This window comes from Acomys russatus, chromosome 28, assembly GCF_903995435.1.
Source record: "Acomys russatus chromosome 28, mAcoRus1.1, whole genome shotgun sequence".
In the NCBI taxonomy this organism is placed as follows: domain Eukaryota; kingdom Metazoa; phylum Chordata; class Mammalia; order Rodentia; family Muridae; genus Acomys; species Acomys russatus.
The window spans coordinates 27,270,600-27,341,900 of NC_067164.1; the positions used below are offsets into that span (position 1 = coordinate 27,270,600).

The following is a 71,301-nucleotide window of genomic DNA, read 5'->3' on the forward strand; positions in this document are numbered from 1 at the left end:
GCAGAACAAAGAAAAAGTCAAAGGCCCCAGATCAGATGTGTCTGAGGATGGCATTTAAAAGCAGCTTCTTTGTCTTACCTACTCTTTAGCTTCCTCTCCGTGGAACTTTTGGCAGTAGGTTTAAAAGCACCCTTAGCATAGCCAGGTGCTCTTGCGCAGCCCCTGCCTTGTTCTTGCCTTTTGTTTTTATTTCCTGCATCCTTTATGTCAGGGTCTCCCCTCTCCTCCCCACGTGAAATCGTAATCGGCTTTGACAGCAAGGCTGTGGTTTATTCATCTCTGGAACACCGGTTCCCACCCCGTGTCTTAGGTGCCTGTGTATAATTTTGTGTTTAAATAAAATCAAAGATATTTAGAAGCAAATATGGGTTCTCCAAATATTTCTGTTGCCATTAGGGGAGACGCAGGGTGCCTTTGTAAGGTGATTGATTAACTCCTTTGTTTAGCTGGATGACATACAACGCGTATCTACATTTCAAGAGCAAATGAAAGTTGCCTTAAAGGATTTTCGTCTTCGTGTTTAAGAAAACTGGCGACATTACTGTAGCATATGTGAATTAGAATGACCCTAGAAAGGACCAGGGAAAGGAGTTAATTTATACAAGGAAAACAGCCCTAAAGGTAACTATTACTATTGACCTCTGCTTATACACCGGGCACAAGCGTGCTCCCTCTGTAAAAATAATTTGCATATCCTTATAATTGAGCTGAGTAAAACACCTCTCTCCAGCTGGTGTTAATGGGGTTAGCTTCGTTCTTATTGTCTTCCTGTATCTCAGATGTTGGCAGATCATATGGCTTCTCCTATCTCTGAGAGGCTTGCATGCTAACCCATGGAGACGCCCCGCCCCCCTTTGGTATTTCGAGAGACAGGGTTTCTCTGTGTAGCCCTGGCTGTCCTGGAACTTGCTCTGTAGACTAGGCTAGTCTCGAACTCACAGAGATATGCTGTGCCTCCCTGAGTGCTGGCCTTAAGGGTGGGTGCTATCATCACTGCCTGGCTGCCTCTTTCTCTTTAAGGATGGTATGGGTGTGTGCAAGTTGCCTGTCGTTTCTTGTCCCGTCACTTCAGAACATGCAAAACACAAGGCCAGCACCTGTTAGGTTTGCTAAGAGCCCCAGAGCGAGGCTGGAGTGCTTGGTGCGGATCTGCTGTCCACCTCAGGTGCACACAAACAGTGACCTTGGAGCCTGTGGTAGTGGTCCACTGCCGGTCCCAGCTTCCCTTTTGTTTGTTTGTTTGTTGTCGTTGATGGTTTTTTTTTTTTTTTAGCCTTATATGGCCTTGCCTTGGAAGCCTCGTGTTGTTGCCTCAGAGAATTAGCACCACCTGGGCAGTGACACTTTCTCAGAGACCTCTGCTCTCTAGGAACCTCTGTACTTTCCCTTTATGCTTGCAGCCACAGAGGATGAGGTGCTTCCTACAGTTACCAGCCCCCTCTCTCCTTTTTTTTTTTTTTTTGCCTTAAAAGTTCTCCAGTCACCAAGAAACAAAAGCCCATGAATTTCTCTTTGCAGAAATGCCTAAGCAGTTTCTGGCTGGACTCTAGCAGATACAGTATCCTGTGAGGCTGGGGAACTGTGTGATGGGGCCATCCTGGAGCAAGAGTGAGGACAAGGCATGTCCAAACCCCAAAAATCTCATCTTGAGACCAGCAGGAATAGGACCATTCCTTCCTGTTTTGGACCTACAAGTAGCCTCATGGGCCCCCACCTCTGCCACCCTTGAGGTGGTCAAGCAGCCAGATTAAACTTCCTCTTTCCTTATAAGGTCATGTCCAGGTACCAAACACCTGGAATTCCTCTTCACGCAAATAAGGCATTCCTAGCACCTTGGCTCTGGCGAATGATGTACACTCACCCTGAAAGCCTTCATCCACTCCCCAAAAGTTTAAATAGCCTTTGCTCCTCCCAATTAAATGAGATGCCTCACCAAAGCCTGCTTCTTGAATGCTCACTGCCGCCTGAGGAGAGCTCTTCTCACTCCCAGCGTTTCCTGCCTCTTGATTTCTCCCATCAGGATTGATGGACCGAAATGGAGCTCCAACACACTCAGGGCTGTCGTGGCAGGGACCCCAAGTGGCAAAGCACCTGCCATTTCTTTATCTGCCGAACACCCCATTCTTTCCCTGGGCCTTCTGAGAACCATGATGTACTTAGTCTGTCCTCTTTGATGGACAGGTAGATTGTCTCTTACTGTATACGTTGCTTTTCTCATTGCTGTAAGCAGACAGTGCTCCACTGTATGTGCCTCTTTGCTGTTGTCGGAAGCAACTTAAAGGAGGGAATATATATTCTGGCGCACAATTTAATAAGAGATGTTGACTGTCACGGTGCGAAGACATGATGGTGGGGACACGAGGCACCTGGTCACATTGTGTTCACATGCAGGAAGCAGAGAGAGATGGATGGTGACGTCCAGACTTCTGTCCTATTCCTCCCTGCTTTCCTGAAATTCAAGCCATGAGATGCTGCTGCCCATGCTCAGGGTCTTTCCTTCCCTTCTCTGGAAACACTTTCAGAGACATACTCAGAGGTGTCCTTCCTTGCTGGTCTCCAACCCAGTGGAGCCGACAGTGGGATCATCGTACCTACCATTCATTATCAGCAACAACGCATCAAACAATCTTTTTGGGGGGTGTTATTTTAATACATTCTTTGTGAATTTCAGACCATGCACCCTAATGCCACTCATTTCCCAGTCCTTCCATTCCCACCCTCCACCCACCCTTGTATCCTCCCTCAAGGCAAAAATAAGAAAATAAAAATGAAAAAACAAACAACAAAGCTGTGATATGTTATACAGTATGTACTTTCTTGTCCACGCGTCATTACCTCCAAATGTTCATTGCAATGAGTCACTGGTCTGATTGAAGCCTCTGGCTCCTGTGACACCATTAATACTGGATCCTCACTGAGACGCCTCTTGGGCATCCTGTTGTTGCCCCGAGTCATGGAGATCCTGGTCTGGTTCTGCAGGACCATCCCCTTCAAGCACTCCTGCAGAGTAGAGATAGGGTAGGTGTTAGGGTGGGCCCCTGAAAGCCCTGGATCAGGGCCTGGATGGTAATTGAATTGGTCAGCCCACCAGCTCTCCCTTGCCCATGTCACCAGGGTGAGCTCTCCCACACTGTTCAGGTGACGACTGGGGCAAACATCAAACAATGAATATTTTCCATATATATATATATATATATATATATATGTCTTTCTGTAAGATAAATTTGTAGAAGAGGAATTGATTTGTCAGAACAATTGTCAAATTGTACCTGTTTGGGGTTATAGGCATTCTCTACTTGTAAGGAGAAACAGACTCTTACATAGGGAAGCAGGAAGCAGGTGTGTTACCCTTGTCCCGTTGTGAGAGTCTCCTACGGGAAGGAGAAGCACAGCATGAAATGCATCTTCAGAGGGATCATGTTCAGGGTTGGTTTTCAATGGGTCTCGTTCTGGTCTGAGATCTTTGGAGATAAGAAAGGCCAAACCAAACCAAACCAAACCAAACCACAGTTCTCTAAGATGCTTCACCCTTCAGCTCTTATCGAGAAAGAGAGGGAAGAGGGTTCTCTGTCACATATCCTCAGGCTGGACAGTTTAAAGAGTAGCGCTGACTAGTGGAGACTTAGCACCCTGCTACCGTGGTTGTCTGGCAGTAATAGTACATCTATAGATGTCTGACTGTTGGAGAGTGGCTGTGCTGCTGGCTGTACTGTACCATGTATATAGATGTAAGTACCTGTGAGGCAGTCCTACTGAGTCCTAAAAAAACGTGTAGAATGGTGAGAGCCACTCCCTCCATGTGTGTGTGTGTGTGTGTTGTTGTTGTTGTGTCTTGTAGTAGCAGAAAAGGCAAGAATTGGTAACGCAGTCTGCCCAATTCATTCACTGAGTTCTTACCGTTTTTATTCCACAGCATTGGTTCATCTCCTAAGGGTTGATTTTTTTTTTCCCCTTAACAGTGACAAAATACAATTTTCTTCCTTGAGTTTTTGTAATACGTCTCCAGCAAATCTGGGATATCACCAAGTCATTTTTTTTTACCAACTGCCATTTGGTTTTTGGTTATTGATCCCTGCCCAGCAGAGCTTCATCACGATCATTGTCCTTGTTTGGGCAGGCAGGCTCCAGTCTTCATGCCGAGTTTCCCTTGGCATTGTGTGGTGCTAAAGGTTTGCCTATAATCAGAGTTGGGTCTTTCCTACCCTGTAAGGTCTGCACTGGCTTCCTGCAGGGGACTGTTGTTTCATGTTGCACTCGGTCTTGCTGGCGCCACTCTTACTTCACAGGGCTACGATTCCTGTCATCGCCAGTTAACATTAATGAAAGGCCTCCTGGATGCGTGGCTTCATAGAGACTTATTTAATATTCTCTTTGTTTTAGATACCAGGTGGCTTCTTCAAATGAATTTTAAGTATCTCAGTGATGATGAAGAGGAAGGGAGACATCAATTAGGGAAGACAAGCCTGCAGGACGGGCTTAAAGGAGAGCATGAAGGGTTGACATGAATATCCTAGCATTTAAAAGAGATGCTTTTTTTTTTTTTTTTTTGTTTTTTTTTTTTTCTTCTTTCTCTTCAGTCACCAAATGACAAAGGTAGCAGGGAATTTACTCGTTCCTGGAAGAACCCTGGCAGCCTTCTCTCCAGACATTTGCCTGCCTTGGTCATCTTGTTTTCCTCTTCTTGCAGCTGTAGTTTAAGGCCAGCTCTGCAAATTCGTCCTGAGCCTTTTCTAAACATCTCAACCTTCGCGGATAGCTTTCTGCTTCGGACTTTTCATTCACGCTTCTCTTTTGGCAAGTGAGCCTGGGACACAGTATATTATTATTCGCTAAATATACGTACATTCTTCCCGAGCCATGCCTGGGCAATTTCTTTTCCGAGTTTTAGTGTTAAATATTTATGATGACGGCTATAGCCTATTAAAATCAGATTTCTCTCTCCTTCCGCCCACCCCCTCCTCACTAGTAGTTATGATTCACAAACTTTCTTTTTTTTTCCCCCTCTCTGAGCCCTTTTTTTCGGAAGGAGGTCAGAAGGTGAAAGAGGAACATTATCAAAGGAAGATGCAGTTGGCTTTGCGATCTTAATACACTTCATTTGAGTCTGCCTACATCGTTAAGAATGTATTTTTGGACCTTCCCTTTTTGACCCGAGGCTAGGGTAACGCTTGAGTCGCTAGGAACTGATTTCCAGACAATTTCCTTTGAGGAAAAAGAAACTTTGGGTTCCATCGTGCATTCTGGAATGGCAGGCGCGCTTTCATGTCCTGTGACGTCAGGGACTTGGAACCAGCGAGGCGGGCTCTGGCTGCCGAGGCCCAGCAGATAAGGCTGGTCTGCGGTGCGGGGACTTGGTCCTCAGCCTCCTTCAGGACAAAGCTCCGGTGGGCCCCGCCCGCCGCAGCTCCCGTATCCTCATTGGCCGGCTCTCCGCCCGCCATTAGGGAGCGGGGCGGTGCCCTTTCGGAGCTCCGGTTGGTCTAATCGTAATGACGGTAAGGGCTGCCATTGGTCTTCAGGCTGCAAAATGGGCGGAGCAAGGCAGAGAGGCGGGGCGGGAGGGCGGCGCGGAGTGCGCCGGCGCGTAGTCGGGGACGCCGGGTCCAGGGATCCTGCTAGGGAACCAGTGTTGTCGCCCCGCCCCCTCGGGGCTTCAGTCCCGTTAACTGTCGGCTGGACAGGTTCCGCAGCGCAGGGCGACATGCCGGTGCGCTTCAAGGTGAGGCCGGGGGCTCCGCGGCGTGTGGCGGGGACCCCGCCCGGTGGATGCGTGGCGCGCCTTGACGGCACCGAGCCTCCTGGTCGGAGCCTGTGCGGGGCGGAGGATGCTCGGTCCCGTGGCCCTGTGCAGAGGTGCGGGCGTGGGAGAGTTCGATGGGGGCCCGACGGAATCAATCTGGGGTCGCCAGGAGCGCAGGAGGAAGGAAGGGCACTTGACAGTGGGGCGAAAGGCTGCTCTCCCTGAAGGGCACCTGTGGTCCCTCTGACGTTTAGCATTTAGCTCCGTTTCCCGCAAAACTAGAGGCTTGGGAATCCGGCCATCAGTAAGAGGAGAGAGCCTGGGTAGGTATGCAGCTTGCCCAGCTGTACGTTTGTTTTAGGGTTTGCCAACACTTCCAGGCACTAGCACTCTTGCACGCAACGCAACAGGTGGCCGTGGTGTTGGAGTAATCCCGACTCTTAATTCTTAAGGGACTAAGGGACCGGGGGGGGGGGGGGGGGGGGGGACTTGTCTTTCTCGAATTGCCTTTTATTAAAAGGAACTAGGTGTAATCCATAATATGCTTTTGATGGGGGTGTACGAGAGAATTCTGGTGATTAGGGCTTTTGTTTGTTACTGCACTTCATCAGATGAGCTCACATGTTGGAGTTAGAGAACCAGTTAAAAGGCAGCCCAGACGCCTGCTTCTATCTGCCTCAGCTGGTTGTAAGGATTAAAGCGCTACTTAGCCCAGGGCTGGATAAATATTAGTCATTATTAAGGCTCTTGTCTGGGTTTAATTCTCATTCCTAGGCCTTTCAACGCCCTTTGGAAAGGTTGGGAAGATCTTTTTTTCTTTTTTTTCTTTCTGATGCTCAGTTTATACTTTGCGTTTCAGGGGCTGAGTGAGTACCAGAGAAACTTTCTGTGGAAAAAGTCTTACTTGTCAGAGTCCTATAATCCCTCAGTGAGGCAAAAGTACTCGCGCGCAGGACTTAGATCGGATCAGTTAGGTAAGTTGAGCAAACCAATAGCCATTATAACTCGAACAAACCTTGGGTTATTCTTACAAAGCAATTAAAATCCACCCATCTTGGCAAATATTTATCGAAGCTATACTGGGATCCCAGACTCCTTTACATTTTGAAACAAAGAAACTCAGTAAATAGTGTGATTCAGATTTTATATAAAATAGCACGGTAGACTGCTGCTTGAAGAGTAAGGTTGAAGGGAATACACTTGAGAGTGGTTGTTCTGGAAAAGGCTCTTCTGGGGTTTGTTTGGGCTGGGACCTGAAAACTGAGAGGGACGAGTCTAGGAGGAGGCCTGGAAGAATCTTGAGGAGATCAGGAGTCCGTACCCAGGTGCAGTGTCATGGACTCATTTCCTGTCTCTGTTGGTCAGTGCCCATGACTTTAGAGACTGTGTTCTTCCTATTAACGTGCGCTTTTCCCCAGACCTCAGAAGCTTTGCACCCTGGGCGGAGGTTTCCTAGAGCGAGTTGTCTCTGCTCTGTTCCTCTCTCACTAGAATATAAGATCTCTGAGCGCGCCCTCTGTCTCCTTTTTTGTTAGTAGAAACTCGGAGCTTTGAGACACACTCCACTATTAAAACTAATTTTAAACATTTTTAAAAACATGATTGCACACATGCAGGTAGGTACACCTGTGCATATACATGCGGAGGCCAGAGAACCATCCTGGGTGTCACTCCTCAGGAAGGCTGCCCACTTTATTTTGAGACGTGGTCTCTCATTGGCCAGGAGCTCACCAATTAAGCTTACTGGCCAGAGAGCCCTAGGGCCCACCTGTTGCCACCTCTCTAGTGCTGAGATTATAAAAGCAAGCCACCATACTTAGCTTTTTTGTATGAGCTATGGGCAGGGGTGGTGGGGTGGTGTCAAACTCAGGCTGAGCCATCTCATCAGCCTGAAAAGAAAATTTTAAATTAATGAATACATCTGAATTTGAATATGCAATAACCATAACCTTGAGCAAACCAATCCTGCCCAGTGGGCCTTAGGAAGCAAGACTCCCAGGACTGTTGTTCCAGACTGAAGGAGGCGTGACTTGGTGAGGGCTTTAGTACCAGGGTCCTGTAGGGTGATGTGTGAGAGAGACTGATTGATGTGTGAGCCCCTCAGATGTTGTGCATTTGAAGCCAGGGAAAAGACAAGACTTAGAGTGAGGACACCAAACTGGGAAGGGATGCCAGCAGCACAAGGAATGTGTTTCATTTAGGTTTGGAGAACAGAATGGGGTGTGGGTAGCTCTTTCGGGCTCCCCCCTCCCCCTCCACCCCCCACCCCCACTGCATAAAGATGCTTAGCCCCGGGCCACCTTTCTGCTCGTAAGTTCTGAACTTGGGAGAGCTTGTTAGATCAGGAACGCAAGATAAACTGGCTTCAGGGATCGCCACCTCACGGAAGGCGCTGGGGTGTGCCTGGACACCAGAGCATCTGCTCGAGAAGTAATTGTCCTTTAGCAGTGTAGCTGAGGCCAGCTGCATTCTGGGGCCAGTGACGAGAGGAGACTATGCAGGTGAGACCGTTTGGAGCGCGGTACATTTAGAAGGAAGTAAAGGTTTAGGGGAGGAAGGTGAGTAGGGGTTTTAGGTAAGCCCAGGGGACAGCACAAGAACTTCAGGCCGTTCAGAAACGGAGGTGGCAGGTTTGCACAGAAGAGCAGCAGGCTTACTTGGGACTGGTGTCCGTCCATTCTCTGAGTGCAGTGCGTCCCCATTACCAAGGCCATTTGCTGGAGTTGGGAGGACAGAGAATCTTCCTCCTTCGTTTTGCTCCTTACCAAAATCCCAACCCTGTGCCCAGGCGGAAGCCTCGAACAGTGGTCTTCCAATTTCCTTTTGTTCTGTTTTCATACTTCCCAGAGTGAGTTAGAGGGACTGCACAGGTGGCTCTGCGGTTAACAGCGCTGGTGGTCTTGCAGAGAACCCAAGTTTAGTTTCTGGCACCCACGGGCAGCTCACAATATCTGTAAGTCCTTCTTCTGGCCCCTGGGGACACCAATCATGCATACAGTACACATGCATACATGCAGGCAAAACACTCATGCACATAAAAAAAGGAATCCAGAGGGTAGCAGAGTGTTGTTCAGTGGTAGAGCGTGTGCCTGGCATGTGAGGCCCCAGTGCTACCCCCAAAGTTAAAAGCTTCTTAGCCCCTCCTCCCATTTTAAAGTTGATCTTAAGTTTTTTTTTTTTTTTTTTTTTTTAAGCTTTCACAAATAGTTTCAAAGACTCTGTCTTTTGGTTGAGTGTATTTATGTCTTATTATGTATATTTGTTCAAACTTTGGAGCTGACACCTCTGTTCATTCAGTGTATATAGAAAATGTTCATTTGCAAAGCCAACCTCAATAGCAAACTGGCTTGTCCAAATTAGAGTGACCCTCTGTGAGAAAAGTCCGACATTATGCTTGGATTCTGAGTTAAGGTGCATGCCCGCACGCCCCATGCCATCTCTCCATACCTGAACTTTATGCATAGATTTGCTGCTGTTCCTTTGTCATTTCCAGTCTGTGCCTTTGCCGTCCCGTGACCCAGGGTCCCTCAGGAGTGACTTGTGCTTTCTTGTCCCTTTTTCTCCCTAGCCCTGAGTCCTTGTAAAAAGCAGCAGCGATCTACCACAGGCAGTGCCAGGCTGCCTGAGCTGTGTGCTCTTCTTTGTAAAGTTGAAGCGGCACTGTGGTAGGCTGGAGCAAATAGAAGCCCAGATGACAGACAAGTCAGTGTCAAGCAAGACACACATGGAATTCGGGATGTAGAAAATGCTCCTTTCTGCTCACCCAACCCCTCAAGGTCTCTCTGTGTGCCTGTCCATTGAAGTCTGTAGTCTAGGAAGCCCATGGGCATGGAACCCTCACTTCAGTGGCAGAGGCAGCTCAGAGAGAGGTTTGGGAGTGGTGGCTTTACCTCATGGCAGTTTTTTCTGTCGCCTTCCCTTCCCTTCTGCTCTGTCTTACTCTTCCTTAGGTGAGAGCAGCCCTCTTTCTATTTAAAGATGGCTGTACCAGGGCACTAGCTCAGTGGCATTGTGGAGCTCCATTTACCTCCACAGGAGGCTGAGCCCTGTGTACTCCCGCTGGAGAGAGGTGTAGAGAAATTGTATCCTCACTCTTGTTAAAAAGGGTCATTCTTCTTAATTCTCAGGAAATCAAGGCAGAAGGAGAACCAAGGTCTAGCATGGTGACATCTCACCTCTTTCATCTTGGTGTGTTCTGCATAAGAGAAGCTTTGTGAACTGGTCCACCTTTGGATAGGCCAGGGCCTATTGTTCTGCTAAGTAGCACAGGAAAAGTAACCAGAAACGGAGGCAACACACACTTCCTGGCATGCCAGGCCTCTCACCTTGTGATCCCTGTGACTTGTGAGAATAGCTTGGACCCTTGTGACCTCAGTGTTCAATTTTAATGCTTTTTAAAAGCAGAATAAATATTTGGATGTTGAAAACTACACCTAGTCAGGTTTAAAAAGTGCTAAATCTGGAGGAATTTGTGTGTGTGTGTGTATGTGCATCACCATTATATTTTTTAACTTTGTGTTTGTTGGGTATGTGGGTATGTAGGTATGTGTGCATGTATGTATGTATGTGTGCACACATGCACCATGGGGTATGTGTGGAAGTCACTTGTGGGAGGTGGTTTTCCTTTCTACCATGAGGGCCCTGGGGACTGAATTTAGGTTGTTAGGCTTGGTGGCAGGTGCCATCTTGCTCTCAACTGAATTTTAAAGTCTTATCTTTCCAGTTGTTAAAAAAAAAGTCTTATCTTTCTCCTCACAGGTTTTATTAAAAGCTTTTCTTGACTGTGAACATTGGTGGTAGCTGCTTTTATGCTATGTCTTATAGGGATCACGAAAGAACCAAGTTTTACTTCAAAAAGAAGAGTTCCCTACTATGACCCTCAGATTTCAAAATTCCTGGAGTGGAACGGAGCCATCACAGAGAATGAGATGGTTGTCCCACCAGAGCCTCAGACTCTCCAAACTCCAAAACCACAAGAGGCACAGCAAAAAGAAGATGCTGACCAAGAAGGGGTTCCCTCACTAGAGGCTTCCCGGGTTCCCAAGAGAACCCGGTCTCATTCTGCAGACTCCAGGGCTGAAGGGCCTCCTGACGCTGTGGAAAAGCACCAGGCCATCACGGGAAACCATGCACTGGCTAATGAGGATGCGGAGCTGGACCCTTCCCTCAAACCTCTTCCACAGAGTGTAGATCCCAGGGTAGGAGTAGCCGCCCTGTTTCTGCTCAAAAGTGTGACAGGCTTTATTGGTTCACTGTTGTTTCATTACTATCACATTGTGTGTTTAAGTTTTTTCTTGTTAAGTGTTATTTTCTTGTCCCGTGTCTCTGGTATAGATGCCAGCAGGCTGCTTACTGAGAACGGTTCTATTCTTACCTCTCACTATTCTGTACTTGCTGTACTGAGACTTGCCTTCCCTGCTTGGGCAGTCTGCCTCTCGGTTTTATTCATCAGAAGAGGTCAAACTGACACAGAAGGGCAGTAGGCCATTTCTCTGGCTGGCATGCCCAGATGACTTTACCTAGCCTCATTTCACTTTCTTGTTGTGTACCAGCAAGGAACAAACAGAATCTCAGTTGACAGGAGGAAAAAGGAAGAGAGTTCTGGCTGGCTCTCAAAGATCCTGCAGTTCTGTCCTCTTATGTCACAGCTGGCATGCAGCAGGTCCCCACAAGCACATAAGGAGCCGCTGCAGGGGTGTGTGGGAATCTCACTGCCTCCCACATTCTCCGGGCTGTTGCTCTTTTTCTAGTTGATTTCTACCACTGACTGGAACCCTGGAGCCATTTAGGAGCGCTGGAGCCGAATCTGTGACTTGTTGAGAAAGCCAGGGGATGTAGGGGACCATGGAAGGTGATGTGTGAGGTTGGGTGGCAGAGGGGAGGGTGGCCACAGAAGTGTGTGCTGTGATTTTTTTTTTTAAATATTCAATTTACTTGTGAATGATTTGGGGGAAGCAATTGAGCAATACTATTTTTTGATATGCATAATGATCCTCTGGCACTAAGAAAGGAATTTAAATATTTTGACAATTTAAAAGGTAAAAGTTTGCCATATTGCTGTGTGCACATACTTAGCAAGCGGGGTACACTGAAACTTAAAAAGATAAACTTCATGTTGCATGTTGGATAGCACAATTTAGACTTAAAAGGAGCTTATGTAGCAGATTTTAATAGCTCTGAGTGGGTTTTTCCTCCCCAACAGTTGGATAGGCATCTTCGTAAGAAAGCTGGATTGGCTGTTGTTCCCTCGCATAATGCCTTGAGAAATTCTGAATACCAAAGGCAGTTTGTTTGGAAGACCAGTAAAGAAACCGCTCCGGTGTTTGCAGCCAATCAGGTAGCCTAAGATGTGATGTGTCTCTGAGTGCTCTAACCCAATTTAGTAATGCAGACTGAGAGCTGAAAGAGAGTTGCTGCTGACCTAGGCCTGACCTAGGCTCTGGAAGACGGAATGAGAGGTTTGCTAGCCTCTTCCCCTCCCTTATGATTTATAGTGGTAATATTATACTGTCCCATGCTATTGCTGGTCACTATTGCCAGGTCACTAAGTAGGGGGTAGGCTAGTGAGAAGGTGGGGGAGGGGTAAGTGTTCACAGGCAAAAGGTCTTTTTCTAGTTTATTATTTTTAAATCAGTGAATTGGTTATATTCTAAACTAATGTTTTTGCATGTTTATTTCTCAAGAAAGACAAGCTCCTTGGATATTTATATATTGAAAGTAGAACTAATGATTATTATTCCCTTGAAGCAGTTTAAAAGGGACTGGACTAATTGTGAGACAGGTTTCATTATCTTCATGTGCAATTTGAGTATTTTCTTACCTTGCTAATAAATACTGTTGTTAACTGTCGCTGCCCCCCAGAGAAGTTCTCAGACTCGGAATTCTTTTTTATTTCTTGACTATACTTTCGGCTCCACATCTAATAGCTCCAGAAGCCTGTGGAGCTTCCTCTTTTTCCTGATCTTTGTATTTATAAGTCTTCACGGCCCTTTATATGCCCTCAGTTCATTTTGCCAGTACTTCAGTGTTCACTGTCTACTCTGTACCTAAAATCCAAGAGAATGTTAGCTACAGCAGGGCAGCTCTTCCCCAGGCACCCTCACCACTCAGCATGTAAACTGGGGAAGCTTTGTTTACTTGTTATCAAAATACGGTCTAGGATCCTGTGGAGTCTAACACAAAGTGATGGGTTCTCTTTCTGTGACCTACTGAGTGGGACCAGTGCCTCTTCTGTTTACTTGCAAGCATTCCTAGGCAGTAAGTGCTCCTAAAATACCTGTGCCTTGAAAATTGTGCTTCATTCTTGTAGCGCATTTGACCTATAAGCCAGAGCTGATTCAAGCCAAAGCCTGCTTGACAAATTTTACATGCCAATGAAAGCATTTTGCAGAATTTCTTTTTCATAGGATCAGAAGCACAGTGTAAAATAAACCTCCAGCAGAGTCTTCACCAGTGAGCCCATTGCTTTTCTTAGTGAGGCTTTCAAAGGACTTCATCGGGAAGCGAGTGCTCTTTGTATGTTCAGAGCCCATTGGCTTTGGGGTCTGTGAAAGAGCTCACTGGTAAGCTTTCAGTGCCCCTCCAGGGAGCCATCGGCTTTGAGTCAGGTGCCTTTTCTTATAAGGTTGTCATCTTAATATTTAAAGGAGCTGGCATAGTTTTGGCTGGAAGGCCCTTGAGGTTGTGTGGTACTGAGAGGGCGCACTGTTTGGCTAGGGTCTGCAGAACGGTGTGCTAGTCAGTGTTGCAAGCAGTGGTAGGTCTTACCCCGCACCCTCCCTTTTCCGTGTGATTTCGTTGTCATCAGTGGTGGTATACCAGCACGTGGAAGCCATATTATTTGAATATTATGGGTGAAAGAAAAACATTTAAAAGAGAAATGTAGCAATTCCGGGATGTTCTCTCTTGCCTTAGTGAAAATGCTAAATACAAGCAAGCAGGAGGCAAGAAAAAAAAAATCCCAGATTGAAAATACCGGGTATCACCTATGTTCCCTCAGAAAAGGAGAAATTCTGACAAGGAGAAACATAATTTGTAGAGCTGATAACAGTTACTTTAATAAAACTAATGTCTGTTCTTATTATGAAAATATGCTTATTTCATTTATCTCATTACTAAACTGGTAGGAGAAAGCAGGGAACTCTGGGAAGGGAAAGTCAGATAAGGAACATGGTTGTTTATTTTTGCTTAAGTAACATTTGTATCATAATTTGACTATTTACTCAAAGCATAGTAACAAGTATAGAAATTTGGCCTTTGGCTACTAATACACGTGTGAAATGAAATTGCAGTCATATACAGTTTTGCCTTTTTTGTGTATTATAGTTCAACTTTTTAATGAGTTCTTAAGAGCAATTAAATACCTAAGTTCTATATTAGTTAATAACCAACTCAAAACTGAACTATTTTTGTTTAAGGTTCTCCGTAATAAAAGCCAAGTTATTCCACAGTTCAGTGGGAGTACAGTTGTCCATGAAACTGAATACACGCGGAATTTCAAGGGCTTATCTCCAGTGAAGGAGCCAAAGTTCAGAGAAGACTTGAAGGGAAGCAGTGGCCTTGAGACGCCCTCTCCAGAGAAGAAGGTAGCGCCAGCTCCTGAGCTCCTACGGATGGTCTCAGCTTTGGCACACTTTCCCATTACCTCCTGTAGCCCCCTTTTCTTTGCTAGCATTAACTCATTTGTTCACTAAATGCCATGTGCTCACTGACCACTTATGTGAGCCACGTCCTGCGTCGGTACTGAGGGTACAGGAGGCAGACACAGCAAGGCTCAGCAGCACCTGGGCTGCTGGGAGACAGATGTGTAAGTAACTGAAAGTAAGGCAGCATGACCGTACTTAGCAACGCAGCAGGTAAATCTTCCACATCAAACATCAAACGTTTGGCTTTGAAGTAGCGGGAGATGCAGGGCAGCAGGAATGATAGCAATGTGTATACACATTTATCTTAGGGCAAAATTTTTGTTATGCTAAGTTATAGTTAGTATAATTCATCTCATTTACTTAAGTGGATATAAACACCTAGGTTTGTGTGTGATTTGACAGGTATTCAAAGTTCTGACTAGTAGGCTAGAGTCATTGCAGATTATAGGAAAATGAAATAAATATAAACATTGTTTTTTAGTCTCCTGTAGTAATGTTATCTGGTACTTCGTGGTTTTTAAAAATAGAAAGTATATGACTAAAAGTAAAATTATCTATCTGTGTATGTGTGCGTGCATACACAGGCTCACATGCATGACCATGCACATGCACAGATACGCACTTGTATGCACACAGCATACACATACACTTGCTTTCGACCTATGATATTCTTGGGGGTGGAAAGTGTTATTTTGTATAACACTGTGATAACCAGCAACACTAATTACTTGTAACACTTGACCATAAACTTAAGGACTAAATCAGAATCCCTGCTCAGTATGTAGTAGTGTTGTTTAGTATTTATTAAGTGGTTTGCTTAATATTTAGATGGTATTTGTTAATTAGAAAAACATAAGGCTCGAAACTTGGTTTTAAAACTTATTTGTTGATTTTTTTGTTTTGTTTTCTTTAGTAGCTAAAACATCTAAAAGCAAAAATGTAGTAGAATCACCATGCCTACCTTTATAACATCTGTTTTTATTTTAATGTATGATATCTCTAAGCATAAAAGCTTAAATTATTTCCATTTCAATGTAATAAGGCAGACGAGCCTTTAGAATTAGAAGTAGAGATGGCATCGGAAGACTCAGACCAGCCTAAGAGGAAGCTTGCTCCGTGGAGACACCAAAAGCTCGGGTATGTATTTTATCAGGAAACAGTCATGTTCGGGTGGTCATCACGCTAGAGTACTTATATCCATTCTGTCTCTCGTAGAAAGGTGAATTCTGAATATAGAGCAAAGTTTCTGAGCCCAGCCCAGTATTTCTATAGAGCTGGAGCTTGGACACGTATGAAGGAGAACATGCCAAACCAGGTGAGTCTGTGGTGTCACATTTTCTTCCAGGCGGCCCAACAGTTTCACAATGAGTTTCATTCACACTTAAAGATGGATGATGCCATAATACTATTCCGAATCCCACCATCTGAATTGTGTGTAGTCGTTGTCAACTTACCAGTGTGCTCGCTGTTTTTATGCCAATGGCTTCCTTAGAGATTGACATTTATTATTAAAATCATCTTTTAAACCATCAGAAAGCTGATAGTTGAGTTTACAGGGCCGTAGCTTTGTTGCTCTGGTTCTCATGACAGTTGGACCGTCCGTCTTTGAACTGCAGGTCATCTGTCAATCCACAAGGCCTGTGATAGTAAGACTGCTGACAGTTTGCACCACTGCAGCATGTGGAAAAAGGATGGGTGCAGCCTGAGCTCATTCAGGTTCAAGTTCTACCTTTAGGGTACCTTGACACAGGGGAGAAGCTGGGGTTCTAAAGACAGGCCAGAGGAAAGGGCACTTATATCCTGGGGCTGAGAAGTGGGCCTTCTTGTATTACTGTACAATTAGTGTCTCAAAAGTGGACCCTGGCAGTTTTCAACCTTTTCCATGTACACAAACTAAATTAAAACATTTTTTTTTTTGGTTGGACTGTATAATAATAGATGTTCTTTTCCATCCATCTTTCTGAAGAGGATAAGTTAGATTGGGCCTGTTTGAGCTGTTCATCCCTTGGGCTGGCCCCGTCCAGAGAAGGATCCACCACCCCTGCCTCAGCATCCTGTTTCAGGAAGCTTTTGGATTTTTTTTTTTCACTTCAGATACTCAGTACTTTGTACCTGGGCCTAGTTCAGGCTACATGGGACAAGGCCAGCTCCCACTTCATCTGGGCCATTTGTCTACTCACTCTAGTGACAGCAAATAAAAGCCCTGAGCATCCAAAGCAGTCATGATGGAATAATGACGGAATCCCCCAAGCAGTTGGACAGTTTATTAGCATTGTAGGTCTTGGCAAAGAGACAGGGCAGGAGAAAACTGGGGAGCACAGAACAGTGTAGCTGATGGGGGCCAGGGGGTCAGGATTGAGGTCATGAGAAAGTCTTGTTTTGGAAAGATTCTTTGCCAGTGTGTGACTTCTTTAAGGTGAGTTGGTCTTTAGGCCTCAACTGTAAACATTTAGTGTATTTAGAGGACTGTAGGGACGTGGGAAGTCAGGTGAGATTCTGCATATTGCCCTGATGAGTGCTGTGTCATCTGCTTTCTCAGTTTTATCTAATATGGTATTGTGATGCCGTAACCTTGTGCTGTGTTCATTGCTACTGGAAGTTGCAGGCATATACTTAGGAGTGAAGTTTGTCTTAGCCTGTTATCAAAAAACAAAAAACAACAACAACCAAAAAAAACCCACATAGATTGGCAATAGAAAAGGAAAATAGTCTTCAGAAATAAGTGATTAAGTTTTATTTATCAAGGTATAGACGTTTAATATGGGCCGCATTTTGCTGAAATCCTAGGATTTTACCCCCTGGACCATTATTGGTGGTGTGTGGCTGGTAATGAGGCGCCTGAGTATCAGTATCAGCCATCTCCTCCCCCCAGCATCTTCTGGTGTGTATGTTGTATGTGTGGTGTGTGCAGTGTGCACACATGGCTGTGCACGTGAAGGCCAGAGGTTGGGATCCCTCATTACCTTAGTTTTTGTGACAGCATCTCTCACTGACCTCAGAGCTCACTGATGGTCTAGACTGGCCAGCCATTGAGAGCCCAGGATGGTCCTCCTTTTCCGTGCAGTGCTGGGGTTATACCAGGATAAACAGGCTAGTGCTTTCCCCATGGAACCCTCTCTGCAGCCCGCATCCCAACTAAGCTCACTTGTTGGTTCATAGTGCAGCTGCTAACTTAATTTCCTCTTAAACGGTCTAAATGCTGCACCTTTGGGATCTATTTTTAGCAAAACCACTGTGTGTTCCATCCTAAGTCCCACATCCTTATTCATGGGATGTCTGCAGCTGGATTTGGACGGGATTGTGCCTTCCGCATCTGTCTGTTATTGCAACTGCACCACTCTTTATAGCGGTCTTAAAAGATTGCCTTGAATGACTGGGTCTGTTGTACATTAATTTGGTTTTAAATTAACTTTTGGTTTCTTAAAAGGGCCTGACCTCAGTCCCATAGCAGTCCTCCTGCCTTGTCCTCTTTCATGCAGGCAAATACATCTTTTTGGCTTGGTTATTGATGTGACTTTTGAGGACGATTAGGACTTTGGTTCAAGATAAAGAGCCACATTTGAGAGACATTCTGTAATCTGACGGGTGTTGTAAGAGCCAGGCATAAGATTGCTCCTCACTTGGGGGGTAGGAGTTTTGAGAAAAAAAGATTATTTCCTCTCGACTTTGTGAATTTGGTTTTTCTGTATATAAATTTTAAATTATTTAGTTCAAATTGAGAAAGGCAATTCAGAAATGAAAACATTCTCCTTACAGTGTTCAGATTGTGTGTCTGTGTGTCTGTGTGTCTGTGTGCCTGTGGAGGCCGGAAGAGGGTCTTGTATCCTTCGGAACTGGAGTTATAAGTGATTGTTGTAATAGTAATTTTATTCTCCGGGTTCAGTTGTTGTCTGGGAGGCTTACTTCCTTCTTCTGCTAACCTAGGCCTAGTCCTGGAAGCTTCTAGCCTCCATACAATCTAACCTAAGCCTAGAATGTTTGCAGTCTCTGAGACTCCTTAATAAGCTCACCCTTACTTGTTCTTTCTGAGCTCTGGACTGGCTGGTTCAACTCAGCTGTTCTGGCTCAGACTCCTCCTCTCCCAGCTGACTTATTCAGTCTGGCTTCTCTCTCAGCCTGGGATTGCTCTGCTTGGCCTCAAACTAACCCAGCAGTCTGCCCTAATCTTCTGGCTTCTTCTCATTTTCTGGCTCCTCCTGTCTTTACCTGAAAATCTCTCCCCCCCCCCCCTCTCTCTCTCTCTGCAACCCATCTCTCTATTACTGTCCTGGTAAAACTGCCTCTTAAGTAGCTTCCCTTTCCTCTCTCTTCTCATGAGAGTTGGGTGTATCCTATTCTGTCAATCTGATTTGTCACCTTTTCTGCCACTCAATTAGACATCACTTTCAAACATGGGTGCTTCCTTCTACAAACTAACTCTACCTTTGTTTGGAATTAAAGGCATGTACCACCATGCCTGGACCTAAGCTTTTCTTTACCTGATACTTGCTTTATAGAAGGCTGGCCTTGAACTCAGATCTGTTTGTCCCTGTCTCCTGAATTAAAGGTGTGTTTGTGGGCTGGAGAGATGGCTCAGTGGTTAAGAGCACTGTCTGCTCTTCCAAAGGACCTGGGTTCAATTCCCAGCACCCACATGGCAGCTTATAACTGTCTGTCACTCCAGTTTCAAGGCATGTGACACCTACATACCAATGCACGTAAAATAAAAAAACTAAATAAAAAAACATTTTTAAAAAAAGGTGTGTTTGTATTCCAGCTGGATCACAGAGGCCTTGGATGTGATATTTTTTGCCAGAATAGCCATGTTTCGAATTAACATTCTTCTACACTAATTAATGTGGGTGCTGAGACCTGAACTCTGGTACTATATACAAAAGCAGCAAATGCTTTTAACCTCTGAGCCATCTCTCTACACACTGGTTATAATATATCCTGCCATTGGGTGGCATTACTGTGTGGGTATTTAGTTGGAGATAATTGATTCCTATCCTTTGTAGTGGTCCTGGCCATTGGTCTTAGGGGTTATTTCTGGAGTCCACACTCAATTTTCCCCTCCTGCCCAATGAACGCCTTACTCTGAGAGATAACAGTCTCTTTAGTTTTCATCTTAATATAGGATTATAGACATTTAAATATAAAACTTAGATGAAATGTTAGCACTGACTTTTTTTTAGGAAGGATGGCTGATGAAGAATTGTGAAAGCATTGGGTTTCATATATCATTAATAAATGGAACTGAACAATCATACCAAATTTCTATAAAGTGTCTGCTCGCCATCCTTTCTAATAATTAGTATCAAAGGTGATCACTGTACACAGAGGTGTCTTCACCCATTCTCTTACTCAGCAATATGGAGCTCCCGTGGGAACAGGGCGTGGCCTCCTTGACTGTTCCTTCCCACTGTTCAGCATTCAAGGCCGTGTTGATTGGAGCCCTTTGAACCTGTCCTTCAGTTTTTGTCCTTATTTGTTTCATAGGGCACAGGCTGTGCTGGTGCTAGGATGGTAATTTACATACAGGCTGGCTTCCTTTGTCCTTGTTAGCCAGGCCTGGAGCTCTGGTTGCTGTTTCCCTCTGCTGCTTGCCCCTCCCTGCTGCAAGGTCACGGGTTCATGGAGAGAGCACAGAGGATGTGACCTAAGTCATGCACATCTTACGTAGTCAGTGAACAGTCTGATACAGGGCACTTAGATCAGATGCTTACACCAGGTTTCCTAGCCATGTGGAACACCCTGCGAGTCACTCAGCACGTTGGCACCTGATGTCTCAGTCCTGCCGTTGATGCTGCTTTCTGTGAAGTCTAGGAGTCCATAGAACTGATACGTGCACATAGCGCATGTTGGCAGCAAAGAAAATGGGATCTTAGATAATCTGTTAGGATATATTCCAGTTTGTCTGGATAAGAGCATCTGCTGGGGCTGTCTGGTTTCTCCTGCCGCATAGGTGCTCTCTCTGTGCTGGCTAATTCCCTACAAGGGTAATGCCCTCCCTACCTTTGTGCTCACAATTGCCTTGTTAGGAGCTGTGGACTGGGCCCCAGTTGCTTTTGTATTGCAGGCTTCATTGTTTGCTTTGCTTTCTTGTCTTTAAGCAAAGCATGAAGTTTTAATGCACAGTTCGTGATAGGAGAAGAGTCTTGCCTGTATGGTAGAAAATGACAAAGATTTTAGGGCTGGAGAGATGGCCCAGCAGGTGACATGCCTGCTGCCAGTCCTGGCTATGTGAGGTTGATTCTGGGGTCCCACATGGTAGAGAGAGCTGACTCTGCAAGGTCAGTTGTCCTCTGACCTTCACACACAGAGATACACAGAGACACACACACAGACACTGACACACAAACACAGACACACATATACGTACACACACAATCATACACACACAGACACTTACACACACACACACAGACACATACAGACAGACAGACACACACACATAGACATACGCACACACAGAGACACACACACACACACACACACACACTACTACTACTACTACTGCTAATAAAGAATGAAGTGATGACAATGTATACAAATCTCTTCATGTGAAAGGTAAAAGACATAGTTATTAACAGTTATGCCTAAAATAGTCAAGTGATAAGCAATTTTTCAAAAATGCTAGAACTGTTTTTAAAAATAGAGAATTATTAGTAGCAATAAAAGTTGCTAAATATAAGAATTTTAAAGCAGAATTTTTATAATTCAGCTCTTTTTGTTGTGTGTGTGTTTTAAATGCATTTTAGAGAAGCCAGCAGGTGGCAGTGCAATGCGTAAAATAAAAGGGTTTCAAATGGTAGTTAGGTTCCCTTTCATAGGAAAGTATATTATTTGCTAATTAGAGAATTCAAAATATTCTATAGTTACTCATAATTTTTAAAAATCTTGTTATCTCGTTGAATACATCACTATTATTTGATAGGAATTTCTTTTTAATCATTTATTTAGTTTTTGTTTATTGTTTTTTGTTTTTGAAGTTGAGGTTTTGCTGACTCCAAGGGAACCTGAGGAGCTTGGAGAGGGAATCTTTCAACTGTCAGTGGGGTCTTCTGTGGGCAGCTGGGGATTAAGCTAGACTGGGGAGCTAGGAATACCAATCAATCACCTATCACCAGCACCGTCACAGTCAGAGATGAGGAGCTAAGGATAATAATCAACTACCTGTCACCAACACCATCGCAACCAAACAAGAATGTGGCTGACCCTTGAGCAGTATTAAGATATTTTGGTTACTGAGTCAAACATTACTAAGAATACAAGAAATATCAATTGACAAGTTAGTGTATATTTAGAGGGAAGACTAATTAGATACAGCGTCTCATTGATTCCCATTAATACTTGTTTATGGCATTAACCTGTCATTAAGTGTCTCTGTATTCCTCCCCTAGGGTTCTCTAAATGCCATGTGGTATGCAGAGGTTGGTTGCTTTTGAGTTCTTAAAAACTATAGTAATGCATAGAATACTTGTGTAATTTCAGCTGAAGTAAAAAAAGTATGTGTCAATATTTTTCTTAGCTACTACAAATATCTCTTTGCCTGCTAATCCGGAATAAAATAGCTCCATTTTGCTCATGCCTAATTGTTTTAATTTCTGCTTAAATGCATTGTCTGATGAGTGTATGTGGCTATTACTTTTGCCTGCCTTTGTCACTGGACTTGGGCTGTGTTAATGCACTGGCTCTGTTATGTTCTTGTTGCTGTGGGTAAAAGAGCACTGACAGTGATGGATGCCGTCTGAACTCTTCCTGTAGGTTAAGGAACTCCGGGAAAAGGCCGAGTCGTACAGGAAGCGAATTCAGGGGACGCATTTTTCTCGGGACCATCTGAACCAGATCCTGTCTGAAAAGAACTACTGTTGGGACGTCTCCTCAACCACGAGCTCAGAAGGACCCGTTAGCGGCAACATCCGAGCATTGGACCTTGCTGGGTGAGGTGTTCTTTGTGGAGGATGAGAAGAGCGAGTTGTAGCTGTTGTACATCACAGAGTAACTTAGGGACAGTGATCCGACCACCCACAGTCTGCCTTCTAGTCAAATGGGCCTCGTTTGTTTTTTTTTGTGTTTTTGGTTTTTTTTTTTGAGACAGGGTTTCTCTGGGTAGCCTTGGCTGTCCTGGACTCTGTAGACCAAGCTGGCCTTGAACTCACAGCAATCCGTCTGCCTCTGCCTCCCAAGTGCTGGGATTAAAGACGTCAAGTGGGCCTCTGACTTCATTATTTAAAACGCACTCTCGGTGACAAATACAGTTATGGTATACTCACTTGCTCTGTGTGTTTCTGTATGAATAATACATAAGTCTAGATGGCTAAATTTTGCAATATTCTTTGTAGCAACTACAGAAGTAGAATGGCTGTAGGGTAGATGTAAAAAGACTTTAAGTAAAGTTAAAAATAAAAGCAACCATAAAAACTTACAAGAATATAAGCTAGTAGCGAGGTGTGGTGGTGCACTCCTGCAGTCCCAGCACTCGGGAGGCAGAGGCAGGCGGATCTCTGTGAGTTCGAGTCCAGCCTGGTCTACAAAGCAAGTCCAGAATAGCCAAGGCTACACAGAGACACCCAGTCTGGAAAAAGAGAGAGAGAGGAGAGGGGCTGACTATAAGCTAGTGGTGTGTATCTGCTATCATTCGTGAGTGAGTCCGTGTGCCTCATCTGGAATGGGGCCTCTAGTTGTAGAGAATGCTCTGCTTTTTTAAATTGTAAAGCGATCACAGTTTAACTATTTGGGAGAGAAATAGCACATTGATTTGTAGCAAATAAAAAAGCTTGAAATTAGAGCACACTGTGTAGTCACATAAAGCAAATTCATCTGTAATTCCATTGTGTGACCTTGCTTTAAAAGTTGCCACGGTTCTCTTTAGATGAATCTAAGCTATAAAACTCTGAATCTGCATACTTGTTTACGTGTATAATTGAATTTATGCCTGACTATGAATGTAATAATGACACACTAGCCTGGCTGCGGGTTAGTCTTTTTCACTTTGAGGGTGAATAATGGCTCTGTCACCAGAAGTGTAAATATATGTGTGTGAAAGTAGGTGCATATGACTTTTGGGGATATTTTAGTGGAGACTCAGGCATCGCTCTCATGTACAGTGTCCCTCAATAACTTCACTACCTTGGCAAGGCTATCAGTGTGGAAACCAAGTGAAGGGAGTGGTGAACTGACTGAACCGGTGTAAGTTAGACACTCAAACGCAGACTTACAATAAAACTTTTTTTGCTATGCAGAGATCTTACAGGCCACAAGACTCCCCAGAAACATCCTCCTGCCAAACTAGAAGAAAGGAAGGTTGCCTTGGGAGAGCAGCCCCCAAGAAATGCCACCGCGAAGCTGGACCTGTCAGAGGCCGCCACCATGCCTGTCAGGAGGAAGCTGGCATGGGATGCAGAGGACACCAAGGAAGATGCACAGGAGCAGCCCAGAGGGGAGGAAGACAGGGAAGAGGGAAGGGAAAAGGCCAAGCAGACCCGTGTGGGGGAGCTAGAGGAACTGGACACACAAGAGACATTTAAGGCAGACAGGATAAAAGAAGGGTGAGACTTGAGTTCTTCAGCATAGAACATTCTAGAACATGACTAATGTGCACTCGCCTTGTCGCTGGGTGTAGGGTTTTACACTGGCAGTTTTATGACTAATAAGAGCAGGGTTTTTAACGCAGTGAAGTAGGCGCTGCTGTGTGGTATGTGCTGGCATGTGATTCACACTGACCTTTGAGTCACCAGTGGTTGCGGAGGGAGCACCGGAGCACTGTGCTGCCTGGGGAGGAATTAGACTGAGGATTTTTCAGATTTGTAATTGTGTCTGGAAGAGTGACTTCATGGAGAATTAAAATCATTAATATCAGGTGCTTCTGTCAGGAAAGAAAGGCGCTGCTGTTGGGTAATGTTTTTAAAGTGTTTCCTGAGACTAGCTAGTGATGGTGGTTGTATGTGCACACAGCTTTGGGGAGCGCTTCTTTGCTGGTGATGCATTTTGTCTGGAGCCTTTACTCATGCATGGGTGCTGCGGCTAACGTGGAACTTGGGAGCTGGCTATGGGAGACTTCTGCGTTAGGGATTTCTGACTTACAGTGGCCTTCCCTCCTGTAGAGGCTTAGTTCCCCTTAACTACATATGGATTAAGACTTTCCAAAAGGATTGTTCTTAAGCAGGGATATCCCTGGATAGCCCAGGCTGGCTTGGAACTTGTGATTCTCCTGTGCTCACCTCCTTAAACACTAGGATTATAGGCAGCTGTTACAGGCTCCCTGCATATGAATCTAAATGTTTGTTTTTTGTTTTTTTCAGAAACAAAGTAGACTTCTCTTAGTTTATGCTTTATTACTATACCACATAATGGTGGTGATGTAGTTTTGGCCATGTTTTCTTTGGCGGAAAGGCTTCCTAATAGATGGTTTCTCTCTTTAGGTCGGAGCTATCCTCTGTCTCCTCAGGGAGGGGAGGCAGGCTTCCTACTCCGAAGCTGAGAGAACTCGGCATCCAGCGGACTCACCATGACCTCACGACTCCAGCCGTTGGTAACAGCCTGCAGCCTGCAGTCCAGCCCGCCCTTTAGACTGTAGCTTGTTGGGACTGATGCATGGTTTCATGGGGTTTTCCAGGTGGAGCGGTCTTAGTGTCTCCATGTAAAACGAAGCGGTCAACCCCCGAGCAGTGGAAGAGAGCGTCCTACCAGCATGGCTTAGAAACCCCAAAGAAAGATATTACTAAGGTAGACATCTGTTTTTCAGAGGAAAATCTCTCTTCTTGGGTTTACAGTCTCATGTAATAAATGAATTGTGGGCATCGGGGAGAATGGATCGTAACCCTGATGAGGTTCAGTATTGACTCTACACTGTACACCTTACACTGTAGAGGATTGAGGGCGGCAGCCACCTGAGTAACCTTCACCTGTACAGTTGTCACTTGTTGGCCTTCAGAATGACCTTAGGTGATGAAGTCAGTGTCACCTGGCTGTCACTCAGTTGAGCAGAATTTGACGTCTGTGGATTCATCCCACACTTTCTAATCTCTAAAGCAGCAACGTCCCCCACAAAGCTTTAGAGTTTTCATAGTATTGGTTTGTTCATTAAGAAACACTTTTCTTTCTTGTTCTGTTTTTGCATTTTGAGACAAAGAAGTCTTGCTACATAGCCCAGGCTGGCCTTGAACTATGGAAAATGACTCTTGGAAGAGTTACAGAATATCTAACCTACTTTCTCTTTCATTTAAAAAAAATTATTTTTAAATTTTAATTTTTTACATGTATGGTTGTTTTCACTACATGTATATCTGAATACTACATGCATGCTTAGTGCCCTTAGAGTCCAGAAGAAGGCATTGTCTCTCCCCTGTAAGTAGTTAGAGATGGCTGTGAGCTGCCCTGTGGGTGCTAGGAATAGAACCAGGGCATCTGTGCAGGAGCAGCTGGTGCTTTTAACTGCTGAGCCTTCTCTCTAGCCCCTGTTTCCTACTTCTTTAGCACACACGGACAGTCCCCCAGCCTTAGCCTCCTGAGTTGTGGGGTGCATCACGCTTGCCCTAGATCTTAGAAACGATCCTAAGAACCCAGCATGCATCTGCTCACTTCATCTTGTGGATGTGTCTTACCATGCATGCACCTGCTAGATGCTGTGGGTCCCATAGTGAATAAGAGTAGACTGTGGGAGGGGACGCATGTCAACCAGTTATACAAAGAGTTAAATATAAAAGAAAACTATTGAGCTGAGCATGGTGGCGCACGCCTTTAATCCCAGCACTCGGGAGGCAGAGGCAGGTAGATCGCTGTGAGTTTGAGGACAGCCTGGTCTACAAAGTGAGTCTAGGATAGCTAAGGCTACACAGAGAAACCCTGTCTCGAAAAGCAAAACAAACAAAAAAGAAAAAAAGAAAAAAAACTAGTAAGATTTCAAAGCTGGATTACTTAATTTCAAAGTTGAATTAGCCTGATTGTAAGACTTGTGTGCTTTTGGGGGCTGGGGATGTAGCTCAGTGGTAGAGCCCTGGCTTAGCACAGAGAGACTTGTATGAAGTCAAAGAAGTTCTTAGAAGCCATAATTCACCTGATTAAAAGGATGGGGAAAGGAGCATGGCACGTGGCTTGTACAAAATTCCCATGCAGAAAAGAGCAGAGAGTTTGAAGAAGCAACAGCTTCTGTTTGCTTGGGCAACACCCTGCTGGGTTCTCTGCCAGAGCCCCTCCCTCTGTCCTAGCTGAAGTGCTGCGCCCATCCACATGGTCCTAAGCACAAAGCCTCACCCATCCCTTGGGTGAGGGATCAAACTTGTAGTTTGGTTTAATTCACAGCACTTCTTGTAGCAGCACAGGGCGTGGTAGGGTTCATGGCTTTAGCACCAAGCTAGCAAAGATAGTAACTGAGCATTTCCCATCGTCTCAGAAGCAGGGGAAGCCACTGAGCTGGTTAGGAGGGAACTTGGCCACTGAGGGGCAGTATTTCCCTTGAATACTGAGCCTTGAAATAGTTTCAGTGTGATTTGTGCTTTACAAGGTGTGTGTCTATATAGGAGCACAAGTAGACTGTGACCCCCTGAAAGGGACAGTGTCCTGGAAAGTGTCCTGGAAAGGAGACATTGGTATCATGAACTAACGAGGGGTAGGGTGGCGGGGGGGGGGGGGCAAAGGTAGAAGTGGGTGACACGGGAGGACTGTGGAAGGGAAGCCTTGGTGATGGGTCAGGTAACAGAGCAAAACTGTGCCTGACTTGTGGTTTTCTGGCTTTCTGACAGGACTGAGGGCATGGTTTGTACTGAGTCAGTCCCAGGCTGCCTTGGGAGAGGAATGTAGGGAACTTTATTGTATACTTCCTTTCATATTTAGTGGCTCCTCTGTGTGCCAGTGCCAGGTACTGTCCTGAGGTCTGGGCACACAACTTTCTGACTTTGTGGAAGTTCTCTTTTCACTGGAAGAAACAGACAGTATATTTTATAAAGCAGTGTAATTTCAGCTGGGCAGTGGTGGTGCATGCCTTTAATCTCAACACTGGGGAGGCAGAGACAGGTGGATCACTGTGAGTTGGAGGCCAGCCTGGTCTACAAAACAAGTCCAAGACAGCCAAGGCTACACAGAAAGACTCTGTCTCAAAAATAAACAACGATGATGACAACAACAACAGCAAAAAATTTTAGGGTCTAGAGAGGTGGCTCAGAGGTTAAGAGCACTGACTGCTCTTCCAAAGGTTATGAGTTCAATTCCCAGCAACCACATGGTGGCTCACAACCATCCATAATGTGATCTGATGTCCTCTTCTGTCTTGCAGGCAGAACACTGTATGTATAATAAATCTTAAAAAAAATAATTTCAGGTAGGAAAAAGTGCTGTGGCTTAAACCTCAGGTGTCCTCTGAGGGATGGCTGAGGCTTTGTTGTGGGGCCATGCAGGCTGCACAGGCTGGGTAACACTTTGGGGGAGACCTGAGGAGGGAAGGGCTCTGGCAGTGAACCTGACGGGGTGTTTCCCAAGCAGAACAGAAAGTGCCAGGTTTTCTCTCCCAGTGCTGACTGCTCATTTTGTTTTGTTTTTATTCACATTATTAATTGTACATAATAATGTAATAATGTGTTTTACTGTGATACTTGCACTCATGGTGTGTATTCTTCCCGTATTTGATCCTCATTACCTTCTGTTTGCCTCCCACTACTCCCATCCCTCCCAGCTAATCCTTCTCTGGTCTCTCCCTCCCTCCTTCCCTCCCTCCTTCCCTCCCCCCCCCCCACTGTGTTGTGTTAGGGTTTCTTACAGAATCCTGTGTGAGTAGCTGCCAGCCAGTAGTCGCACTACTGAAAAAAAAAAAAAAAAAAAAAAAAAAAAAAAGAAAAAACCAATGGTCTCGGTGGTCTACCATGACTGCCTAAAGATCCTCAAGGAGGGTGAACCCCGCCCCCACAGCTACCATGATGTCCCTCTAAGTCCCCAGTGAAGGGTGCTGAGTTTTCAAGAGAAGGGGAAAGTGTGGGGTAGATCTAGAGGGAAGAGGGGGTGGGAGTTGAGGTTGGAAAGGAGGGTCCGTGATGAGGTGGGGTGTTATCCTAATGACATCAGGAGGCCCTTGGAGATCTGAAGTGAAAAAGCAAGGAGGCTTTGACTCACAGGGTAAATCAAGTCACTGGCTCCTCTGGGGAACTTTTTTTCTTCAAGCAGAGTTAGAACAGTGCCAGTAAAGAGGCTTGAGGCTCAAAAGCAGATCAGTCGGTTTAATTAAGCCTGAGGACCCCTTCCATTACAATACTTTGTCTTAGCTCCTTTTCACAGCAGTAAAACCAAGATGACAGAACTTCTCAGATACTAGGAAGAAAAGCAGAGAAGTGTCCCTTTAGTGTGGCCTGTAGTTGACGAGTGAGCCGGAGAAAGGGGAGTAAGTGGGAGACCTCTGTTCTTTCCTGGCTCCTCTTGGGAGAAAACCATCAGCTCTTCAGTCCAGCTCCCTCAGGTGTAAATGTCACATCCATAGGCTCAAATGAGGTGCTGATGCAAGTCAAGGCGTGATTGAGACTTTTGTGCCTCTGTTGGCTTTGCTAGTTGACAGGTGGCGCGCGCCTTTAATCCCAGCACTCAGGAGGCAGAGGCAGGCAGATTTCTGTGAGTTCAAGGCCAGCCTGGTCTACAGAGTGAGTTCCAGGACACCCAAGGCTACACAGAGAAACTCATGTGTGCATCTTCTTTTGCCATCTAGAAAGAAAACCACCGTGCTGTGTGTCTCCTGACTTCTCCTGCTGCTGGCATGAAAACAGTTGATCCCCTGCCTCTGCGTGAGGATAGTGAAGACGATGGCCTCAGATTTTTGAAAATTCCAGAACATCTGACAAACACCCCTGGTAGTCAGCCTTCTCCGAGTGCCCTGCCTCACTGGCCTCCTCCTAACAGGATCCAGGGCCGTCTGCGACACCCTGAATTTCAGCATAACGGTAAGTGTTTTGGTTTAAATTTCTTGTCTTTTAAAAATAAAAGTGTTATACTGATAGGCAAGCATTATATAGAGGTAGGTACCACATACTGATAGGTTCTATTATTTAGTTCTTTTTCTTTTCTACTTTAAATTTATTATGGGTCCCTCTTCCCCTCTCTTCCTTCCTGCCTCTTTCCTCACCTCCTTCCTTATTTTTTCTTCATTTCTTTCCTTTCAACAGCGTCTCAGTAGGTCAGGTAGTCCCGGCTGATGGGTTTCTGTGAATGGGGCAGATCTCTGTCGTGGACACTGGCTTGTCCTGCTGCGTCCAAGTTCACATTTCACTTTATAAAGTGAAAGGCTCATACAGAAGACCTAATAGGTGCCAGGTCTCAGGTCCTTACCAAGACTCATACAGGAGACCTACTAAGTGCCATAGTGCCTCCTCTTCAGGCAGGAACAAAAACCATCCCTGGGCATTGCCTGGTGTTGCTCGGGTGGAAGTCAAGAGGTGGTTCCCTTGGGTTTTGTGGTTTTGTTCGGCATTGCTCTGCTGCTGGTGCCCTTCCTCCTGCACACTGGGAGTTCTCCTGCTGTTCTCGTTCTGTAGCTTTTGTGTGTGTTGTTTTCTTTCTGGTAGCTTTTGGGACTGTTTATACCCAATGCTACTGATACTTACAATGATGCATCTTGAAGTGGGTGTCTCCCCGGGCATTTTACTGGTACTCAGTAGAGTTTCCCCCCTGGTCAGCTCTTCTAGAAAGTTTTCTTAAGTAGTGATTTCTTCCTTTTCTGTTTCCTTTCTGCTGCTCCTGTCCTTAGGCAGAGGACATATGGTCACAGTAGCTCTATAAACCTTTAGAGACATATTTTTATCTCATGCTCAGGAGAGGCACCTGTCTAGCTGTGTAAATTTAGAGGTGATTTTGTGCCCCAGCTGTTTGTTGCTTAAAAAGTTTTTCAGAGCCCCTGCTTTATCTTCCTTTCTGCAGCTTGCAGGAAGACTGGGCATTTGCACCCACATCACTCCCCCTCCCCACCCCCCGCATTTCTGCTTCTTAGCTGCAGGGAGACTGGGCATTTGCACCCTCATCACTCCCCCTACCCACTCCCACACCCCCAGATCGCTGCTTCTTAGCTGCAGGGTGACTGAGCATTTGCACCCCCATCACTCCCTCCACCCACACACCGCCCCCCCCCAGATCACTGCTTCTTACCTTCTGGGTTCTGCTGACCCCCCCATGCCTGCCATCTTGTGTAAATTAGATGCTTATCTCCCCCACTTGCCTCCCCAAACTTAACTGCTGTTTCCTGGTCTCTCATTTTCTTTGTCCTGTGGGCTTCTGCTGTGTCTCTCAATGTGTCTGTTGGGTTTTCATCTCTCAAAGGAAGCCTCTCTATCTCTGTGAAGTTATATCAATGTAATCATTTGGAAGAATGTTAGGTGCCTCGGTATAGTTTATGTACTCGCAGTGATTTCTATTAATATACAAACTTAGCTGATATAATTTCTGATTACCTCCTTCCGTGAATGGTTTACTGGTTTGCTATATTAGATAAGCTGAGATTGGTCAATTTATAATGAACAGAAATGGATGCCCCGTGGCTCCTGAAGCTGGCAAGTGCATGACAGAGGGGCTAGCAGCAAGGGAGGTGTTTTTGCTACACCATCTCTTGGCAGAATAAAAGGCAAGAGAAGGAAGGGCGGAGCCTCCCTGACTTAGGTTACAACCTGGTCACCTAAAGAGCCAGCCTCTCATGGATCTCAACAGCGATTCAGTTTCACTGTGAATTTTGGGGGGACAGACGTTCAAACCACATAATATGTGATATTTAGTAGCTAACGGATGATGTCTACTGCCCTTTTTCTTTAAGTGAGAAAACCAAGGATGAACACTTTGCTGTTACCTCCGCATGAAGCCTTTAATGATGAAGGTATTTGGTAGTTACCTAAGATCAGCCTCTAGTCCTGTAAGGTAGCTTCTGCCTTGCCTACGGTCGTCTAGCGCCTTACAGATCCCAGAGCTCTTCCACAGATGTTCCTACGCTGGGTCCTTGAGACCGTGTGATGGGGCTGAAGTTGCTTCTGTCTCATACAGAGTCAGGGGGGACTGGGTGCTGAGGAGCCTTTCCCCAGCAAATGGCGCTTTACCTCAGCAGAAGCCACGTCTGCTGCCTCCACCTCTCTGTCTCAGAAATTTGGCCTGATGTAACATTTATATTTTTTTTCAAGTGCCTGTATATTCTTACCATTTTTCATTATGAAAAATATGTGTAATTAATGGAAATGGATGCCTTTCCTCCTGTATAATCTGCATCCTGTCAAGTTTTTTATTTTAATAAAGGCAGGAGGAGTTTTGAAATCTTAGGGTGCACAATCAAAATGACTCCTGTGCCATCCTGAGAAACATAGCTGTAATCTTAAAGTGCCAACAATTCCTGAGTTTATTGATTCTTAGTTGGGAAAAATATTTGAACTTTACAGTTAGAAAGTTTTTCCTCTTTTAACAAGTTTGCAACTCTTTATTCAGTAAAGCAGAAAATAAGTTGTGTTTTGAAATACAAGTCTGGCCCCTTTGAATCTGTTTTTGCCTTTTGTCTTGTTGATGAGCAACAGTTCTATAAACATGTGATGGATTTGCTCACTCAGAATGTGGCCTTTCATACCAAAAAAGGATAGTACATTGCCAAACTTTCCCCCTAAAAGTAATATAACAAACCACGTTAAAATGTAGCATGTGAGAAGATGTATTTTTGAATTTGATAACGTGTGTGTGGCCATGTACACATACATGTATGTGGGCACCCTCTGGGCTGGGCTGGAGGCACGGGATTGCCCTGGGGTTGCAGTTGTAGGGTTGTAGATGCTGGGAATTGAACTCAGGTCCTGTGGAATAGCAAGCAGTGTGTGCTCTTAGCTTCTGAGTCACCTTCCCAGCACCAGCATTTTGCTTTTTAAATAGAAAACCTTTTGATCCAAATGGTTGCATTTCTGAAACTAGGATGGCTTGTTTCTCGATAATTCTGAAATCCTAAGCAGTGTGTAATTTATGACATGATGGGACTTAAGTGATGTTAAAAAAAAAAAAAAAAAAAAGGTTCCAGCACATGGGCATGCCCCTGACCTCTGGTACACTTGGAGAACTGCCATGAAGTATGAAGAAGTAAGCTCTCCATCCACCAGGTTCCCTGTTTCCTGATGCAGCCAGCGTTGCTAGTGACTTGATGCTTTCCGCTTCCTAGTAATAGTGCATTAAGCATAATATTTTTCTGTAGGTATTTTCACGTGGATGTGACCCTGGGATTCTCTCATTACAGATGTAGACAGACTGTCCGAGATCTCTGCTCGCTCTGCAGCTTCCAGTCTCCGCGCTTGCCAGACTTTAGCACGAGCTCAGAAAAGAAAGGAGAATTTCTGGGGCAAAACATAAACCCGCTCTTCTTCTCTAGAGAAAAGCTGGCATCATCTTTTCTTATTGTGTTAAGATTTTCGGAGTGTTTGGATTTTCTCCTGACACTTCTGACTTAAATAATTTGATTTTCAGTGGCTCATCTTACCCAGGAAATTTTAACACAGCCGTATCTAAATTTAACTCTTTGGGATTTCCTTTGCACTGCTAGGCAAAGGTGTTGATTCTGTAGTTGTCACACCTTCTGACTTTTGTGTCAGGTGTTGGGGGTGGCTGGTAGACGTGTGACTGTTAGCTGTCCCGAGAATATTCTAAAGGGATAAAATGAAGGCAACATGAAGAGTTTCCACATTCTATTCCCTTGTAGATTGGGTCTAGGCATTTTAATAGCATAGATGTCATGAAACAAATCTTTTGACTTTTCTTTAGTGTTTTTCTTAGCACCTTCTATACGCAGTTGCAGCCTTAAGATAATTGTACTTTGAAAATCTGGCTGTTTTTTTTTTTTTCTTATTTATGTAACAATTTTCTGAGAGAATATGTATATTTTTGATCTTTTTATGTATTCTATTTGTATAATAACTGGCATATTTTGAGAAATTTGTGTAATAGAGAATTAAAACTTTGTAGACGTTTAAAAATGAAAATGAAGTGTCCTTGGCTTCTCCAGAAAGTTATCATGTGGAATAAGTACCGTGTAGAAGCAGTTAATCAAAAGTCAGACTGCTTCTGCAGCTGTCACACACAATGTATTTTTTGTGCAAATATAGGGTTTTAAAAGAAGATTCATTAAAAAATTTCACACTAACTTTGTGATTCTATTTTTTCATTTATAGGACATATTTAACTGTTGTTTACAGATCAGGATAAATTTCAGTTTCTACTTAGTATGGATTTTATGAACATGTTACACAAAATCTTTATAATACGACATGTAAAACCACTTGTTATGGTTTGTGTTTTTCTTCTTGTTTTAATCAAGAGAGGGTCTCTATGTTTCTAAGGCAGGCCTCCAACTTGGGATAGTTCTATATTAGTCTCCACAGTACTGGAATTACAAGCATGGGCCATCTTGCCCAATGAAGGTTTGGGCCTTCAGTGACAACCCCCCCAGATGTCATGTATTGAGAGTTTGGAAGCCACTAGGTAGCACTATTGGGAGATGGAGGAGACTCCCGCAGGTGGGGCCTTGTTGGAGGAGTCCGCTCACTGGAGTGTGCCTTTGAAGAGTCTATCTTTTCCTCAGGTGCTGAACTTTGTCAAGCTATGCAGATCTGTGCAAGACCTTAAAGGATGAGGCGGGCCACGGTCTAATGCTGCAGACAACTTCAGTTTCAGTAGACTTTTATATACGAATGTACCAAGGAAAGTGATGATCCAAGGAGGGTTGAGTTCAGAAGAATATAAACACTACGAGGCACATAGTAAATAGAAACAGAGCGGCCCCTTCCCGGAACGTTCTCAGGACAGACCAGTTTAAGCATAGTTGTTTGGCACACGCTAGGTCATATCTGGGAAAGCACAAAAGCAAGGCAGAGGCCATGTCCAGTTCCAGGGCACACGGAGGACAGCACTCAGCATATCACTTCACCAGATTCGGTTCTGGAGCTGCATTCCAACAGCCAACAAGAACAAGCATGTCCCAAGAAGAGACTCGATATTCTGAGAGCATATACAGGGGGAGGAGCTCTCCCTCAGTCACAGACATAGGGGAGGGGAGAAGGGGAGAAATGGGAGGGAGGGAGGAATGGGAGGAAACAGGGGAAGGGATAACAATCGAGATGTAATATGAATAAATTAATAAAAAAAAAAAAAGAAAAAAACCCATCTACCCAGCCCAATGAATATTAAACACATTTGATTACATGCTATAGAAACCACTTACACATTTCTGCTGTGGAAAATGTTCTCTGATGTTACTTGTTACAGAATTTCCCCTCTTTTTACAAATTTAACTGTGCTCACTTCTGTATTTTTATATGATGGATAATTTTAGATTTTAAAGTAACTACCTAAATATTAAAAAAGAAATTATAAAATATAATATGCTGATAAAAAAAAAAGAACAAGCATGTCTTACAAACTGGATGGAAATATTTAACACAAGAGGCACAAAATCATGTTCAAGAGCGAACCTGGGGACAAAATGCACCTGTGGTACAAGGCCCTCTTCCTTTTTCCTGGAGTCTGTCATAGCTCCTCACGGCTGGTTCACCATGTGCCATTCTTCTGACCATGCTCTGATGCACAGGCCCTGGCTGTCATAGTCTGGGCTTCCTGGCTGCCGTGAGGCGAGTTCTCCGCTTCATCATGCTCCATGATGCGCTGTCTTGCCATGGGCCCAAAGCAGAGGAGCCAGCCCACTACAGACTGTGACTGTGAGGCAAAACCAGTTCATAACCTTTTTTTTTTTTCAGCTATTTTGTTGCAGTGACAAAGTTGACAATTGAGGAGCAAAGACAAAGTATTCAGAATTATCAATGCCATTGGTTTAGAAAACGAGTTCTAAAGTGCTTGATTTGATGAAAACTACTTTTGTAGCTCATTGGTTTACAATAGTCAAAGATCTTAGGAGACTGTGAGGAACTGTAAGCTTATGGATATTTGCCTATATTCCAGTGACGTTTCAAAGAGTTTGGTCATAAAGATTTACTGAGGCACTACACACAGAAAAAACAAGAGTGTGAAATCTGGCACCACCCAGCTTCCGGTGCATAGCTAGTATCTGTACAGATGCTCTCCTGAGGTGTTTGTGATCTATTTGAAACACAGTGTTTCAGAGATGTTGCTTTTCTCCCTCAAAGGTCTATTCATTTTGTTGATGAGGACAATTCCAATGGCTGACAGTGCCTCTGTAGTACAGGACCGATCATAGTAATTGGGTACACCCATGACAGTGAATCAGGCCATACGAAGTCCGTCTACCGTCTATCAGTTGGATTAGCTATGGTTCTCTTTGGGCCTGGCTCATGATGCTATTTTCTTTAGATCCGCACTACATCACTGGCTGCCCCATCTTAAAAACTCAAATCAGTAGCTCCAGGGAGACTGCAGTTTTAGGAATCCTCATTGTCAGTAAGAGAACAGCTCCTCCAAGGGCACGGATTTGAATAGATGAGTGTGTATCATCTCAGGAACGAGAACAGGCTGTGAAGTTTTCTAGTATTTAGAAGGAGCTGTGAATCAGTTTTATCTGGGTATGCTTTAATAAACTGGTCCTTGTTATAATTACATCTTGATGAGTTTGAACAGACATGAGCATCTGCAACGAGTGCAGCAATCATGGTGTACTTCTGTGTTTTTGTGGTCGTTTGTTCCTTCCACTGCTGGTCCTCAAGGCAGCCACAACTCTCTGAGTTTGGAAAATGTTTGTCTGGATTTCACTTGCATTTTTGAGATCATTCATGTTGTGGTGTGCATGTTTCCTTTTGAAGTTATTCTCTACTGGAAAACATTTGGATTGGTTGCAGTTTGAAGCTACACTAAACCTATTTTTTTTTTTTTGTTTGCATAGTGAGTCCTCGTGTGGAGTTATGCTTTCCACTCTCTTCAGAAACACTTATGCCTTAATTTACCTTTAGTATGACTTTCTTTACCCCTATGTAAGATAGGCTTTCTTTGTGTAGTCTTGGCTAGCCTAGAACTCACAGACATGCAGCTGCCTCTGCCTGCCTTGGATTAGACATATGCCACCGTATCTGGCCTTAGATACTTTTTCTCCTGAGCATATGTGTTAGAAGTACAGTGTAGCCAAATGGGTATTATAACCTGGTGGCTGTGTTTTTGTCTAAGTGGGCATTTTATGACCCAGACTCAGGAGTAAACATTTAAAGTTAAATCACTGTAAAAAATATTTTCCCAAATGCGTCCCCCACTCTCTCTGGCCCCACATACCCTCCAGGAGCTGATAATCTCTGTTCCCCTGGTTGAGAGCCCAGTACAAATGCATATGTGTACATACATACGTGACAAGGGTTGCATGCTAATTTTTGGTTTCACTCTGGATTTCTTTGGGGGTCTGAATTCCAGGTTAAAAGCATTTGAGGAACGGTTATGAACATGATACATATATTTGGTATGCTGTTAGGAAACATTACCATGTAATTTAAGCATAATCATGTAAAACAAATTTAATGACTTGTTCCAGGACCCTGTTGGCTAGTGAGTTAAATCTAAGCTGTCTTACTAGATCTCCACCTACACTCCCTTCTCTGAAGTCTTTGTGCTCAAATTTAATATCCACTATGAATCAGATATTTCTGGTTGATTCATTTGGGAGTTTAATATTCTTTTTGGCTTCTTGGAAGATAAAATATCTTTTTGAATCAGGAAAAGAGAGAGAGAGAGAGAGAGAGAGAGAGAGAGAGAGAGAGAGAGAGAGAGAGAGAGAGAGAGAGAGAGAGAACGTGGGCACTGGTTATCATACAAATGGACTCAACCAAAAGAGAAGTGAAATAATATAAAACATCAGTTTGTCCTTCTATAGAACAATGCCAAAGCTAGCCTTCCTAGGAGGGGAAAAGACACACAATTCACCTTTGCTATGGTTACTTATACACATAGCAGACACAGCACAGTTTCAAAAAGTATTGATCGTTCTGGACGTTTAACAAAGGAGCAAATAGTCTAAAATGCTGGGTGAACATAGAGTTGATCTGGGAATATGCTGAGGTGCTTTTATGTGTGCTGGCCTGTAGTCTGAAGGTAATATTTGCCGGGCTGCCTTAAACATTCTATTGCCCAAAAGTAATTGTGGGAACCAGCACAGTTCGAGCTGTTGTACATCTTGGGCCACACCTCTGAGCCACATCATAGCTCACCCCTCCGGTTTGCCTTGCAGATTAAAAGCAGGCCGGTGGGCTCTTCACCTTTGTGCTGATGGGCTTTCCTGGTAGTTCTGACCTTGACCAAGGCTAGGCATGCGTTTTTCCTATGGTGAGTACAGGCACGGAAAGACCCACCCTCCACTCACCCTTTCAGACCAAGTTTCCTTAGTAGTCTTTCTTCATATTTCTTTCCATTCTGGTGCCCCCAAGCAAGGGGCAGCTACCTGCTTCTCTCAGTCCTGATACACAGCAGGTGAAAGCAAGCAGTTGTCCTCCATGACATCCAGTTTCTTTCTGCCAAAGGCTCAGTCACTAGAATAATCCCTGGCTTTGTGACATGGCAAACTCTGTGAGAGCAGTTCCTTGGAAACAGTGAGAAATGAGGACTTGGGGTGGGGGGACACTGAATTACCTTTGAGAGTCAAGTCCTAATGCCAATACGTAGAGTGGTATCGAAGGGGTTCACATCAACTCGAGCCAAACGTTGACTCTTCAGATTATCCTGTAAAGTTTCTCCATCTAGTCTATGTCTGATAGCCAGAGCTAGCTTACTTTCCCCTTGTTAAGTACTTGGTACCTCTGTGAGTGGATTGCTAAACCATCAATAGTGTGAAACTGCCCACATCAGCACACTATGTAAATCAGAGCATTTCTGATCTCCCTTCCAGAGGGGTGGTGTACGAACCCCCAACTGTCCCCACTCCCCCCACTCTTCCATCTGTATCATTGGTCTGATGGAGAAAACATAAGCAGCAGATATGTTGTTTATTGAGAAAACATCCATGAGGTAAGCAGCAGGTATGTTTATTATACCATACAACTCTCGGCATACACAAATAAATCCTTACTTTAGTTTTCTTTCTTGGGCAAAATCCATGTAGAAAATAGAATAAGCCACAGGTGACAAGCCATGATAGACCTGTGGGCCGGCCTAGAAATGGGCCTAAGATCTGTATGTTTGACCTTCTAAATGGTTCCAACGCTAAGCTCCTGTGGGAACCACTGGCTCTGTGTTTATGATGGCCCTTAGCCTAATACAATGTCTCTGTGAGTGAGTCTATTCAGCTTTGAGCCTGTGTTCTTCATCCTGCCAATGAGCTTGGCTGGTCTGAAGGTCAAGAGGTATAATGCTTGTAAAAGAGTTTATGCTGATCAAATGTTCCGCTCAAAATATTTCATTGGCAAATTTTTATTAAATCAAGTAGGAGAAAGGGGGCTCATTTCAGAAGCATTCAGGATAAATCTAGTAAGCAGGAGACAACAGTGCCCTGAAACGAAAACTGTGGCCCATCTCAGCACAGACCTGTCTTTTATGACCTACATTCAACTCACACAGAGAGGCAGTTTTGGGTAGAGACGTTGAAATGATTCGTCTATTTCCGTTATGTGGTAAAGTGAAGAAGAAGAAGAAAAAAAAATTCTGACTACAGTGTTGTGACTCAGCGATTGTAGAAGGTGGAATCAATTACCTGGTGTATGCAAACCAGATTAGTGTAACCATGAATTGCGATGTTATCAGGCCCGAGTCAGGAAATGCGAGCTACAGGAGCCCTGGTGATTACTGATGAAAGATTGGCAAGCTTGGTCCATGAATGAGTGTATGTCCAATATCGAAGGCTTGCAACATGTGCTGCAAGTTATTTCTCAGATGAGGGAAGCAAAAATCAAGCTCTGTAATTCCAAGAAGAAAATAAAAGTTAACCTCAATGCCATATGTTGTGGGGAAATGCAGATGACTCTCACACTTCATCGAGACCCTTTCTTCACTCAGGAAAATTGCCCACAATGACTACCTTAGCGTGAGATGTTCCCATTAAAAATGCATTCGGGTCAAAACAGATGACTTAGAAACCAACACAACATTGGTAACAGGCTGTGCAACAATACTTAGTCTGGTTCCCTAAAGGGGCCCATCACTGTACAGTTTGCCTTGTAATTTTGCAAAGATGGAACTGCCAAAGTGAGGTAGCAGGAGAGACTATATACTCGGTATTAACAACATTCGATTTGACTTCTGTGAATTGTGGCTGAGAGTTGACAAGTACTGTGAATCCATGTTCTAAGAACATGCCATTTTCTATGATCAATCATAATCCAAGTGTGGAGACCAAGGTGGGGGTGGGGTGGGGTGGAGGATGGGGGGCCAGGCGGGAATCTGTCCACATTTTATAAGTTGGAGCAGTTGAAGCGCAGGGCAGTAGAGACAGAATAGCTACATACATGACTCAGTACGGGCAGGGAAACAGCAAGGGTGAGGGTTTCTGATGGGGAAGCTTCTAGAAAGACAGACTAAGGAAGACTTAGCGGTGGTTTTCCCTCTTTCCCTCATTCATTCAGTCACTCAAACTGCATGCAAAAATTCCACAGTTTGTTTCCAATGTGCACAACAGTTTAAACCATAACAGCACATTGAAGATTTATCAGTTCGGTCCTAAATTTTTCTCCGTTCTGTCTAAGGAGAAAGACCACTGTCTATCTGTACTTCACAGAGTTTTGGTGACACGAAGTTTCCATTTCCTCCTTGTCCCTGAAGGACAACAAAGCCAGAAAGTCTTACTTTTTCCTGTGTCCCATTCCCTTTGTTAGATGGTGTCCTGCCCGCTGGTGACAAAACGTCCACCTCAGCCACAGCCGTGCATGGTTTGAGTGTGTGAGAACGTGTTTGTGAGTGTGTTTTTATCATTCCCTGTAATTGGTTTGTCTAAAACAAACATACAAAAGTAAGATAAATATTCAGTTAATTTTCCATTCCTTTTCCTCTGCAGTATACCTGCTTTGAAGAACATGTGTTTTACTTTTGGCCTGGTTTCTGTGGTAATCCGGGGACATGTTTCCTTCTGAGTCTCAAGTACCAATCAGTTGCTTTAGGACTCTGGGAGTCACCTTTCCTTGGCTTCTGAAAGGATCTTAAAAGCCACGTATGGCAACGGCACACAGTCAACTGTATTTACAAATGTATTGACTTGTCATCTCCTCTTCTGGATCCGATTTCTACAGTCTTTCTATAGCACAGCGGTTCTCAACTTGTGGGTCACAACCCTTTTTTGGGGGGTCACATATCAGATATTTTCATTATGATCATAACAGTAGCAAAATTATAGTTGTGAAGTAACAACTAAAATAATTTTATGGTTGGGAGGGGTCACCGTAAGATGGAGAATTGTATTAAAGTCACAGCATCGGGAACATTGAGAACCATTGCTGTAGCAGGATTCCTTCAACTATCTGAACAGAACACAAGAAATTGGCGGGGTGGGGTGGGGGGACCAGAAACAACCATGGTGTGTGAATCTTGGTTCTACTACTTGTGCGCTGTGTGATCCTGGGCAAGTTACTTGACTTCTCTGAGCTCTGGTAGCTGAGTGTGCAAAATATATGTTTAAGAATTCTAAGTCATCTCAGAAAATGTGATCAATAAACGTGACGGTTAATACTTAATCACGTATAGAATCAACTAAACCTCAAGTATCTGGGCACATCTGTGAAGGATTTTCTTGATTGGATCATTTAAGGTGAGATGATCCATCCTAAATCTAGGCCTATATGAAAAGACCTGGCAGCCTATATAAAAAGACCTGGAAGAAGGAAGTATAGGCGTGTTTTTACAACTTTTTAAATTTTGGATTCCTTAAATCTCTTTCTCCCTACTCCTCTGCCATCCTTTCCAATACCCAAACATCAAGTAGGAGAGAAAAATTAGTAGAGAGAAGGGGCGTACATAATTTTCCTTAGCTACTTCCTGCTATTTAGGGTCGTTCTTCCTTGGGGCAAGTCCACTCTTCAACTCAGGATACCTCCATTTTCCTATTACACTGCATCAACAGCAACCAGGAGCAGCAGGGGGAGCACCAGCAGCCTTCTTCTTTTTTGGAGACGTAGTCTCTCTCCTTTCCCCTCTCTGTCTGGCATTTCTCCCAACTGGCAAAGACCACGCCCCTTGTGAGGCACTTCACAGCTGACAAATATCACATGTCCTCTCAAGAGGCAGTCATCAGTTGTGGACAAACTGGAGCAGCCCCTGTATACCACACCTGGGATTTTAAAACAAAAAACTAAAAAGATGTTTACATGTAAACGAAAACCTCCACAACAAGGAAGCTTTTGGGCGTGTGTGTGTGTGTGTGTGTGTGTGTGTGTGTGTGTGTGTGTGTGTACACATGTTTGTCCTCACTGTCCTTGGCAGGTTTCTTTATCATGCTCCTGGGTCATTCTTCTAGTGTCAGAAGCTACTTCTTCAGGATTCCAATCCAATTGTAGACTGAAAGCTGGCAGCTATCCAGGCCTTCCCTGAGACTGCTCAGATCTCCACAAACCATGCCAATAAAACCCCTGTGAGTATATTTCTACATTGCCCCTCTATGAGTTCCTTTAGAGAACTCTGACTAGTACAAATTGCAGCACCAGGAATGGTCCTAGAGTAACAGGATTTTAAGGATGAGCTACCTAAGGATCTTGGAACAGGCTTTGCAGTTCACCAATGCAGTTACTTTGTGTTAGTATAAAGACCTGAAAGCCCTTGGTTAGAAATATTTAAGGGCTTGCTGCATAGAAAAGGGAATTAGTGATTCTGTAGATAAAACTTTTGATGATTTATAGAGACATAAGGAAATAACAATGCTGGCTGACTGCTTCTAACATTTCTGAATAAACTGACAACAGAAAGGAATGAGCTCTGTGATAAAATTAACTAGCATCTCAGGATACTGTGACAAAGGAAAACTCAGTGATATAACTGACTGGCTCCAGAAGGACATATACAATCTAAAGGTTTCTAAGTGTATGTTGGAAAGAATCTTCCCTCCAGCAGCCACAGAGCTCAGGTTCAGAAAATTGAACTGAAGACCTCATTAGAAGGTTGGTTGAAACACAGCACAAATTCAAACACTAGCCCCAGAGGGTGTTGGTGGTTAAAGTAAGAAAATGCAGGGGAAAATGGACTCCTGTAACTTGAGATGGAGATGTGGGTGTCTGGCAGACCCTACTGAGACTGAGGACTTTGAACTTTGAACCCTCAGATTCTTAAAGGTTTATCTCACCAGAGGAAGTAGTCTCTCTACCCTTTGCAGAGGATATATCCTTCCCTCCCCTTGCAATGTTGCCCTCTCTGTTTTTGATTTAAGGAATTAATCCTTGTCTCCCAAACCCTTGGTGACATTTTTTTGAGGGAAATGCCAGTCAAGACAATACTGATGTCACCCAGGGCCCACCAATAGTCACCTGTAACCAGACTTAAGGCAAATAAGGCCCCTAGAGGGAAGGTAGAACATGTAGTCCATGAGGAGGTGTGATACACCACTAAAAAACTTAATGGGTTTGCTAATTCATTCAAGTGGAAGTCTGTATAGGAATGGATTTTAAGGACATGGGATAATGGTAGAAGAAACATAAAACTGGAATGGGCTGAGTTCATCAACACCTCCTCTGAGTAGAGATTCTAGGTCTAATATGGAAGCTCACACAGTAAAAAGGCTGTCAAATGTTTGAGTGGTTGGCTGAAGCTGTTTATTAAAGATGGCCTACTAACTTGGAGATGCCTGAGATCCCTTGGCTTCCTGTTGATGAAGGGATTTTATGGCTCAGGGAAATTATAATAGAGTGGGCACAATGGGTAAAACCTAATTCTCCACAAGAGGATTGCCCAGAAGAAAGACCCTTCACTAATCCTATAAAACACAAAATAGCGAGAGGGACCACAAGAACATTTAAAGAGCATTGTTGTCACTTCTTTCCTTGTGTCAGACGTAGGGCTGGAAATACAACTACTCAATTTTGTGGATTAAAATGTGTTGTGTTTAATTGGACCCCAAGGTATCAGGGGTAGCATTGACTCACCAAAGGCAAGGTGAGGGTAGACATTTTTCATGGGCAGCATAGGAAAAGCAATGTTCATAATGAACCATAATGTTCAGCATAGGTAAGGTGATTTTTATGGTAGAAGAACTTGAATGAACCTTTGGTACTGGGTAATTGGTCCGAGTGTTTCCAGGCCTGAAATAGATAAGATGCCTACTGTATTTTTGTTTGATCTGTGTAAGCGGAAAACTTCTCAGACAAATAAAGAAAGGTTATGTTGGATTGTGTCAAAAGGGAATCTTGACCTGAGAACCAGTTTCCAGACTTGATCCAGGTGCGGCCACCTAATGCCTTGAATGAAGGGACCTAAGGAAGGGCCTTGATGAAATACCTGAGAATTCTAGTGTTAGCCTTTCTCCAGCCCTTCCCCAGAGGCCGTACAACATTTTACAAAGGTAAGTGTACACTGAGGAGTAGGAAACAATCAGGTTTTCCAGGGGCTATTGGATCTTGGTTCTGAATTGACACTGATTCCAGAAGATTCCAAGAAGCATTGAGGCTTATGGAGGTCAGGTGACAAGTGGAGTTTTGGCTGAAGTTTGATTCACTGTGGGTCTGATGGGTCCTCGAACTCCTGTGGTTCTTTCTCCAGTTCTAAATGTATAATATATATATATATATATATATATATATATATATATATATATATATATATATATATATATATATATATATACACACACACACACATACACACACACACATATATTATATATACACACACATACATATATATGCGCCTAGAAATTTGGCAGATTTTCCACACTGGTTCCTGAACCTGAACCTGTGGAGTGAGGGCTATTATAGTTGAGATGGTTGAGAAGGACAAATGGAAGACATTGGAGTTGCCTTGATGAGGGAAAAACAGTGAACCAAAGGCATTATCTCATCCCTGGAGGAATTGCAGAAATTATGCCACCATCAAGGACATGAAAAATACACGGGTGGTTGCTACACCACTACACATCTCTGCTTTGGTCCCCTACCTGGCCCCTGCAGAAGACAGGTAGATCTCAAAGAATGACAGCTGACTGCTGGAAACAAGCAGTGACTCAATGCAGCTGCTGTACCAGATGTGGTATCCTTACCTAAGCAGATAAACACATCTCCTGATAATATTGTATGCAGCTGTTGATCTAGCAAATGCCTTTCTCTCCATACTGGTCTGTAAGGACCACCGGAAGCAATTTGCTTTCAGCTGGGAAGGCCAGCAGTATACTTTTACAGTTTTACCTGAAAGGTATACCAGCTCTCCAGCCCTGAACTTAGCTCAAAGGGATCTTGATCTTTTATGTCTTCCACAAAATAGCATACAGGTCCACTATATGGATGACATTTTGATGGCTGGATCAAGTGAGCAGGAAGTAGCAACCACTTTGGACTCACTGGTAACACATATGCGTATCAGGGGATGGGAAGTAAATCCAATCAAATTTCAAGGATGAGTCCAGTGGTCTGAGGCATTCAAAGGTGCAGGATACGTTATTGCACCTGGCCTTTCCTACTACCAAGAAAGAAACATATTGCTTAGTGGACCTATTTGAATTTTGGAGACAGGACATTCCTCTTTTGGGTGTGTTATTCTGGACTATGTAACAAGCCTAGAAAACTGTGGGGCCTGGAACAGAGAAGGCTCTCCAACAAGTCCAGGCTGTTCTACCGCTTGGACCATATGACCCTGCAGACTCAGTGGTGCTCGAAGTGTCAGTAGCAGATAGGGATGCTGTTTGGATCCTTTGACAGGTCCCTAGGGGTGAATCACAGAGGAGACCTTTGGGATTTTGGAGCAAGGCTCTACCATCATCTGCAGGCAACTGCCGATCTTTGCCTGCTATTGGGCGTTAGTGAAAGTTGAATGTTTGACAAGGAACCACCAAGCTACCATATGACCTGAACTGTCCATCGTAAACTGTTATCTGACCAATGAAGCCATAAACCAATGTGCACAGCAGCAAACCACTATCAAATAGAAGTGCTATATACATGATCGGGCCCAAGCAAGTACGGAGGGCACAAACAAGTTAGATGAAGAAGTTGCCAAAATTCCTGTGCTTTCTACTCCTGTCACAATTTCTTCTGCTTCCAAGCATGTAACCATAACCTTATGTGTATGCTGTAATCAGTTGACTGAGGAAGACAAGTCTAGGGTTTGGTTTACTTGATTTATTGATTGTTCTGCATGCTATGCCAGGATCAGCCAGAGAACGTTTTCTTTATGCAGTTGGTGCGTAGTACTCTCTCGTGGCCTCTATTGTCTGAGCCATAGCTAGAAAGGCCTCCCCGACTCCAACGTGACAATGTGTTTTATCAAGCTCTATGCTGAAGTCTTTTGCTTATTTGGAGTGTTCTAGCATTCACAGCACTTTAGATACGAATCCCAGCTTGTTCTTCTTGCTGCTGATCCCTCAATTACTCCCACGTGGGTTTTACTGAAAAGTCTACCTCGATGCCAACTGATTTCGACACTGCCTTTTGTCACCTGTCAAAACCCTGTAGGCATTGGCTTCTGATTCTGGCTTTCTATGCTTTTCCACTGACCTACTTGTGAATGCATCTAGTTGTACCACTCTGTTTTAATCATTGAGGCAGCATAATCTGTCAACTTATGAGGTTCTTGCTTTGAGACTGTATCACACATCCTGTCCTAGACTGGTCTGGAACTCATACAGCTCCATGCCTTAGTCTCACGGGTGCTAGAGTTACAGATGTGAGCCACCATGCTTGTCCAACTTATGGCGTTTTGTATAGGGAAGAGAAGAAGCCCTTCTTTTGGATCTTCCAGCAAGAAAGAAGTTTGTCCCGTTGAGCATCTTCTTGACTATAAAACCCACACGTGTCTTAGGTGTCAATACAAGGTACCACCAGGGTTTCGCTCTCCCTGATGGCCTTGTTAGGGAATGGGTGTTTGGTGTCTGTGGCTGGATGCCATAGATGACAGTCTTTCTTTCTTTCTTTCTTTCTTTCTTTCTTTCTTTCTTTCTTTCTTTCTTTCTCTTAACTTGCTAGGCAGAGTGAGGAATGGCAGGGTGCATAAGGAGAGGTAGCGAGGTGCATAAGGAGACGATGGTCTTTGCTTTCTAAGGGTATTTGGAACAATTCCTAGAAAGGAGTCTCATGAGGGTGGGGACATTCATAACTCTGTGCTAAGACTCTCTACCTATTACCAAATGACACCCAGGTTGAAAGTCTAATGCTCTGTGACCATCTTCTAGAACGCTAAAACTCTTTACTGATTTTTCAAAACATAGTATAAGTCTTGGAAAGAAAAGTGAACTTTGCCCCTGAACTTGGCCCCTGAACTTCGCCTAATGAGCTCCCTAAACCATTTCTTCTTGTCTACCAAGTTCTCAAGAAATGGCCATTGTGTTTGTGGTTTGCTGGCCTCCGGGGCAGCAGTAGGACATATGCAGATGTGTGCTTCCCATTTTTAGATGTGACTACGGAATGAAGCGTTCTTCAGAGAAAGAGACATGGTGGCTAGAGAGATGGCTCAGAGGTTAAGAGCACTGGCTACTCTTGCAGAGGTCCTGAGTTCAATTCCCAGCAACCGCATGGTGGCTCACAGCCATCTCTAACTCCACTTCTACATTCACACCCTCTTCTGACTTCCTTGGGCACCAAGCACACATGTGGCGCACAGGCATGCAAGTAAAACACTCATACACATAAAATAAAAAAATAAAATGAATACATCTTAAGAGAGAGAGAGAGAGAGAGAGAGAGAGAGAGAGAGAGAGAGAGAGAGAGAGAGAGAGAGAGAGAAACATACAAGTAGCATAAAATGAATCTGGGAGCTTCCCCAAGGTGTATGCAACCTGAGGTTGCCTTTCCACAGGACTATGGTACTGGCTCTGTGAGCCTGTTGCTGGTCTGTCTCTTCTCTGGGTGTCAGTCCACTGATTCCTCAGAAGCCCTGATGAAGCTGGCATGGAAGAGCTTAGTGATGTCCAAACTGAGCATGCAGCAGCAGGAGCCAGGCACAGCTGCCAGTGCGTGCTTGAGGGAGTGTGAGCTGTGCCAGGAGGTGGAGGAGGCAGGAAACCCTCTCATCTTGATATTACAAATCTCAAAAGTCACTTTCTTTCTCAGTAGGGACTTGGCTTATTAATCACCAGATTATCTGTGGTTTGTTTTCGGCTCCCTTCAGGCCCCCACAATGGGAATACGTCCCTATTTTTTCTCACTGTCTTCTCTTTCTCCCACATAGCCGTAGCTGACCTCTCTTCATCTTCTTAGATGTGTCTGGTATTTGGAGGTCCTCTAATTTCCTCATCAGACATTTTGTTTATTCCAGTTTTAACAGCCATGGAATCTCCTCTATTTTCCTCTTCACAAAGGTAACATACACACTTTCTCTCTCCCTCCCAGCCCTGCCCCGCCCCCCCAAATGAAATAAAACAAATTAAAATATGCTGGTGATGTGAAGATCGTTTCCAGAGAAAACCACTTTAACTGTCCAGTAACTCTCAATATTTCCAATATTTTCAATGCCAGTTAACTATTTTTATTCTATAAAAATGGGGTTATGCTCTCTCTGTGTCGTGGTGTGTGTGTGTGTGTGTGTGTGTGTGTGTGTGTGTATGTGTGTATGTATGTCTGTGTATTGCTTTTTTTCTCTTGGGAAGTCTACCTAACCCCTCCTTACTGACATTCTCATTTTAATGGAGTAGAAACTGTTTTGGGTCCCTATTACTTCCGATTACCACCTAGCACTGGCCACATGATACAGAAGACAGGACGCTGACGTTGGAACAAGGAGTTTCTAGCATAATCCTGCCACTAGCTGGCTGTGTGATAGAGACATAGCACTCAACCTTCTTGGCCTCAGATTTTGTTTTTCAATTAAGACATTGGCTCATGACTTCGAAAGTCCCTCCCAGTTCTGTCACAGTGATGGAGACCAGGTGTGGATTAGGATATGTCCAAGGCACCGATAAAGGAGCCCTGTAGCCAGCACCAGAGAAAACCCCTTCAGCTTCCTCAGAGCCTTCATACAATGCTGAATATATTCACCCAGCACTAGAACTTCCTAAGATAATCTTGTCTTCTCTCCCTCCGTCTCTGTGTCTTCCCGTTACTCTCCAGGCACAGCAACTAAGCTCTTGTTACTACCATCACCACGAAAAATATCTAACAAACACCGACAAAGGCCTTTGGTCGGTGCCATCCACTGGGTTCTACCCAGTTTTCATTTTGCTTACGTGGTCTGTGAAATGTAGCTTTGTTATTTGTTTTGTCCTTTTACTAAGTGTCTCCCTGGAACCGATGTGTCTGGAAGATGCCCACTCTTTCCTTTGAACGTACATACAGTCAACTCATTATTTACGATTCTGCGTATGAACTCATCTCTGCTAACATTTGTTTGTAACTCTAAAGTCAACACTGATGGGACTTTTTGGGTTATTTGTAGATGTGGGTAGAGCACAGAAACTCTCAGCTGAGGCTGTATTTTTTTCTTTCTCTCTTTCTATTAAATACCCTGAGAGAAGTGACTTAAGGGAGAAAGGATTTTCTTTGCCTCAAAGCTCAAGACTCCTTAGCAGGAAAGCCAGGGAACAGAAGCCTGAAGGAGCTGGCCACGTCGCCTCCACAGTCAGGAAGCTGAGAGCACTGAATACATTCAGGCTTCTCTGCATCCATCCTCCTCTTGCACAAGTGGCTCTACCTATGGGATGTCCAAAGGCCCATCACCCAGGTCATTCTAAATTCTGTCAGGTTGACAATCCCCACCACTGTACTCATCTTCTGCCTTCTTGACTCAACTCTCAAACCATAAACTATCAGCTTTTCTCTTTTTTTTTCTTAAATTGCACTAAGTTTTGTAGATGTGTTTCACATTTTGATTTTTTTTTGTTTTTTTTTTCTATGATTTTTATTATTTAAGATGGCCTACAAGCAATATTTGGAAAAAATTAAGCCCTAAGGGGCCATCCTGTGTCTTATGGAGAAAACATATTTCAACTCTTGCCTGCAGTTAGGATTTCTGGACCCTTACTGTTTTCTCCTATGAGGCCAGAGATGTCATTCCAGCGACATATTAGGAAACATGAACTTCATGCCTCCATGGCCTGGACCTTGTGTTAGAGATCAGTACATTTTGTAATGCAATTGTATCCATTAGAAAAAGACTCAAAGGAGATGGAGACTCAGGGGTATCAAAGTCCAAGTTCCTGAGCGTTGGGACATCAGAACCTTTATGATCCAGTCCTTGGCTACCCTGCCAGCCTCATGTCTTGATTTCCTAGACCTCTTATCCTCACCTCCAAGATGCTCTCTGCCTGTGATCTTGTTTCCCTTGTCAGCCTGGTGGGCACTTACTCAACTGACCACACTTGGCTCACACATCATCTCCTTAAAGAGAGCAGCTTTCCCAGTAAAGCTGACCATGCCCTCTCTATTGTCCTCACCACTCCTTCTAGAAGCTTCTATCAAAACGCCGCTTTACCACATTCACCCTGTACGCATCTCCCTTTCTTTCTAGACCTTCTCTTTACACGCGATATGCGCTCCTCCTTGCTGATGACTCTCTGATCATCAGTCTGACACACGCCTGAGTCAAGGCTGTGGCTCTCTGGCCTCTGCTTCACCCCAGCCTTGTCCCTCTTTGCCAGAGTGACCTAAGCATCTTAGTGATTTCCCCCCTTACTCTGTGCTTCTACCAGATGCCCAGTGAAGGAAACCCCATCCTCTCAATGTTCAAACCAGAAAGTCTGTACCTGTCAACCTCTCCCTACCTCTCTCCTCATAGCCCAGTGATCTACCCTAGGCCACTATGTTCCTATTAGCATACCAGCCTGCTGACTTACTTTCCCATCTCCTCTTTGCCAGAGGTCCTGTCCTTATTTTCTTCAGAATGCTGTGCTGTCTCAAAGGGGCTGATGGGACCTCAATGGTTTACTCCATTGTCCTTCTTTGAAGTCTGGCTAGTCCCTGTAGGATGATGTGTAATCCCGAGAGAGAGAGAGAGAGAGAGAGAGAGAGAGAGAGAGAGAGAGAGAGAGAGAGAGAGAGAGAAGGAGAGAGAGAGAGAGAGAGAGAGAGAGAGAGAGAGAGAGAGAGAGAGAGAGAGAGAGAGAGAGAGAGACTGGTCTCTTTGTGCCTGTTCTTTTAAGCCTTGCCTTTCTCTACTTGACCCTCGGATGCAGCACCAGGCCTTTCAGCCTTGCTTACTGACTCATGGCTCACCAAGCTGGGATTTGTGCCTCTGGGACTGAATGAGTTGCGTTTTTGTTTTCGTGGCTTGTCTCAGCAGCTCTTTCTTTAGCCCTGGGGGTCTCTTCCACCTTCAGAAAACTTCTTCTCTGATATTTCACATTATATACTTGAAATATCTGGAAGGTAGGAACCCGGTGCCACCCTAAGAACATAGCCTAGTGACCCACATGATGGGGATAAGGTGTAGTGGTTTGCTGAATGAAGTAATTAGCTCAAGAGTTTGAAGGTCTTGGTCACAGGCACCACTGACCAAGTACATAGCTGACTGACCATTAGGCAAGTCTTGCCAGTAACCAGCCCTTCTGCCCACACTGGGAGCTGCAGTTCAGTGAAAAACACAGTCCTGCAATGTAGATTTTTCTTTCTTTCTGGGGTGACACTTGTATGCTTAGCCACACTTCCTCTCACCATCTGAGTTTTACTAATGTCAACCATGGTTAAATAAATTCCAAACAGCATATAGCCAGCAATCAATGGCCTTTTGCATTTTTTTTGAATAATACAGTTTGTGGAATTTAGAGGCAATTTTACTTAAAGAGTTTTACAGAGAGAGGCTGAAGAGAGAACAAGCTAGAGACAGGTGAAGACAGAATGAGCCAGAGATTGAGAAAGAGCCAGAAGATTAGAACAGATTGTTAGAGTTAGTTTGAGGCCAAGCAGAGCAATTCTCTCAGAGGCTGAGAGAGCAGCCAGATTTAACCTGTCAGCTTGGAGAGGAGTTTTTGAGGCAGAACACCTGTGTTGAACCAGGCAGCCAGTGTTCAGAAAGAACTAAAAAGGGTGAGTTTATTCAACAGTAAGTCTCAGATGATGAAAACATTCTAGGCCTTGATTAGATTGCATGGAGGAGAGAAGCTTCCAGGACTAGGCCTAGGTTAGCAGACAGAGGCAGTTAGCCTCCAAGATGGCAATTAAATCAGGTAAATAAAAGTTACTTTAAAAAAAGAAGAAAGAAAATCTTTGTTCCCTCTGTTAACCATGTTAAAAAATGGTTAAGATTAGGTTTAAGCTTCTTTTCAAAAGCACATATGTTGATCTGAACAGAACTTTGAAAAATGAAACAAACAAACAAAAAAAACAAAACAAAACAAAAAAAAGGAAAATAAGATCATGTGCACAATATGACCTTATTTTTGTTAAGTAAGAATAATCTAGTCAGAATATCTTGGAAAACTATTGGAGGTGTATATGGTTACTAGAGTCCCTCACATTTCGTACTACTTATTTCTGGTTTTTCTATGCTAAAAAAAAAAAAAAAATCTACTGAAAGTTCTGGAATCATTTTTATTTATAGCGTTGTGCCGGGCTGAGTCTGAAACAATCAATTGACAACTAGGTGAATGGCTTTTATTCATCACGAGGGACTGTGGGCCTGCTTCACACTGGAGTCCAGATTGCCTCTTCAACTTTTGCCTAACTATCTAGGACTAGGAAATTCTTGAACAATATGATAGTAATATGAAAGTTTCCAGCTCTTTGAAATTCAGTCAGTAATGATTTTCTTGAAAAGCTAAAATGTGTCAAGTACTTAAAAAGTAATTTGCAAGGTATGGACTATGTCAACTCCAGGGTGAGGCTGGAGGCATCTTCAGCTGTGACACTGATGGAGTCTCTTGTCATTGCTATGTGAGTCACTCTGGGTGGTCATAAAGGAGCTCAACCATCCCGATCTGTGTAAGACTATCTATGCCACATTTATAACATGGTGTCATGCCACCAGCCTGTTTAAAACTCACTATGGCTTCCCACATGGCCTTTGGGCTAGGTCCACATCTTTGCACATAGTTCAGGGACCTTCCTTAGTTTGGCTTCAGCAGTCGCTCCATCTTGGTTTCATTTATTCGTGAATCTGCTTATTCACTCTTTTCAATCCGTTCACTAAATACTGTGTTCTCACTATGTACCAGGCCTTGTCTTAAGAGTCAGCAGCAAATAAAAATTGATTAAATTCTGTGGTGCTTGCATTCCAATGATGTCACACAAGCAGTAAACAGATCGTGAATGCCACAGCCTTGAATGCCATGGAGGGAGATAAAGCAGGAGAGATGTAGTGATTTTCTTTCTTTCTTTCTTTCATTAATTCATTCATATCACATCTCAATTGTTATCCCATCGCTTGTATCCTCCCATTCCTCCCTTCTGCTTTCCCCCTACTCCCCTCTCCTATGACTGTGACTGAGGGGGACCTCCTCCCCCTGTATATGCTCATAGGGGGTATCAAGTCTCTTCTTGGTAGCCTGCTATCCTTCCTCTGAGTGTCACCAGTCCTCCCCATCAAGGGGACGTGGTCAAATATGGGGCACCAGAGTTCGTGTGAAAGTCAGTCCCCACTCTCCACTCATCTGTGGAGAATGTCCTGTCCATTGGCTAGATCTGGGTTAGGGTTCAATGTTTACTGCACGTATAGTTCTTGGCTGGTGCCATAGTTTGAGCAGGACCCAGATCTCCCCATCATAATGTTCTTCTTGTAGGTTTCTAGGACCCTCTGGATCCTTCTATTTCCCCATTCTCCCATGCTTCTCTCACCGAATGTCCCAATAGGATGTCCTGCCCTCTGTCCCACTTTCCTGATAAGTGAAGACTTTCATGGGACATGCCCCTTGGGCTAGTGTCCGGATATAAGTGAGTATATACCATTTGAGTCATTCTGCTTCTGGGTTAACTCACTCATTATGATTATTTCTAGTTCAATACATTTGTCCACAAATTTTGGAAATTCCTTGTTTTTAATAGCTGAGTAGATAGGTAGAGGATGTTCCTACCCCTGACAGGTAGATGAGAATGGCTTTCTGTAAGAAGTGGATGAAGCTTGAACATCCTCTACCTGTCTCCTTGAGGCTCCATGTCATGACACCTGACACAATGTACACTGCTAGCCTTTGTAAAAAGTCCTGTACATGTTTCTGTGAGGACAGGATCATACCTGCCATGACCACAGTCAAGAGCAGCTGACATTTGGTAGGGACTCGGTGAATGTCTAAATGCATCAAGCTGTTCCACTTCTGCTTGAACCAAACTCCTTCAAATAGCAGTCACATATGCATGCTGTTTCCTGGTTCTTCATCTTGGAAACACTGCCCCTGGAGGATTATGAGGAAAATCACAAACAGGCTCTGCGCATCACCTTGCAGAGCAAGCTCTATAGATGCAACGGAGGCCACTTCCTTGTAAGCTAGCCTGTTCTCTTATATGCTTGAGCAGTTCTGTTCAGGAGAAAACTTTTCTTGAAACTGACAAAACTGGGGAGACACATACCCTCTGAGGGAAAAATACATTTTAGTTTTTCAATCCCAGTTATGTCGATATTGTAGGACACAAAAGAAAGTGCTACTCAAGGCCTTCCTTTCATTAGGTCTATTGAGATAAAATTCACACTAACTGCACCTTTTCAGGAGTGGCTTTCTTTATCTCTTTCAAATACATGTGTTCTTGTTACTTGAATCAAAAGGTTCTTATGAATTCTTTGTTGGTAATAACTCAAAGCAGTTCTTACACTTTTTTTTTTTTTTGACAGAATGGGAATCTTCAATTTCAAATAATTTGAGACCCAAGGCTTAAACACTCTGGGATTAAGTTTTTTTTAGGGGTTCAGTCAGAGAGGGACATTGCTGAATATTTGCCAGCCTGGAAGATTATTATTCAAATTATTCCAAAGCCTAACCAGGTACCAACCAAATACATATTCAGATACTATTGCACTGAATTTGATTTGAGGAACTTTTAAAGAAAAATGGGAACGTGGGGCTGGGGAGATATGTCCCACCACATAAGCATCAGTGTCTCAGTTTAGGTCACTAGTATGCACATGAAAAGCCAGGCAGTGTGTACCTATAGTCCCAGCATGAGGGAGGTGGAGACACACAGGCCCCCTGGTGCTCTAGGACCAGCACGCTAGGCCTGGGGTTCCCTGAGAGAGCTTTTCTCTAAAAAGAACATGGAGAAGTGATTGCAGAAGACATCTAACACCAACCTCTAGCCTCCATAAGGTGTGCACATATCCTTCCTGCCTGCACACACATGTGCACATAACACACATCACATACACAGTCACACATAGAATTTGGTCTTTCCTCCTACACGAAGAGGACTGGCTTAGGATTGGCTACACAGCGGCCACCCAGTAAACACCCTGTGAGAGATTGGCGTGTGTGGCTTTTGGCAGACACATGATAATGTCTGCTTCAGATAGACCGGGATTTCTGATCAGAAGGCCTATTTGGCTAGGCAGAATGTCTCGTTTCTTATAGAGAATGATCTTTTGCCAGTCTCACTGTTCTCTCATTAACTCATGAAACAAATCACCTCACAACCCTCGTGGAATAAAGACAGGCCTTTAGGAAGGTGGATCACCTCCAAAGATCAAGGCGGTTTGGCTTCACTCTGTGGGTGCAAAGATATGAAAGAAGGAAGCATTTGTGGCTCTTGAGGTGAAGTGATGCTAGTTTCCAGCTCTTTCCCTCAGCCCTCCTCAGTTTAAAGTCATTGTCGAGAATACTAAACCACCAGCGTGTGAAGGGGAACTCCACAGGTGATCATGACATTAGCTCACATTCTTGGAGTGCTCCCTGGAAGAGAGATTCTGGACACTGTAGCGCAGTCAATGGTGACCTAGCAGTAAGCACACAATGAGATCTCTGAAACCAGTCTGGTGTTCCCCCAAACGCAACCATCCATTCTAGGTCACCAAAAGATACTTTCCCCCTCCTATTGTCACCAGTATAATTAACCACAAGTCTTTCCAAAGAGGTCTCAGAAATGCCACGAGAAGCTCAGGGGATTAGGGCTTAGTATAACACACAGCGTAAGAGATGAGGAAAGTAGTGTGGGAAACGTATGTAAATTTTATCCCAATGTTATCATTTTCCTCCTCCAAGTTTCTGTCCATTGCTCCTTTGAGCTGAGATACTAAGGAATCTTGCAAAACTAGCCACACCCAGTTATTCCTACCCGCTGTGACCAGGCATAGATTAGTGGGCTTATTACAACGCTGGCACCTGGTGTCATGTGCAGTCTTTGACAGGATGTAGTGACCACACTCTAGAGAAGTGGCTCTTAATCTGTGGGTCATAACCCCTCTGTTGGGGGGCGGGGGGTGTGACAGGGGTCACCTAAGACTACTGGAAAACACTGATTTTACATTATGGCTTCTAACAGTAGCAAAATTAAAATTAGGAAGTAGCAGCAAAAATAATCTTATGGGTGTGTGTAGTGGTGGTAGTCACCACAACACGTGGAACAGTGTTAAAGGGTCACATCATTAGGAAGGTTAAGAACGTCTACTTTAGAACATAGGGTGCCCCTTCTGTGAGTATGCCACAGTTGAGGGCAACTCTGAATAGTCTTGAGGGTCAGGCAAGGGCACCAGGGCTGGTAGAACAACAGGAGGAGGAAAGATTTCCTAGTGAAGGGACGGACCATGTGTTATTGTCACTGTGCTTTGCACCTACAGTACCCTGGAGAGGGCCTGTGACATCCACAGACAGCAGTGGGGGACTCGGACCTCCTCGAGGGCAAGCCCGTCTGCGTGTATAAGGAAGAATTGGAAAAGATCCTCAAGGCAGAGGTTTGGTCTCTCCTGTCACAAGAGTGGGTCTCGCAGGCCCAGCCTTAACCCAAAGGATATGGCACAGAGAGTCTGTCTCACTCGTGTGAGGGCAGGATTGGTCCCTCACTAAATGGGGGAGTGGAAGCTGCCTCTTCCTGATGCCCTGGATAGCAGGTGGCATTCCCCTTTTATCTTTCTTGGCATCCTCTCCATCTCTGTTTCTAATGCAAGGGAAAATGTTCTATTAAAAATATGGTCATTTGAATAATCATACAATTTACTGGAAGTTTCGCAGAGTGGTCATATATCACTTTCTATTCTCTTTATTTTCTTTCAAGCTGTCTCGGACAAAACATAAAATGTGGGGCAAAGAAAATGGAAGAAAGAGGGAGGGGGAAGGAGAAGAGAAGGAAGAGACAACGAAGATAATTATGTAACCGACCAATTATTAATTAATATTAATAGAATACAAACAATAAATAGTAATAGCTACGAATATAAACAATACTTATTATTTCCTAGAAGTACAGGAGGAAGCAATTACAAACTGACCTGTCTGTGCTTCCTGCCCTGATAGACAGAGAAGGAGTCAGAGTAGTTTAATTCCCTTGTTCTGGGCTATGATGGAAATAGACACAGGGTACTATGCAGTTTAGGGATGGCATATTTTCATGAATTCCAACAAGTCTTCCTTGCAGACCAAGTGTGCCCCTTGCCCAAAGCCAGAGAGTGGATGCTGAGCTGACTTCCTGAATGGAAGAGCCCTTTATTGATTCTGGATCCATCACCATCACTGTGTAGCAATGTGACTTGGAGAAAGCCAATGCTGCCTTTATTTTCTTTTTAAAAACTTTTTATTGATTCTTTGTGAGTTTCACATCATACACCCCAGTCTTGCTCATCTTCTGTCCCCCCATTTCCATCTTCATCCTCGCAACTCAATCAACTAACCAACCAACCACCATCACCACCACCACTACCATCACTACCATCACTACCACCACCACCACCAACAACAACCAAACAAAGCATAGAAAACATCTCACTGTGGAAGCTGTGGTATATGAGTGTTTCCCACACTATATTCCTCTGCAAACGTTCATTTGGCAATGAGCCATTGGTCTGGTTCAAGGTCTCTGGCTTCTCTGACACCATCAATACTGGATTCTTACTGGGACTCCTCCTGGCTATCCTGTTGCTGGCCTGTGTGATGGAGATCCTGCAGCTTTGGATCAGCTGGTCCTTTCATGTATCCCAACCCCTGGCAGATGACATAGATGTTGGGATGGGCCAGTTTTGAGGCCTGGATCTGGACCTGGGTGGTAGCTAAGTTGGCCAGCCAATGAGCTCTCCCGTATCTGGACCACCAGGATGATCTATCTCTCCAGCACTGCTGCTGCTAGGCCACCATTGGCAGAAGGCGGCAGGGTCAGCTCTCTTGCTTTCATGCTCCCAGGGACAGCTCACTTACACCTATGACTACAGAGCCACGTCCATTGTGCTACTCAGTCAAGGTGTGGGGTCAGCTCTCCCAACTGTTGTAGCCTGTGAGGGTCTAGGGCAGGTCTCCTACTCTCATCCCATCAGGGCTGGCTCACCTGTGTCTTTGCCGTCAAGGCCAGCTTCACTGTATTGCCCAGGCAAGATGCAGAGCCTGCTCTGCTGAGTGCTACAGCCAGTGAGGAGGCAAGGCTAGCTCTCCTGCTCTCATGACCCCAGGGTCAGCTCTCCTGGCTACTGCAAGGGGGAGCAAGGGAGGACATCACCCCCACATCCATGCCACTACATGCCAGACAAGGGGCAGGGCCAACTCACCCACACTTTCACCCTTGGGGCCAGCTCACCTGCACCCCCTCCACCAGGGCCAGCTCTACTATGCTGCCTAAATGAGGTGCAGGGTCTGCTCTCCAGTGCTGCATCCAGCTAGGGGCAGAGACAGCTCACTTGCTCTCATGACCCAGGGCCAGTTCTCCTGATTGTCACAGGTGGTGGTTGGGTGGGGCACTACCCCCCACACCCACACCACCTCATAGAAGCAGGCCAGCTTTCCCAAGTTCTTACTCTCAGGGCTGGCTCACCGGCACCCCTCTTCCTGCTACCAGGGTCAACTCTACTGTGCTGTCCAGGAGAGGTACAGGGCCTGCTCTCTAAAGTGCTACAGCGGGCGAGGGGCAGGGATAGCTCTCCCAAGCTCATGACACTCCAGGCAACTTTCCCAACTGTCAAAGGTGGCTCAAGAGTCATAGAGGAAGGGGGCATCATCTCTGTGCCCATGCCACCCTGCGACAGACAAGTGGCATGGTCAGCTCTCCCACACTCACACCCTCTGAGCTGGGGCCCCCAGCCTCAGGACCAGTTCCATTATGTTGCCTTGGTGAGGCTCAGGGCATGCTGAGCATCCCACCTACTGCTGCTCGTGAGAGATGGGGCCAGCTCTTCAGAATGCCTTCATCCAGTGAGGGGCTGGGCCAGTTATATATGCACAGCCTTTGAACATCCATGGGGTTCTTGGCAGCTGCCCTGACCATGTTCCTAGTGGTAATATGAGCCACGGACATTGACACCAACCCCTGCTGACCCTGCCACTGTGTAGCCACAGACTCATACATGGTCCCCCAGTGGCAGTTCAGGCTGGGACTTGACCATGGCCCCAGGTGGCGTGGCTGGCCACTCATAACGGGCTAGTTTTCTCCATCCTTGAGTCTCTGAATCTATCTTTCCTCATAATCCTCAAGCTGTTCCACTTTTCTTTCTCTCTCATCTGGCCAACACATATTTGCTCATTGTGATGACTCCTGCTGCAGGCTGGCCAAGAGGCTGATGGGCCCAAAATATCTGGACTAAGGTGGCTGTGGTCAGACTGGTGATTCAGTTTTCAGATTGATCCAAATGCCCATTAGAGCCAGCAGCTTTTATCCCATGAGCCTTTGTCTAAGTGTTATTTCCCTTCTCAGGGACCTCCATGGGCCTCCTGTGCAGTCTGGATATGCCAAAATTGCCAAAACTGTTTTATGTCATAGGTCATAATCTAGCATTACCTCTAAATTTATACACCAGTGAGTGGCTCAAGTATTTGGGGGCACAGTGAGCATTGCCAACCTCTCACCTCACTCATGGTATTTAAGGACCCTTGTGGCTGCTATCGTGTTGTCAGTGGCTGCCTGGCTCATCCATGCTAAGGCACCTCACACTTCCCTTCTCTCAATATCCCCTGTAGTCATTTAATATGTCTCAAGACTGAGGACAGCACTAAATACACGGTCGATGTCCACTAGGACCACACACTATGTATGATAAAGTTAGAATGTGCAAGCTTGATAACAGGAAGACTAGCATGAGAAAGGCCATCTAGACCCCTAGCTGTACCCTGGGTTAGCCATGACCTGAGCACACAGTGAAGATTAACTCGGGCTGCTTCCTGGGAGGTACAGAAGGGAGCAGAGGAAGGGGCTGTAGCCTAGTTTAGAGAAAAGGGGGGTGGGGGAAGAGCTGGAAACATTCAATTGATTCTGAGCGTCACCCCAAAGACATTCAAGTGTGGATCACAGAGAAGAGTAAGGAAACTATGAACCCATAGTCTGTTGAATGTCTTGCCAGAGAAACACACCCATACAATCAGCCAGTAGGGGAAAAAAAAGTTCCAGAAGCCCCCTCACCCACTGCTCTTGGCTATGCATGATCTAGAGTTAGCCACTTTTTTGACCCCGAGTGTAGCAGATCAGTTTTGCCTGCTTTTTGAATGTTACATGAACTTCGTTACAAGTCTTGTGCTTTTCTGCTTGACATCTTTGCTTAGGAAACCCATCTCTATACTTTCATGTAGAAATAGAATAAATATTTATTGTTGTACAATAGTCCAATATGAGCTCACATGAAGCTTTGTCCATCTTATTGGCTTCAGTGTAGGGCAGTTATGAGTAGAGCTGGTGTGAATATGTTGTATATGCTTTTGGTGTGCAAACTCATTTTTGTTCAGTGTGTGTTTAGAAAATGCATAGTTGAGTCATAGACTATGTATCTCATATCTGCACTGCCTTGGGATAGGCTTCAAAACAGTATCTGAAGGAGGGTGTTTTGTATGAGAGAAGAAATAAATTAAAAAAAAAACTTAAAAAATAAATGGAAAAAAAACCCCAGCAACATTTCCATTTGACAGAAATTAAATATAAAATAACAAAAGAGAGGCAGTACTAATTGCTCTTCAAAGGGCTTTTTATGGTTTCATTTTCTGTAGATATTTGTCAACAATCATTTTAATTTTAGTGATTGTGGTGAGTGGCTTCTTTCTTTCTCTTTCTTTCTTTCTTTCTCTTTATTTATTTTGAGGCTTGGTATCATGTCATGGTCCAGGCTGGCCTTGAACTTACTATGCAGCCAAGGGTGACCTTGAATTTTTGGTCCTCTTGTTCCCACCTCTGAGACTACAGGCATGCACCACCACATATGATTTATGTCATCCTGGACACTGAACTCAGGGCTTCGTGCTTTGTAGGCCAGAACTCTACCAAGTGAACTGCACCTCCACCCAAAGTGTGTAGCTCTTAACTTTACAGTTCCTTGTGTTGATTAAATTAATCTCTTTACCTATGTTTATTCGACAATCTCTTTGGCAAAGTGCATGTCCAAGCATCTGTTTTGTTTTGTTTGTTTTTCCTCATGGATTCATAAGTTTTTTTTTTTTAAAAAAAATGTATTCTGGATTTGAGAACTTCGTTGGGTATATTGCAAATGTTTCTGAGGTCACTTTATTTATTTATTTACTTTTTTGTTTTTCTTGAGATAGGGTTTCTCTGTGTAGCCTTGGCTGTTCTGGACTCACTTTGTTGACCAGGCTGGTCTCGAACTCACAGAGATCCACCTGCCTCTGCTTCCCTGAATGATGGGATTAAAGGCGTGCGCCACCATCACCTGGTTCTGAGGTCATTGTAAACAGCAACTTACTTCTAGTTTGTCTCTCAAATGCAAAGTGTTCATAGATATTTATTGTCCAAATGAGAAAGAAAGGACTGGCTATGTAACAGTGGCCCCTAGCACCACAAGAAAACATAATGTTTTTTGTCTGAGAAGTGTGGAAAATTTCCTAAATCAAGACATATTTCAAAGGAAGAAACAAAGGAAAGGGCATAGTTTGACAAGCGCGAATGCAGACTAATGCTAAGGTCGTAAGGGAGGGATGAGATTCAGTGACTTGACAGATTTGATCTGTGCAAGACAGAACATCCAGCTCCATGACCAAATCCCTCGCCCTTGATTTGTTGCATATCTCGTTCGTAAGGTCAATCTCAGATAGACCACAGGGCCTTTTTCTCTAAGTCCAATTAAATATGAGCTTTTGGCCAGGGCGGGGCTTATATTGCTCTTCACGCAAAATCGGTAGAGAGTTTAGAAGGGAAGCGACAGACCTCAATTGTGGATGTAAAAAACATTGACACGTTGTTTTGCATGGCATGTTTACTGGTTTCTAAAGGTGACTAAGATTTTCCCCAGTCTTGTGCTGCCAGCCCTAGACAGCTACCAGAGGGAGTGAATACCGTGAGATGGGTAGACCCCAAAGCGCACGTAAACGTGCAGCTGCTGGGGGCCAAGTCTTGGGAGAATACAAATCGCAACTGGGACCTGAAGCATAGACTGCCAGGTGCTAGGCAAGCGGCAGCTCCAACCACTGCTACCTAGGAAGCTGGAGATGCGGCTCCTCTGGGTCTTAATGTCTGACGTTTCTGCCCGGCGTCTCCAAGACTGTTTTTCTCTAGCTGAGATAAACTATTTTTTTTCTTTTCACGATGTCTGTTTTTGTTTCTGCCCCACTGGGCCCAGGGAACCCTTTGGTTTTGTTTTTACTTCTCAGTTACAGATACATAAATGGGCTAAGAGGAAAGGTCAATGCTGTCTCTTTCCAAGTTCTTTGAGATGATGTTGTTTTCCGTGTTCTGTGTTCTCCAGATTATGGGAACTAAATCTATCTTCATAACTCAGTGGATCTACTCTTGGGTAAATATTTCAAAAATGCTTAAAAATTTAAAATTATTTATTTCTATGTGTATTGGTGTTTTGCCTGCAGGTACATCTGTGTTCCATAGACTATCCACGGAGGCCGGAAGAGGCAGTGCATCCCCTGGGACTGGAGTTACAGTGGTTGGGAGTTATCATGCAGGTGCTGCGAATTGAGCCTGTCCCGTGTCCTCTGGAAGCGCAGCTAGTGTCTTAATGACCAAGCCATCTCTCCAGTCCCTTAAAAAATTCCTTTAAAAACACCTTGAGAATGGTTTGGACAAGGTGGCTTAGCGTTGCAACATCGGCTTTGCGAGCAATTGAAGGCTGTTTAGGGAGATTGGGATAGATGTGAGGACATCCTACTAGGACTGTAGGTAGGAGAAATATAGGAGATGGGGAAATAGAAGGAGTCAGAGGATCTTAGAAACCTACAAGAAGAACATTGTAATGGGTGGATCAGGGCCCAGGGGCATCTGCTCAAACTATTGCACTAACCAAGGACAATACAAGTAGTAAACATCGAACCCCTACTCTGATCTAGCCAATGGACAGGACATTCTCCACAGTTGGGTGGAGAGCAGGGACTAACTATGACATGAACTCTGGTGCCCCATATTTGATGGCCTCCTCTTGGTGGGAAGCCCTGGTGGAACTCAAAGAAAGAATAGGTAGGCTAACAGGATAAGACTTGATAGCCTGTGACCATAAAGTGGGAGAGGAGGTCCCCCTCGGTCATGGACCTAGGGGAGGGGAATAGGGTGGAGGTGGGAGGAAGGGAGGAACAGGAGGATACAAGTGATGGGATAACAACTGAGTTGTAATCTGAATAAATTAATTTTTTAGAAAAGAAAAGTAGTAGATATATTGTCTAAAATGCTAAGTTTGAAATAAGAGCTACGCATAGCAACATGGACAGATTGCAAGACCATAATACTGAGTGGAAAGAAGCAACAAAGAGAACTGTTCCTATAAAATAAAATAACTGCACACACTAAATGGCACTACTTGTCTTAGAAGGATACATGCATAGGAACGCATATTAAACACGTGCATCAACTTGGAGTAATGGCCCTGTACATTGGGATGAGAAGTCTGATGACTATAAACCTTTTGCCTGGGATGACAAAAGCCCTCCTTCTCCTACAGAGAGTTTTATTTTAAAGATTGCATTCCTAGATGCAGATTTTAAAGCCTCAGTCAATGAATAGGAAGTAGATTTATTCATTACATCAGTAAAAAAAAAAATCTATTCATCAAATGCAGTGTGTGGAGGACCAGTCTAGGTCCAGAGAAGGAAGCAATAAGAGTGGACCTTCTGGTTGGGGCCCTGGTTAACTTCTCCTGGCAGGAGATCGGGGGATTGTTGTATAGACCTAAGACTGTTCACGAGAAGTCTGTCTGGGGTCTGGGAACAGGATGCTGAGATGACTCTAGTTGGGGTGACTTGAAAATTCTTGAAGAGACCCCCTAGAGAGAAAGCCTGTTGTGATCAGAGATTATTCAGCACATGTGCTTCTTGCTGTTTTTTTTTTTTTTTTTTTTTTTTTTTTTTTTAAACCGGAGCATTTATATGCTACATTCAACCACTTTTGAGATTCTCTCTACAACTGTTCAGAAACCCACATACCATCCCAGGTTACATTACATTTTAGGGAATCTTAGTCAAACTCATGAAAATCCCCATATGTTAACATTCATATTAATGGTTTGTCTGTTGGAGACTATGCACATGGGACATATGCTGCTATTAAATTACTTTGGAATTTTATTTTTTCCTCATGGCTATTTAATCTGTATCCAGAGACAAGAATGAAGCTCCTAAGTAGAATCATATCAAACTCCAATTTTAGAAGAGGCAGGAAGTCAAATTACCTCTATTTCCCAATGATGCTAAATTATTTAAATCCCTGAATCTACATATTCACTTAGTCTTCTCCTAAGGGCATTACATTGCTATTGTTGGAGTTACAAAGATGAAAGAGTCAGACTCTCTTCCAAAATATAATTCAATGGTGACATTTGTTTTCCAATGGAAATAAATTTCTGTATGCTTGGCGGTTTCCCAGGCCAACCAACAAAAGCCTATCTAATCTACAGAATTAGCTTAAGTTGAGTGATCATATTATTACACAGGGGTCTGTAGATCACCGTACTTCATACACTGGACAATTAAATACCGAAAAGTTTCCCTTTTTAGAAAAAAAATTCTGGGCTCATAAACAACCCCTTAAAACATCTATCGCTTATTTAAGATTTTTCTAATTTATAAAAATATTTCTCAAAATGAAAAGCAAACAGAACATATACTTATAACATGGTGTTTTGACTATGTAGCTACAATGTGGACTGGCTAAGCTGTACTAATAGAGCGTTAACCAAGATGCTAAGGCTTTGTGTCTTCCTCCTAAGGCTACAGCAGAATGCTAGAGTTCTCATACTGTTCTGACTCTTCAAGTCTGCACCTTTTAGTAGATCAAGATTCTACAGTTCTTTGAGCCCTTTCTTCAGTTCTTTAACACTTTTGATCTCAATTAGCTATTAGGAGAAAAATCTCATCAAAGTGATGTTCATTACTTCACCTTCCTTCCCTCTACCATAGATGTAGACATTTGCCTATGGATGGCCGTTCTTCCTTCTTGCTCTCACTCCTTGGGAAAGAATTTTCCAGTCTAGTTGGAAGATGCTATTTGGGATTAAATGTACTTACAATGAACTCAAGTCAGCATTGAATTCCTGTGTTTTCTAGATTCTTTTCTTCAGATATCCATCCATATAATACAGGTTATTATAGGATTATTTAAAGATAATATTTTGAGACTTGTGTTCATACAAATAGAATTTCAGAGTGAATTAGTGCACATGTAGTATTCTTTTTAAAATCTATTTTTAAAATGTTGACTAGACTGTTAACTATCGATATTTCCAAATTTAAATTGACCTTGGTTATGATTTTATGAGTAAAATCTTTACATTTTCACCTAACAAAATTATTTGCTCACTTAAAAATAGTCTCTGAATGAGAACATTCTGTAGGAATGAAATCCATGAGAAAAGTGATTACATTAGCCAATATTCTTATTTTTAAAAAGTAGTTGTAGTTTAGGGTTCCATATACTAAAAAAATTGAGATAATTATTTTAAAAATTGGAATAAGCTCCAGGTTTTTCATTGTTACTTATTTGAAAGCACAGAATATAGGGCATGGGTCTTTTATTTCTGGTCACTTCTAGAGGTATAAGAATCTGTGAAGTGGGTAGGAAAATGAGTCCGTGACCAGAATGCTGACTCAGTTACTACAAGAGATCAAAGACTATTACACTCAATGAGAACCTACTACGACAAAGCAATTGTTTTTTTTTTTTTTTTTTTCTGAAAAACATGTAGAGTTTAGAAGATTTCTGGAATTTGTCTGCAAAAGCACGCCCGCCCCCTGGCTCTAATAGTGACGTTTTAGGGAAGGCCTCACATCTCAAGGTAGGAAGGGTCAGAGGTGGCGGGGTTTTTTTGTTTTTTGTTTTTTGCTTTTTTTTTTTTTTTTTTGTGGCCTCCTATGGTGGTTAGGTAGTTCTCAGAAGACAGTACTGGAAATTAGATAATGTTTGATGTCATATTGTTTTCAATACAAAAAAAATCTGGTGTCCCGATGGCTATAAAAGCAGCAATTTCTGCCTCTTCCATCACAAGCAGAGCCACCAGAACGGGTAAGTGTGCAAATTGGTACAGTGTATTGATCTGTTTGGTGCGATGCTACCAGGCTAACTGGTTCCCCTCATGTGTTTGCTTCTTGCTCTCCTGCTTACAGGTTCTCCTCCTCCAGCTAGCCGTTGCTCACATTTGCACTCTCCATGATGGCCGTCCTGCAGAAATCCATGAGCTTTTCCCTTATGGGAACTTTGGTTGCCAGCTGCCTGCTTCTCATTGGCCTGTGGACCCAGGAGGCAGACACGCTGCCCATCACTTCCCACTGCAAGCTCAATATGTCCAACTTCCAGCAACCATTCATCGTCAACCGCACCTTCATGCTGGCCAAGAAGGTACACAGGCATATCCCTTTCTCTTCATATCTACTTGGGACTCAACTGTCCCTTGCCATTTTCTCTGAAGCCCTCGTAAACTCTTTAGCCAACACTTTATCTCCATAGGTAGAGAGAACCTTTTTCCATTTGGACCTTTAGGATGCACATCCTGAATTTTATCCACACAGGAGCCATCTGGAAAGGCATCTATTATTGGCTTTTCACCCCTCTGTGTACTCATAAACTCAAGACTCATACACTCAGTGGCTGGTTGTTAGCATACATCTCTACTCACAGGCTTTTCTTCTGCCTCCGCGTCATCCAGGCACTTCGGGTTTTCTCTCTTTCAGGCTCGTCTTGCAGATAACAACACAGATGTCCGACTCATTGGAGACACACTGTTTCAGGGAGTCAATGTAAGTTCTCACAGTGATGAGCAGGGGGCGGTGGTTGATGCACCCCTCTGGAATGTTCTGCAATATGACCTCTGCTGTTTCTTGCCTACCTGCAGACTAAGAATCAATGCTACCTGATGAAGCAGGTGCTCAACTTTACCCTTGAAGAAGTTCTGCTCCCACAGTCAGACAGATTCCAACCCTACATGCAGGAGGTGGTCCCCTTCCTGACCAAGCTAAGCAACCATCTCAGCTCCTGTGTAAGTCTATCTCTTGGCTCTATCCACCTCTGCTCATTTTCTCCCCCACCTCCCATTCCAGTTAGAGCCTGTGTCCCTCCCTCTTCCCTTTCCCTTCTCCTTTCTGAGGAAGCTCTCAGCAACATCATCCTCTGACTGAGGCCACTTGGAATCAGTCACAAAGCAATTGCGCTGGCTTTAGTTGAGGGATGCTTTGCGTCTGTAGGAGTGGAGGAACTCTCTTAGTTTTACCTGTGCAAAGAGAGCCACTCAACTTTTGGATGATGAAAAAGATGTTGGGAACTGTAAGAAAAGAAGACCTAGACATACAAACAGAACCAATGAGTACAAGTTCTTGTGGGGAGGGAATGGCACCGGGGAAAAGATGAAAGAAAAAGAGGAGATGGGAGGGTCTCATGGTCAGGGGTGGTAAAGCTCGCTCCTTTTCCATGTGATGGGAAGATGAGACAAATCAGTGTATGAGTTTGGTGCCTCCAGACACCCTAAACCATGTAACATATCCATAAAGAGTGGGCAGGTCGAGGGAGATCTTGCACTGACAGGGAAGACCTACTTTTCACACGAGGAGCCTTACGCTCATTTCTTGTGCTGCACTCCCACCTTTGATGAGGTTTGGTTTAGGTTTCGTTTCTTCCATTTTTGTTACCGGTGGAAACCTCAGTAGGGTTCCCCCCTCCAAAGACAGAGGACAGCTCTTTTGTAAGGGACGTACCTGGATTGCAGTGTCCCAGAGAGTGAAAAAGCTCAGAGAATCTAGGTCACCTGTGAAATCTAGGTCACCAGTGGGGGTGGGGGGAAACAAACGACTGCATGCCTCTACTCCAGGTGAATGGTCGCATGTCTCAGATGCACTGAGGTATTGGGCCTCAGCAGGACAAGAATCTGTTAGTGAGTCCTGTTTTTATTTTGTAGCACATCAGTGGTAATGACCAGCGCATCCAGAGGAATGTACGGATGCTGAAGGAGACAGTGAAAAAGGTACTGTTGATAAGCGGAACACCAACCCATTCCATAGGAGGTGCAAGGCTTGCTTTCTTTGCCTTTTTTTTTTTTTTTTTTTTTTTACCTCCCCGTCCTCTGTTTTGTAACACTTGTACTTGCTTAGCAGAATGTGCATCTAGCTAGGCCTATAGATCTTTCAACCTGTTTCTAGCTTCGGAAGTTATACATCCTAGAGCTAGCAGAACACTTAGTGCAGCTAGTCTCATCAGCCTGTGCTCTGAGGACAGCTGGTGACAGAGCTGATGCTGGAAGGCAGCAGCACTCCTGAGTCCCAGCTCGGCACTTACCCAGCAGCCACACATAATTATGTTAGCAATGATTAATTCTTTGGGAAAGCCAGTTCCCATTGACTCATAGAACCTGAAGAAGCATGCATTGAGAAAGCTTAGTTGGTGTGATTTCTGAGATCATTAAACAGATGCTCTAAAATGTGGTGAAATAGGCCCAGAACAGAAACTGAAGAGCTGGATCTGCATACAGGATGAATATTTAGAATCATTGGCATTAGTAACAATAATCTTAATTATAATATAGTACTTAAATGTTCCCGATTTAAGATTAAACACAAGAGTGGGAAACCTCCGAACTTATTTTACATGGTTTCAATATCAGTCATGGGCTTTTTACAGTGTAATGGGAGTGTGAGTTGGAAATCCTTTCCTTACTTTTAAAAAAAGATTTATGTATTTATTTTATGCATATGAGTGCTCTGTCTTCATGCACACCAGAATGGGATTCAGATTCCATTACAGATGGTTGTGAGTCACCATGTGGTTGCTGGGAATTGAACGCAGGACCTCTGGAAGAGCAGTCAGTACTATTTATTGCTGAGCTGTCTCTCCAGGCCCTCTTTTCTTATTTTTTTTTTACCTTCCTTTTTAAGTTTTCTCCTTCATACGCCCATCGAGCCGCTGGTGGTCACCTTTCTATTGAGAGCAGTATAGTGTATAACTTTACCACAAACATCCCTGTGTGACCTCTTTGAGGAAAAGGACAGTAACAGGAGGCTTAGGTCAGCAAGTGTGAGACACCCCGAAGCCAGAAGTGTGATTTTTTTAGCATAGAAAGCTACATTTTTTGCAAGTGAGTGCGATGACAAAATCAGAAACAAAAAGGCTCCTATTGATGGAATTATCAGTAATATGTCTAGCTTTATCTCCTTCTTCCATCTTAAATGCTTTCTTCTTGTTTCACATAGTCTGAGAAACATTACTGTTTTCCTCTTTTGAGTGTGACTAGCTTTGTAGCTTTCCAGTGCCATGCCGTTTCCCTTGTTGGAGAGCTTATTACCTCAACACACAGGCTTGGGTGTTAGCAAGCAAAGGCACACACTTTGTACACTCGCTTAAAAAGCTATTGTTTATTTGCTAGGCCTTTGGAAAGGCAAAGTGTGTGTGAGAAAGATCTAACAGGAGATACGATCTCTGTGCAAAACCCTTTTTATTTTTTTTTTTAAATTTTAAAAGCCTGTATTCCACTTTCCATCAACTTCAATTGACTTTTCTACCACGCTGCCACGTGCGAGATTGATCAGGTTTGCTCCGGTGGCGAGGAAAAAGCACACTAGGTGAAGGAATGTTACTCAAGGGAAACTGTCAGGGCCCCTGGCACAGGGAGGTGGCCACAGTGGGTGTGAGGTAGGGACAGCAGCGGAGCAGGCTCAGGGAGTTGACTGGATGGCAGAGTGAGGTAGGATAAGCCATAAATTTTCATGCATTTGGGAGTCTTTAACCAAATAGCATGTTTGGGCACCAGAACAGAGGAAGCCTGGGAAGGCGGTATGTGGGAAGGCGGCAACAAAGGGAAAGAGAACAGAGTGTAGAGGGCAGCCATGAGATGATTTTTCTTGGAACAATCTAGAACACAGGTAGTGGGTTAGGTGGAGTTCAGAGGGACAGGCTTTGCACTGGAATTCGGGTTTTTTGTGTCCCATTGAGCTTGAGAGTTTCACCCATTGCTCGTTAAAGCAGTGGGACAGAAGCGCTCGACATCCCTCTTTACGAAAACAAAGCTTTTTGTTAGTCTTTTATTATTATTGTTTGTTAAGAAGGCGACTACAGGTAAAGCCCAGTTATAGGAGTTAGATACGTGTGTCTTTGAGTCAAGGCTGTTTGAGCTGAGCTCTCGTCAACAGTTGATCACAGACAGGTAGAGCGCACATGGCAGGTCAAGTCCTGCCAGGGTGGCCCTTAACATCTCCCAGTCTCAGTATGGCTTCCTGATGCTTGGTATAGTTAGGGATTAAGCAAGCCTTTTTCCCCCAACCCTCACTAAAATGTAGTTTTAACTGACAAATAATTGTCTAAATTGTGGGATACAGTGCAATGATTTATCCGTGTGTGCATTGCTCAAGGTTCAAGAAGGCAGATTAACAGCCCCACCAACAGCCTCACTAGTGTGAACTACAAGTGATGTAGATGCCTGTGGTGTCATCAGGTCAGAGAGGCATGATTTGAAGGTCTTTGGCACACTGTATTACGCTCATGCTAACTGTGCACTGTTGTTGGTTGCTGGCTGGGCCTTCTCCCTCTAACTTAGAAAATGACACGAGTGCTCAGGTCAGTCTGTGCTCTTGCCTTCACAGCTCGGAGAGGGTGGAGAGATCAAAGCAATTGGGGAACTGGATCTGCTGTTTCTGTCCCTGAGAAATACTTGTGTCTAAACGGGAGAGACTAGAAAATGAAGAACTGACCCTGCCTGCCTGTTAAAAAAAAATAACAACAAGATTCCTGAAAAGACTTTTTTTTTAATAAGAGAAAGTGAGAAGCTAAATAAACTCTACCGTCATTAGAAGAGTTCACGTGAAACCTGCACCAGCTGAAAAAGAAAACCAATGTCGTATTGTCCATAAGATCAGAGGTAGACTTTCCAAGCCACCGAGATTCACTGACAATATTTTATTGTAACTGAAAATACAGTAGAAAAAAAATGTATTTTAAAAAATTATTTACTTCCACAGGAAAAATTACTTCTCATTCCTTTAGAAAAAAGAGCCTTTGTAACTTCATTCCCATAACTAATACTTTATATATGTAAGTTTATTTATTTTAAGTATGCATCTTATTTATGACAGTTTATTAATATGGATTTATTTATAGAAACTTTATCTGACATTGCTATTTGACTATAAAGCAAACAATATTTATGACAATAATCATGGAAACAAGGTATCTTGGGCTTCAATAAACACATGAGTGTCAAATCTTCTGTCTTTGTGACTTTCTCCCTTTAATGTGGACAATACCATCATCATCATCATCCGATCACTCTCATGACTGTATGCTTGACCCATGAAAATGAGGCAGCTATAGTCTTCTACTGCTAAATCTTGTTACCAGACGTCTGTGATTTATGTGTGTGTGTGTGTGTGTGTGTGTGTGCGTGTGTGCGTGTGCGCGCCCGCGCATGCATGGCCATGCAGGTGAAAGCCAGAGATGAATATCACGTGTTCTGCTTCATCAGTTCTTGCCCCGGGTGTTGTGGAGCCAAACTCAACACTCTTACCCTCTGAACCATCTCCTCAGT

General features: G+C 44.0%; 2 protein-coding genes across 5 annotated transcripts; both read left to right on the forward strand.

Moving 5' to 3' along the window:
- Nucleotides 1-5,552: 5,552 nt before the first annotated feature.
- Nucleotides 5,553-32,873, forward strand: Mdm1 (Mdm1 nuclear protein). Of its 4 annotated transcripts, XM_051170823.1 has the most exons (15): nt 5,553-5,719; nt 6,600-6,714; nt 10,565-10,938; nt 11,943-12,077; nt 14,158-14,325; nt 15,428-15,522; nt 15,601-15,700; nt 21,768-21,797; nt 22,132-22,307; nt 23,610-23,915; nt 24,789-24,898; nt 24,983-25,092; nt 29,051-29,282; nt 31,139-31,198; nt 32,582-32,873. In XM_051170823.1, the coding sequence occupies exons 1-15, from the start codon at nt 5,702-5,704 to the stop codon at nt 32,692-32,694; spliced, it is 2,142 nt and encodes a 713-aa protein (XP_051026780.1). In that variant the 5' UTR covers nt 5,553-5,701; the 3' UTR covers nt 32,695-32,873. The 4 variants fall into 4 exon arrangements, with proteins under 4 accessions (XP_051026780.1, XP_051026782.1, XP_051026783.1 ...); XM_051170825.1 differs by lacking the exon at nt 21,768-21,797; XM_051170826.1 differs by lacking the exon at nt 11,943-12,077.
- A 33,078-nt stretch (nt 32,874-65,951) lies between these two features.
- On the forward strand, nt 65,952-70,438 carry Il22 (interleukin 22). The gene is made up of 5 exons (XM_051170858.1): nt 65,952-66,137; nt 66,470-66,535; nt 66,631-66,774; nt 67,687-67,752; nt 70,361-70,438. Exons 1-5 carry the CDS (start codon nt 65,952-65,954, stop codon nt 70,436-70,438), a joined length of 540 nt encoding a protein of 179 aa, XP_051026815.1.
- Nucleotides 70,439-71,301: the final 863 nt, after the last annotated feature.

Excerpts from the sequence above, each read along its gene's own strand:
- Il22 (XM_051170858.1), top strand. The coding sequence starts at position 65,952 with ATGGCCGTCCTGCAGAAATCCATGAGCTTTTCCCTTATGGGAACTTTG. Across the intron at positions 66,775-67,686 it reads GCAACCATCTCAGCTCCTGT|CACATCAGTGGTAATGACCA; the intron begins GTAAGTCTATCT and ends TTTATTTTGTAG. Across the intron at positions 67,753-70,360 it reads TGAAGGAGACAGTGAAAAAG|CTCGGAGAGGGTGGAGAGAT; the intron begins GTACTGTTGATA and ends TTGCCTTCACAG.
- Mdm1 (XM_051170823.1), top strand. Across the intron at positions 21,798-22,131 it reads ATGCCATGTGGTATGCAGAG|GTTAAGGAACTCCGGGAAAA; the intron begins GTTGGTTGCTTT and ends CTCTTCCTGTAG. Across the intron at positions 24,899-24,982 it reads CCTCACGACTCCAGCCGTTG|GTGGAGCGGTCTTAGTGTCT; the intron begins GTAACAGCCTGC and ends GGGGTTTTCCAG.